The sequence below is a fragment of the Zingiber officinale genome, chromosome 3B (genome assembly GCF_018446385.1).
Source record: "Zingiber officinale cultivar Zhangliang chromosome 3B, Zo_v1.1, whole genome shotgun sequence".
Classification (NCBI taxonomy): Eukaryota; Viridiplantae; Streptophyta; class Magnoliopsida; order Zingiberales; family Zingiberaceae; genus Zingiber; species Zingiber officinale.
The window spans coordinates 24,445,990-24,518,078 of NC_055991.1; the positions used below are offsets into that span (position 1 = coordinate 24,445,990).

The following is a 72,089-nucleotide window of genomic DNA, read 5'->3' on the forward strand; positions in this document are numbered from 1 at the left end:
TAGTTCGAATAGGATGAATCGAGCAGATAGAAGTATTTTGCCTAATATGAAAGCTCTATGGCAACCGCAAACATCAAGTGGGTGCTATTATACTTCTTCGCATGATTTCCAATTGGCAATGGTCATGGATCCTGATTTACTCGGAGGTGATTGGCCCCTATGACTCGAGAGAATGCGCCTACATTTTTCAGAAGGTTGAAATCTGACTCATTCATAGTGATTCCGAGCAATACAAGTTGAAGATCCCATTCCTCTCGAAGCTTTGAATAACGATGAAGCAATAATATGCATCTAATGTGTTCACAAGAGTGAGTGAAAAGGAAATTCTAGGCATCTGAATTTGTAAACCCACTTCATGGAACATGGCACAAGGGATAATGACATACACCTTCTCCTTTATAGGTTTGTGCTGATTTCTTGTGATAGATCTTTTACATCCTTATCAAATTAGGCTGTAAAAATTTCAATTGGAAAGAGCATTTCACAAAAAACTTTTAAGTCCATAGTGATTTCTGAGCTACCACACACCGACACTAAATGAAAATCACCAGTAGCTACGATATCATATCATTAATGGTGCACATGCATTTTATGCATATCCTTTTGGTAGCGTCACGTACACATGCATTATGCCACATGGAATAACATCTATCGAATAGACCTTTATCTATATAATGATAATCAAAAGATATCAGAAATAAAATATTAACAAACCAACCAAATTCCAAACATAACAAATGTTTCATAACATATTAAGATAACATAACATATGTTTTAAATTCGATACACCACTTGAAACACCATTGTTCAACTTGAACTCAAATTAAAAAAATAAAAAATAATACCAACAATAACAACAACTAGGAATTGGAAAGCTGCTCTATTTTTTTTAATGTATCCTTCAACTTAGTTTTTTTTCAGAGCTCAAAAGTTGTTTGTCTAAATTGAATTTGATCCCGAAGTTGAAGTTGCACATGATGAAATGGAAATTGGTGAAAAAATTTTATCCAAGTGCGCTTGAAAAGCTTTTTGTGTCTCCATTCTACATTTGTATGATTGATATATGGCGCCTTTAAAGCCAATAACTTGACTTGATGCTTCTATCCACGTTTCATAAATACCCGGATTATATCCAACAAATACAACATATGTTTTCCCCTACATTAAAACAATATTTAGAATTTTGTATAAATAAAATATTAAAACTTAAAATGAAAAATTTACCATTCGTCGATAAAAGGAAATGTTGTTTTGCAAATTTCCTACATAACTGATATGAAAAACATAATTGACAATAAATGACGGTATAACACAGAAGCAAAACAAAGATTCAAATCATGTTTTAAAATTTGCAACAAAACAACAAATTCATTAATTTAAAGATATTTCAACAACAAAAGCTTGGGGGTCTCTTTTAAAGACCAAGCATGACTCAATCCCCAAACACTACAAATTTGGTAAACAGATAACTAATTTCCAATAACTTTTTTCTACTGCTACAAAGTATAAATAATTCTACTGTGTTGTGTATTTCAAAACAGAAGCTTACATCTTATTAACTCTATAACTGTATATTTCAAAACTTCCAAAATTTTGACCACTAAAGAAACCAAATATTACTGATGTTTTTAAACCAGATTAGAAAGCACATCACAGGAAAAGCATGGTCTCACATGAGGTATTTAGTAAGTTGGTCTTATATGAGAATCCTATTTACGGTTATATTACTCTATGGATTGTGTACCTCCCTTGCATTCCATGCATGGTTATATTACTAATATCTAAATAAGTCAACACTTTAACAGACCATGCAAAACAAAAATCAAATAGAAAATATCACATTAACCAAAATTAGGAACTTATGTTTTACGTGAAGTTTACTGTCAAACCTTCTTTTGTAAAATAACTAGTAGATGGACATGAATATTGAATTGACATCGATCAATAATTTAGGAAATTTAAATATGATTTACATAATTTTACAAAGATTATATACAACCCTTCCCAACATATGAATTTGAAAACATTAATTTCAAAGAATCATAAATCAATTTATAAAAATAAGCTTTTACCGGCAATGAAGGGACGAGGATGATTGTGGAACCTAGCTTTGCAGCGCCTGTGAGAATATGTCGCAGCATCGAGGAGTTACGCAAGCTAGTGAGGACGACTTCGAAGAGGAGGACTGCGAGTTATGCTGCGCCTGTGAGAGGTTCCACTCCTTGCTGTGATTCTACACTTTAGATCGAAGAGATTCTGCAGGGAGGGAGGAAGAGGAGGCCTTCTGCAGGGACTCAGCGAGGGGGTCTCTGCAGTGAGTCTGGGCAGCGTCAAGAGGAAGAGGAGCTAGGGCATATCGTCGGGAGGAAGAGGAGCTAGGGCACAGGGAGGGGGTCTCTACGGCGAGTTGGGACAGCGTCGGGAGGAAGAGAAGCCAGGGCACAGTATCGGGAGTTGGGGCAGTGTCGGGAGGAATAGGAGCTAGGGCACAACGTTGGGAGGAAGAGGAGGGCTTCTGCAAGGACTCGGTGAGGGGGTCTCTGCGGTGAGTTGGGGCAGCGTCGGGAGGAAGAGAAGCCAGGGCACAACGTCGAGAGGAAGAGGAGGGCTTTTGCAGGGACTCGTGGCGAGAAGTAATTAACAAAACCCCTGTGACGCGGACTTGCCACAAGGGTAGTCCGCTGGTCCGCAAATTTTAGTCCATAGCGTAGCTTTCCTATATATATATATATATATATATATATATATAAACATTAAATTTATAGTGTAACAATTATAAAAATTGTAACTACTTTGTTTAATCATATTATAATAGCTATGAGTCCGTAGTGCTACAACGTGATTAAATAAATCACCACTTTATTTTAGCAACTACGGTTCCGTAGCTACTTCGTACCTGTTAAAACACAGACTTAACGTTATAATAGTTACAAACTCATAGCTGACAAAATTATAGCAGCTACAATTCATACTTAACATTATAGCAATTATGACTTTATAACTAGTACAATATGATTAAACAATTAATCATGTTGTAACAACTACAAGTCTATAGTTGCTAACACACATAGGGCTGTAAATGAGCTGAGCCGAGTCGAGCTTTGAGTTGTTCAAGCTTGTTTGATAAGATAATCGAGCCGAGCCGAGCTTAGAATGAACCAAGCTTTTGAAATGAGTGTTCAAGCTTGACTTGGTTTATTTTTTATGAGCTTGAGCTTGTTTGAAGCTTGGCTTGAGCTTGGTTCGTTTAGATGTTATCAAGCTCTCAATTCAAGCTTGGCTTGAGCTTGGCTTGGGCTTGGTTCGAGCTTGGCTTGAGCTTGGTTTGAGCTTGGTTCGTTTAGATATTATCAAGCTTTCAATTCAAGCTTGTTTGATTGTTTGAAACTTTTAATTGTTTGATTAATTATTAAGATTGATAATTTAAATTTATTTATTTTATTTTATTATTTATTTAGCATATTGAAAGAGTTTTATTAATAAATATGGTTCGTGAACATTGTTCACGAACATTGTAAATATTGTTCACGAACGTTAACGAGCTGAACACATATGTGTTCAAGCTTGTTTGTTTGGCTTAACGAGCTGTTCAATCTTATTTATTTAATTAATCTTATGTATATTGAACGAACATAAACAAGCTCTTACCAAACCGAACACTAAATTTGTTCACGAACGCTTGGTTCATTTACAACCCTAAACACACACTTAATGTTGTAGCAACTACGACAACGTGATTAAACTAATCACAATAATATTGTAGTAACTACGATTCCGTAATGATTACCATCCGGATTTAACTTTTGTCACTAATATAGTAAAAAAATAATTTTAAAAAATCTACTACAATTAAAATCGAGTTCGGAGTGTGTCTATATATAAAAGAAATTCTATTTTTATTAAACAAATAAAAATAGATGAATAGACCGATCAAAGTTTCGTGGTAAAATTCAAATCTAAAAGGCAATAACACATCCCAAGTAGGCAATTCAATGGTTCAATATATCAGGGAAAAATATTCAAGGACATAATGATACGCTTTAAGATATCTGACTAGTAGAGAACGAGCATTACAATCACAAAACAAGAACAAAAAGAAGGCGACAACAGAGCAGTGATCGAGTAGAATTCCACTAGAGCAAAACATAGAATCATGCGATGGATTGAACAGCTCTATCAAAGTTATCTTCAGCTGTTGCAAGGCGTTTAACAAGCATATGGTCCGGATGTAACAGCTTCAACTGGCTGCACGATCAAAGAAAAAGAGTATGAACAAGTAACATCTGGATGATTTGATAAATGGGAAAGATTTGCTCAAAAGTAATACAGACAGTTTCGACTCCATAAATGATATGGATTGCTCAAAAGAATTAACGTAAACACGCACAAACACAGGATTCTTCAAGATTTATCCTTAACATATACCTTTATAAATCTAAGTTTATCAATCATCATTAGGCCCAGAGGTTCAAGACGAACATACAACCTCACCAATAGATCACAGGAAGTGCAAGAGACACAATTGTTGAATGGTTTTGAAGAGATTGTCAAGTCCAATTTAGAGATCATTACTACTCCAATTTATACTTAAGTATAATCGGGTTCAAGTTTATTTATTAAAAGAATTAGCAATGCTTGAATTGAGCTTGAGTAAATACTCAAGCTCAAGTACTCAACTAGATGCAACTTCTGCTTACTAAGTTAAATCACACTTCAGAAAATGAAACCTAACTTAAAGGCAATCCAAAAAATGAAACCTATCTTTCTTAATTGTTTAAAAATAAGATGGACCATTCTAAACATATATTTTTTCCTTTTAGTTTATAAGACTGTTTACAAGTTTAAATAACATACTAATGCTAGTGCTCATATCAACTAGAAAAAATTATTTATGTAAGCCTAGTATGCATAAAATGCAATTATGATACCTATTTGAGAAAAAAATTAAGTAATGCAATTATGATCCTATTTGAGGAGAAAAAAAAACTAAGTACATGTATGTTGAAAACCTAGACAGGTCTATAAACAAATATATATAAATGAATTTGTCCGCACACATTTTTTAGGCATAATTTGTTGGTGCAGGAAGTACCAAATGATTGAACCTAAGTTTTGATTATAGCAAAGGGTTCAAAGTTAAGGTTTCTTGTTGTCTAATAAGTTGAACTGAGTGTGCAGGAAAGTCCTAAGTAATCTTAGGCAAAGGAAAGTTCTAGTTAAGGCTAGCTAGGTGGAAAGTCTGGTTAGGCAACGAAGTCCTGATCCGGGAGACTAGGCAAAGTCTTGGCGGGTCGAGGACGTTAGGCGAAATTCTAGGGTTGAGGACGCTAGGTGAAAATCCTTGGGGTCGTAAACACCAAGTGGAAGACTAGAGGGGTCCGGATTGGTCGTCTAGCATGAAGTCCCGATGTCTCAGACACTGAGCAAAAATCCAAACGGTCTGGAGGACTAGCCTAGTAAAAGGTAAATTCTCCTAAGAGCAGTAGGTGAGGACGCGTTCCCCGTTGAGGGAACAATATGCATCGGTTCGACCTAGGGTTTCACGAGAAATTCGAAAGTCAAAATCGGACAGTCCGGATATTGTCAAATATTTTTATTTCCATATTATTTTATTGTGCTAACTTTGTTTTACAAGATATATTTGGTATTTTGGACTAACATGTCTTCCAGGAAGTGAAATGCACAAAAGAGCCTCGGATGAACAGTGTTGAAAGACGCCTTCCATGTGGCTAAAGGCGCCTTCGGGTGGATGAACTTCGCAAATTGTGAAAGTTATCGACTTCAATACTATGGGAATAAAGTATACAGCTGGAGGCGTTTTCCATGGAGTTGAAGACGCCTTCCATGAGGTTGAAGGCACCTTTCTATAAAAGTCTTCTTCGAGCAAGAGCTTCAACACAACTTATCTTCGAGATCCTTCCCTTGCACGCTGCTCCAAAGACAATCCGACGAAGTCGTACTGCTGCTCCGACAACCGAAAGCAGGTCTCTTCGAATTCCAAAATTGTCGATATAATTTTGATTATAGTACTTTAATTGTATTGTTCTTGTACTTCATCTCTGTACTCTATTTATAAAGATTTTCTAAAACTATAGTGATTGCACAACGAAAGCAATCAACGATCACGAACATTGAGTAGGAGTAGTCATAGGTTCCAAATCAAGTAAACCTTTGGTGTTTGTGTTCTTATTTCTATTGTCAACTACACAACTCTATACGATTGTTTTACGCGAAAAACGTGAAAGCCACGAGTGTCATTCACTCCTCCCCCCCTCCCTCCCTCCCTCAGCGCAACAATCCTACATAATTCACAAGCTTTGATGTGAACATTGTTCATGAATATTAATGAGCCAAATTGTTCTGTTATTAGGATTGTTCACTGATTCATTCATTCAAGTTTATCAACTCATTGTTATGAACAAACATAAATGAGCTCTTATCTATGGGTATTAGGTAGCAATCTTGTTTAAGAATATCTTTTTTGTTCACATCCTCTAAGCCTTGAGAATTGGGAGAATTACCTTGATTATGTGACAACTCTGGTCCTCCAAAAACAAAAGAAAAGATTTGAGACAACTTAGAAGATTATTGAAAATGAAAGTCAAGATAATCACCACAAAACAATGCCTTTATCTCTTAGAATTTCTTTAATATTGTCTTTGTTACTTCAACTCGGCAGTCCCCCAACCAATGCTGACATAACACAAACCTGGGAGGGTATAATGTGTTGGAAACATATACCTACTTAACCCCACATTTCCACTAATAGAACAAATGATGCATCTAGATCCGTATCCATTTAAGTCACCCATAATCAAATCAGAGAAACATAGAATATGGTTGAGGAAAGGGTATCAATTGCTTACTTGAGAAATCTTGTGGAAGGCTTGCCTAGGTGAAGACTGCATACAACAAGGTTGGCCAAAGTCTCTGCATCCTTTGCATCCTGAAATCATAAATCTCATATTTTATAAACTGTATAGTTTGCAATGACTTAAAAATGGCATTATCATCCATCAAAATATAACTGACGAACTGCTTGATTGTGCAAGACAAATTTTAATAAATTTTCAAGTTTACCTTGTTTAGTGCTTCAAGCAGTAAGGACTCAGCTTCGTCAAAGTGACCCATGTGAATACAACAAACAGCCTTACCATTTAAAACCATTCCAGTCATCTGGTATTTCTCAGAGAAGTCTTGAAAAATCAGATAAGCTTCCTGTATCTTAGAACCACCCTGAAACACCAGATAATTGAGATGAACTCATGAAATCTGAATATCAGTATTTGCTGCAATCGTTAATAACTAGGCCTACCACTGCCAAATCTAACCACGCATTTGCAAGTTGGGTCAACGTATGATCCTCATCAATTTGTTGCATCATTTTAAGTTGTTTCTCTGCATAGTCTGACCTATGCATCTTAATGAATATTTGAACATTCAGTGCGTAGCTGCAAAAAGTATTAAAATTCAACCATACTTCAGAAACCAATAACAGATTAACTGCAATAAAAAAGCAGCATTGAACTAAAAGGATAGTCTAGTGAAACAAATTTCAGCTTTCACCTATGTGGAATATAAATTTCAAAATGTGACTGTTCAAATTCCATAAATCCAAATTTACTAGACTATTTAACATTCTAAAATTCGGTGTCAAACTCAATCTTGGGGAACGTATGAAGTAAAAAAAAAATGTATTTATATTAATCATTAACAAATAAGGTCATCTAATTGTCACAGCAAAATGTGTTAGATCCCAAAAAATTTAATAAAAAAAGGAAAAAAGAAAACATAATACACTCAGAGAGAGGTTTATAAGAAACAGAAATTCTTGATACGTATAGTAAATGGATCTGTAAATTTTCATGAATAAATTATGTGATTTCAAGAAAAATCATCATCTAGCAAATTTACCAAGAAGCTTTTAGTTTTGGGTGAAATAGAGAAGAGAACATAAGCTACAGGTTATAAAATCCATACTGAGAACCAAATAATCAAGATAAGCATATATTTATCTTTGGCTGAAAGTAGCTGCTCACAGTTCCATGGTTCCACCAGCATTGGTATGTTTCAGTGCCTCATTGTAGTCTTGTTCATGCATGTATATGATCCCGGCAATCAAACGAAGGACAGGATTGTTTCCTAGTGCAGCATCACTTAACCACTCTTGGATGCTCGAAATAGCAGCTTCCTAATTAACAAAAATAAGATATGATGAGAATCCATCAGGGTGCATTTATCATGATGAGGCATAGAAGAAATGATGAAATAACTCATTCCCCATATTCTGAGAAATCCTTGAACCTTAAATACATTTTGTCTCTCCAAACTAATCAATTGTAAAAAAGAAAAAAAAGAGAACGTTTTTAGGTCTACATAGAAAATCGATCCCTTGACATAGGGATTGCATCCGGATACTTAATGGCTTCAGGCAATAAGCCAGTGGCAAAAAAGGAAAACATTGCTGCCAATATTTTGAACCACCTCAAGAGCATCTTTAATGAGTTATTCTTCCCTGTGAATCCCATCCTTGTTTCGAAACTTCGCTTAATCCTTGCCTCTACTTTTACTATCATCCATTCCTCTTGCCACCAACTGATTTGGATACATGGAAATAGGGACTTGCTTACAGATAAAGTATCAGCGGAGAAAACTATGGATTTCCAACATTTGCACATTTTTAATAGATAAACACCCATATTAAAAACATTAGTCATAAAAAATTCAATAGATAGTTCAAAATTCTACGGTTAATTGCCAAAAAGATCACGACCAATATGAGTTTTGTCAATCCATAGCATCCTTTTACTTTGATCTATTTAGAGCATCCTATCAAGATTAGAACAAATATATACGCTTAACCTTTTCATACATAAACCTTTAAGTTATGACATGGCAATTAAATGTTGTAATTTTAATAAACTAATAGCTCTACTGATCCAATTTCCTCCATTCCAACTCCCCCACTGACAGTGCTACCTATGGTATTGGACATGATACATTACTTAGACTAAAATAATTATTAAAATAGCTTGTATTAAGAACAAATTCATATGTTGATTTAGTTGGGAAACAATAATTTGGTTTCATGTGAAACTATAAGCATATGCTCACTCATCCAGCAGATTTCTGCATTTTTTTTTTAAAATAAAAGTTGGCCACATAGTTCAGTTCATGATTAAGATTCAAAATCAAAATCTTAATACTTGTTAATACAAGTTTATGAGAAAAATCAGTAATTATATCTTATGTTGAGCATAATTTGTCGACAGAAAAAAAATGTAAAAGGCAAGTTCCTCTGTTTGTCAAATATTGCTATTTAGAGTTATAATCAGAAAGAACAAAAAAGGTCGAATAACACGACTATCATGGAGCCCCAAACCTCCCAGATCACAGGAAACGTGTCCGAAATGTATCAAATCAAACCTATCGAATTCAAGATCTGATAGACACATGAGAAGAAAGGAAGAAAAAACTCGAACCTTGCTTCCGGAGAGGTAAAGGGCGAGTAATTTGACGGCTTGGAGAGCAGTAGGTGCCGACGAATCGATCTCATTTATGACAAGCTGCAAAGAAGCAGAGATGCAATCAGAGATCCGAATCTTTAGGCAAATAAGAACAGATCCATAGGAGGAGAGTAAATATCACGAGGGGGAAGGCGAACCTTGTAGGATCCGATGCCGATGTAGGAGCGTTGGACGATGACATCGCGCTCGAGGGCGTCGTTGGCGGTGAGGTTTGGTATGTCGCTGCTGCTGATGGCGGCCTGGTAGGCGCCCAAGTAGAAGCTGTTGCGGAGGCCAAACAGAAGGTCGGGAGAGGCCGCCATCACCGTCGCCTGGAAGTTCTATTGCCGGCGGAGACCGAGACCGAGATCGGAGATCGAGGAAGTTGAGAGTGGGTTTCGCAATTGGCTCCTGCTTCGGTCATTTCGTAGTAAACAGAATGAATATAGCAAGAGAAAAACGGCCCAGTTAATGACCCATTTAGCATTGTGGTGCGGGCCTGCTGGGCCAGGGCACAACTTACTCATCACTTAACTTATTATAGCTTAGAAATTATAGATTTTGTTTTTTTTAAGTATTTATTTAATTCTCCATACGAATTTCACGCTGACAATAAAACTATTTTTCTTCAAAGTACGTTTTACCGCAAAAGACTTTTTGGTGGAAATTGTGTTAATTAAGGTGCTTTGTACAAAATGCAGTGTTAGGTAGGGCTGTAAATGAATCAAACGTTCGTGAATAAGCTTGGTATTCGGCTTGGTAAGAGCTTGTTTATGTTCGTTCAATATACATTAGATTAATTAAACAAACAAGCTTGAACAGCTCGTTAAGCTAAACAAACAAGCTTGAACACATATGTGTTCAGCTCGTTAACGTTCGTGAACAACGTTCGTGAACAATGTTCATGAACAACGTTCGTGAACAATGTTCACGAACAATATTTATTAATAAAATTCTTTTCAATATGATAAATAAATAATAAAATAAAATAAATAAATTTAAATTATCAATCTTAATAACCAATCAAACAATTAAAAGTTTCAAACAATCAAACAAGCTTGAATTGAGAGTTTGATAACATCTAAACGAACCAAGCTCGAACCAAGCTCAAGTCAAGCTCGAACCAAGCTCAAGCCAAGCTTGAATTGAGAGCTTGATAACATCTAAACGAACCAAACTCAAACCAAGCTCAAGCCAAGCTCGAACCAAGCTCAAGCCAAGCTCAAGCCAAACTTGAATTGAGAGCTTGATAACATATAAACGAACCAAGCTCAAGCTAAGCTTCAAACAAGCTCAAGCTCATAAAAAATAAACCAAGCCAAGCTTGAACACTCATTTCAAAAGCTTGGTTCATTTTAAGCTCGGCTCGGCTCGGCTCGGTTATCTTATCAAACAAGCTTGAACACCCCAAAGCTCGGTTCGGCTCGACTTGTTTACAGCCCTAGTGTTAGGAAGAAAATGAAATTGTCGATGGTACGTTTGGTTTGTACCGTTTTCATTTTTATTTTCTGGAAAATGTGTGTTTTCTAAAAAACAGAAAATTACTTTTTATCATTCTTTATTTTTCTAGAAAATGATAGTCAATTTTTTAGAAAACGCGCGCGAAAAACACAAACCAAACATCGTTTTTCAGAAAATATGTGTTTTCTAGAAAATGAAAATGAAAAACGCGCATACCAAACGCCCCTTATTTTTTTCAAGAAATAAAAAATCTGCATCATAACTAAGGCCAACTCGGTTTAGGATCCTATTATATTAGGATCCACCAAAATATATATATATATATATATATATATATATATATATATATATATATATATATATATATATATATATATTAAATATGAATATTAATTTAAAGATATATGAATTTGGATTTAAATATTTAAAATTATAATTAAAATAAATTTTAGTGAAGATTTTATCTTCATCAATAATTTTAATTTTTTATTATTCAAATTATATTTGATTAGTAATTTTTAATTTTTTAAATTTAATCAATAATTTTAGTTTTTTACGTTAAAATTATATTTGATTGATAATTTTTATTAAAATTTTGTTGATAATTTATTTTTATTTTTTATTAAAATTTACTTCATAATTTTTAATTTTTTAATGATAAAAATTTAATTTACTCATAAAATTAATTTTGGTTTATAAATTTAAAATATTTATTGATTATATTTAATTGATCTTTTTTATAGGGTTTAGAGTTTAGGATACTCTTATCACTGTATTAAGACTTTCTATCGAGTTCAAATTGATTAATAATTTTGTTTTAAAAAAAATAATAACTAAAATGTATATTAATAATATTATAATAATTTATTATTCATTGTCAAATTAGTTAACATAAAATATTATTTATTTTTTAAATTTTACTAATAAAGAAGTGAAATTTTACTAAGATAAAGTTATTCCTACATGGTCTAATTGGCCACTACTTCTAATTGCATAAATAAATAATTATTTGTCTCCGGATGGGTCTAGTAGCTAGCGCATGAGGTGTTGTCACAATGAGGTATGTGATTCGAATCTCGGCAAAGCCGAGATAAATACCTCCCTTATGTGCTAGTCACTATTCCAAAGGCTAGTAGGCTAGTAGTCGCCCGTGATTTACCTCCAACGTATTCGCCTTTTTCCACAATAAATAAATAATTATTTGAAATCATGAAAATGCCCACAATGAGGTCTGGGGTTCGAATCTCGGCAAAAGTCGAAGTAAATACCTCCCTTATGTGCTAGTCACTATTCCAAAGGCTAGTAGTCATCCGTGATTTATCTCCTCCGTGTTGGCCTTGAGACGGGTTGACGGGCGCTGGGGCAAGCATATTCGTCTTTTGCCACAATAAATAAATAATTATTGACAATCCATAATGAGGTTTGGGGTTCGAATCTCGGCAAAGCCGAGGTAAATACCTCCCTTATGTGCTAGTCATTATTCCAAAGGCTAGTAGCCGCCCGTGATTTACCTCTTCCGTGTTGGCCTTGGGACGAGTTGACGGGGGCGCTGGGGGCGAGCGTATTCGCTTTTTTTGCCACAATAAATAATTATTGACAAGGTATAAAATTGCCCTTTTAAATTGTACTAATAAAATTAAGAGGAGTGTATTCAATTAAGATTAAATGACTTTTATTGATTTTTTTTTAATGATAGACTTTTGTAGAGTTGATAGATTTTTATTGACTTTTATAGAATCTCATATAGTTGTAAAAAAAATTCCATGAGTTATATAGACGTTTTTGCAAGATTTTCATAAACATTTGTAAATTTTATGGAAACTTGTAGATTTAAGGGGTGTATTCAATCTTGGAAAAGCGTAGATGATCATGGTCTCACACGATATTTATTTTCGAATAAAACCTAAAATACCTAATTAAATTTATTTTTTTAATAAAATAATAAATAGTATACTTGTCCATAATTTTTTTTCTTCAACTTTTTATACTTTTATCTTATTTGGGCTAAAAACAAAGAGAGGATAACGTCTCAATTTGTAATTTTCTTTAAAAAACTTTAATAATATAATTTTAAATCCAATAATATTATAATAATTCTAAATATTTTTATTTACAAATTTGATCTAAATTATCATGAAATTGATCAATCCTTTAATTTGGTCAAATTTTTAATAAAGTGTTGAATTAATAAATTTGATTAGTAATAAAATTAATAATAATATTATTACTTTGATTAGTAATTATATTATTAAAATAAATAAATATAAATATATAAAATTTATTTAAGAATTTTTAAGATTTAAATAAATTTTATAAAATATTTTTAAGGTCTAATTTTATTAGACTTTATTAAATTATCTATTAAGTTGAGAATTAATTTGATTTATTAATATATATTTTATATTAAAACCTAATGTCTCAAGTTTCTCTTCCCTGTATACACAACGTCGCCGTCCAAATCTACTTCGACCTCGACCTGCTCACAAGTAGCCAACGGAAGCATTACCGACCGCCTCAAATAATTTTTCTATTTATTTTCCTCCTTTCCGACGCACCGCAAACTTCACCTGATGACACTCCTCATTGTTTCCCATTAGGAGCAACCAGAGAAAATTCTACGCCTGTAGCCTGCCGTCGTGAGCACCGACGAAGAAAAGGCTGCAAGCGACTGTGATTCCATTCCGACCGTTTCGATCCATTATTTTGCCGTTATAATATTGGAGAACGACGTTTCAAAGGGTTCTTAGCTTTGCATGATATGCATACTGAGAGATTGATATAAGCCACCAAGAGGTTGAACAGGATAGAACCTTTTAGATTAAAGAAATAATCAAAATCGAGGAATGAGAAGAGAAAAATCTTATTCGTAAAAAATTAAAATGATTTGAAATCGATAAAAATTTTAAGGGTGAGGAGAAAACATTTTATTTTATTTTTAAAGTTATACCAAGTATTTTGGAGAGAGCTCTTATTGATAAAAATTTATATCCAAGAAATTCTAAAAGAATCCATGAAATTCTATTAAAACTTTGGATATCAAAATTTTTTCATAAAGTTAAAAAAAAATCAAATTTGAATACCACTAGATTTCTATAAAATTTATAAAAGTCAATACACCTAGATTTTAAATCCATAAAAGTAATTCATGTTGGTGCAACATCCCTCAGGTCAATGTTGACCTGGTTGACCAAGCTGAGTCTTGGTTTGAGTTTAGATGTTTGACAATAAGAAATTGGTTGAAGAAGAGTCAAGTAGGTCAAGGTTGACCGGATACTTGACTGGGAAGTCCTAACTGGGATGTTAGGTAGAATGGAAGTCCTGGTGAGTGAAGCCAGGCAGAAGAAAAGTCCTAGTGAGTGAAGCTAGGTGAAAGTCCTGGTGAGTGAAGCCAGGCAGAAGAAAAGTCCTAGTGAGTGAAGCTAGGTGAAAGTCCTGGTGAGTGAAGCCAGGTGAAAGCCCTAGTGAGTGAAGCTAGGCAGATGGAAAACCCTAGTGAGTGAAGCTAGGTGAAAGTCCTGGTAAGTGAAGCCGAGGAAAATCCAGATGGATCGAGGATGATCGGACATCCGGTGTTGGGAAGTCAAGTAGGTCAAAGGATTGATGGATACTTGGCACGAGGAAATCTGAGATAGGGATTGACCGGACATCGATGGAAGTCCAGTGGGTCAAAGGATTGACCGGACACTTGGTGGGAAGTCCTAGCAGGTGAAGGAGTGACCGGATGCTAGGCATGATGTACCAACAGTCGAGGTTGACCGGATGTTGGTTTGAGAGGCTTGGGACTTGGTTTTGGGCAAAATCCAAGTCTGGATCGATCGATGGATCGATTCAGAGATGGATCGATCGGTGGATCGATCCTCCTAAGCGGGAGAGCCTCGGATCGATCCGTGGATCGATCAGATGTCCCAATCGATCGCTGGATCGATTGGGAGGCCGTCGCGATAGCGCCGGATCGATCCATGGATCGATCAGCGCTTCCTAATCAGGCGCTCTGGATCGATCCGTGGATCGATCCAAAGCCTCCCCGATCGATTGGGAACATTCGAATCGATCGGGATCCGACCATTGCGTCGGGTTTATAGCCGCAGGCGAACGTTGTCTTCGGTACCGCTTCACCGATTCACTCCAGATCTCTCGCCAGCTCCTCCACATCACTCACAAAGCTCAAATCGCCAGTTCTTGAAGGATCTTGGAAGTTCTCCAAGTCAAGAGGCGGATCAAAGCCAAGAAGAGAAGCTAGGGTTAGGGTTTATACTCATTGTAAGCTTGTAAGCTTGTATTTCTTGTATCCTTTCCCTCTCTTCTTGTATTGAGTCTTGTAGGGCTTCTCCGCCCTTGGTAGTTACCATAAAGGAGAGTTTTATTAGTGGAGGGTGTGTGTGTTGGTGTGGATCCTTGGATTAGTCACCTCTTGTGAGGTGGATACCAAGTAAACCAACCGTGTTAGCGTTGTGTGATTGTTTGTGTATTTTTCGCTGCCATATCTTTGAAGAAACAAGCAACGCCGAGCACCGAGCGAACGCGACGAGCTATTCACCCCCCCTCTAGCTACTTTTGGTCATAACAAGTGGTATCAGAGCAAGGCCGCTCTTCACCGGAATCATCGCCGGAAGGGTCAAGCATAACAAGAAAAGCTAGAGGGTGAAGAAGTTGGAGCAAATTCTTCAAGTTCAAGACTTTATCAAGCTCAACTTCAAGATGCAATTCCAAGATGGACTTGGATTTGACACAAGGGTGGCTCCACCGTACACATCCACAAGCTTCGATTCTTGGAAATCAAGAATCGAAAATTTTCTTACGATGGAGATAGAGCAATGGTTTGCTCTAATGGAAGGCTTCAAGGCTCCAAGAAATTCAAAGGGCAAAGTTCTCAAGAGGAGCAAGTGGAGCCAAGAGCAAGTCCAAAGGTGCGAGGCCAATGACAAAGTGACCAAGCTTTTGGTCAATTTATTGCCAAGCACCATCCTTTGCAAAATTGGAGAATTTGAAGATGCAAAGGAATTATGGAGCAAATTGGCCAAGCTTCATGAAGAGATCCCCTCCACTGTACAAGAGCAAGAAGTATCCAGAGAGGGTGACTCTTTGGAGCAAGACCAAGAGGAGGACTCCGAGGTTGAGAGATGCTCAACCTCCGAAGAAGAAATCCAATAAGCTTCATCCTCAAGGGAATGCAACGAAGGGAACAAGGAGGGAGCATACTCCTTGTTTCATATTCAAGATGATGAAGCCTCCACTTCTAGGATTGAGGGGGAGCAATCCTTGGTGACGCCGGATCAAGAAGAAGGAGAAGCTTCTACATCCGGGTCAAGAGACAAAGAGGAGGAAGAAGATTCTACCTCCACAAGTCAAGAAAAATCAAATGGAGGAGAATCAAGGTCCGATCAAGAGGAAGCTTCTACCTCCGGATCTAAAGGAAAAGATGCCACCCTTACAAGCAAAGGTATAAATATTTCAATTAATAATAAAAATCATATTATATGCTTTGAGTGTAGGGAACATGAGCACTACAAGAGCAAGTGCCCCAAATTGGCCAAGAAAAAAGGCCAAATGGCACAAAAAGGCAAGGAGAAGCCAAAGGAGACCATTCCCGGAACAAAGAAGAGCAAGGAGCACATTGTGTGCTTCTCTTGCAATCAAAAGGGGCATTACCGGAGTCAATGCCCTAAGGGGAAGAAGATGGTCAAGGCTCAAGGAGGGAGCTCAAGTCAAGGGGGAGCTTCTAAGGTAAAAAGGAAGGTAACTTTTATTGAGCCTACCCCTTTACATCATGGTAAAAAGCATGATAGTTCTAATTTCTATCATTTTAATGTAATTTACCATAAGAATAGAAAGCATGAGGGCTTTAAGGAAAAACATGTGACCCTACATGCCAAAACTACCCAACCTAAGGTTAGGAAGGTAGATAGACACTTGGGCGGGAACACTAAGGAAAATAGATACATGCCCAAGATCAAAAAGGCTCATGGACCAAAACCTAAGGATTTAATGATAGAAAATCAAGTCTTGAGGTCAAGACTTGATAAAATGGAAAAGACCCTAAAAAGGATGGAAAATATCCTAAAAGGGCAAAATGAGCAATACCTAGGGCTAGGAGCACAAAGGTCATCCAATGGCCATAGAGGTTTGGGATACAAACCAAAGGCTAAGAAGGATGCTCCCTCTTACCATAGAGTTCCATACAGTTATGGAACAAACCCTAGGTCTAGTGGTCAAGTCAAAAATACTAGGGAGGTCATCCCTAAGAGTGTTTTTGCAATAAAAGTGACTAAGGCTTCTAAGAAGTCTAAGAAAGTCACCAACAAGGTCACAAGGGAGGATATCCCTAGAGTTGACCTAGAAAATGTGACCAAGGCTTTTAAGAAGCCCAATAAAGTCACTAGGAAGGTATCTAGGGAAGTAATCCCTAGTGAATACCTAGAGTATCCAAGGAGCACCAATAGGTGTTGGGTTCCTAGGAGCATCTTCTCTACCCCATAGATGGGTTAGAGAGTGTCAACTCTAAGAAGAAGGGTAGTTAACCCAACTTTGAAGAAATTGACACTCAAGGAGCATTTTCAAGGTTTTGTTAACCTTTGAAAATGAAATGGACTTATTATTTACTCCTTGAAAGAGTAAAATGTGCCTAATGGTGGAAGAATTGATTTTAATCTTAAATGGCACATATTGGGAAATTCATAAGAACTACCAAGTTGGGATTTTGGTATGTTCTTAGGAAATTTAAGGCAATCCGGGCCTTAATTTAAAAGTGCTACTTTTGTGAAAAATGAAATATGCCAACATTTGAGGATATGCTTATTTTCGACTGGCATAAATTAATCAAGGGAATTAGAAATGTCAATTTAGGCTTTGACATTTTCTTGAAGCACTTTAGGGCAATCTAGGTTTAAGTTGTAAGTTTAGCGAAGGTTTTAAGGATACTTAGATAGTTAATCTAGGTATATTTTATTTATGCTAAATCTTGCCATGGTTGTTTGCCCATCATATGCCATGACATCATGTCTATTTTTGCATTCATGTTTTATTATGAAAAATCCAAAAATACCATGTCATGACATTCATACATCATGTAGTTATAGGATATTTTCTTTTGAAAATTATTTCTTTTTGATGTATGCCATAACATTATCATGCATTAAGTTTAATTCCTTGTAATTAAGGACAAAAGGCATTTAACAACACTTATTAACAAGTGACATCCTAGGTGGGTGTCTAATATCTCCAAAATGCCTAGATAGATATGCATGATCCCTAGATTAAGGGCAAAACCAAAATCAACATCTCACAAAGACCTATAAGATGACTTGTATGTGTTTTTAGTACACATTAGATACAAGTGAGATGTTAGGATGATGAATAAAGCTCAAGATGTTGATTTAGTGCATTCTTTTGAGTTTTAGGTTCATCAAAACACATAGTTATGTGTTTTCCCATCATTGGGAAAGCTAATGTACAAGTCATGTGCATTATGCCCAAGGAACATGATGGGATATTAGTTTTGAAAATGGTTTTAAAATGCTTTTGGAAAATCATGGCGAAGGCTATCTTTTGATAGTAATCACCATTGAATAGTTAGACACAAACTTGAAGAAATCGCTAAAGTTTTAGCAAGTTTTCAAGCTTGTGTCAATCTTTGAAAATATGATGTATTTTCATAGAAAACTATTTTTCCATGATTAAGTATGCCCTAAATAATGTCTACACGAAATTTTATGATTTTTGGATTTTTGTAGAATTTTCTAGGGGTTTCTGAAGTTGACTGAAATGGAATTTCAGCAACTATCAGAGCTTCGATCGATCCATGGATCGATTGGAGTGCCTGAATCGATCCGTGGATCGATTCAGAAGGCAAGTCTCCTGCGAGCAGAAGCTCGCTGGATCGATCAGCCGATCGATCCAGGTAGTCTGAATCGATCAGTGGATCGATTCAGAAAGGTTCAATCGATTGGAACCCAACTCCAATCGATCCAAGTTGCTGATTTTGGCTGGGAAGGCCTGATTTCAGCATCTTTGAACCTCCTTGAGTCTAGGTAACCATTCCAAACCCCTAAAATACATTTGTATACACACAAAGGGTGTTTTCATGTGAAAACAAGGATGGATTGGTTTAAGGAAGGCTTCATTGAAGTTTAGGTTGAGGTTTGCTTCAAATTTTGAGTATTTGAACCTCAAAACTTCTAAATTTGGGTTTCCTAAAGGTTTAGGGATTCCAAGTCATTGTTGGTGCAATGACAGAAGTTACCACCATGTCTTTAGGGGGAGGGACTCTTTAAAGACATGAAAATTTTATTTTTCATGAACCTTGGAAGGTGGTTAACCTTCTTTAAAGAAAATGCTCATGTATGAGCTTTTGAACTGAAATGGGAAGTGGATATCCTCATTATTTCAAGTGGGAACTCAAGTGGTTAGAAAATACTCAAGGTTGGGTATTTGTCTACATTGAGGGAGAAGTTAAGGATAAATGAAAGGTATGGGACCTTCATTATCGTGTTGATCACAACGAGCGATGTTGTGAACAACGAGGAGCAACTCTTCAGGGGGAGAGTCGTCAACAAATGGATTTGTTGATGTGTACCCAAAATTGGGGCAAGGGTTGATGTGTGCCCAAAGATGGGTTGATGTGTGCCAATAAGGGGAGAATGAAAGGACCTGTGAATGGGTATAAGTTAGGCTTTCATTACCTAAAGGGAGTGTGCCCTCTTAGGGGGAGAATGAAGAGCTTAATTTATGTGTTCATCACCTAGTGGCATGAAGATTGAGGCTATAGGATTAGCTTAACTTACATGTGGTATTGTAAGTGTTATTGTGGTATTGTCAAACATCAAAAGGGGAGATTGTTGGTGCAGAATCCTCGGGTCAAGGTTGACTGGTTGACCAAGTGAGTCTTGGTTTGAGTTTAGATGTTTGACATAAGAAATTGATTGAAGAAGAGTCAAGTAGGTCAAGGTTGACCGGATACTTGGACGAGGAACTGGGATGTTAGGTAGAATGGAAGTCCCGGTGAGTGAAGCCAGGCAAGAAAAGTCCTAGTGGTGAAGCTGGGTGAAAGTCTGAGTGAAGCCGGTGAAAGCCCTAGTGAGTGAAGCTGGCGGATGGAAAACCCTAGTGAGTGAAGCTGGGTGAAAGTCCCGTAAGTGAAGCCGGGCAGGGAAAATCCAGATGGATCAAGGATGATCGGACATCGGTGTTGGGAAGTCCAAGTAGGTCAAAGGATTGTTGGATACTTGCACGAGGAAATCTGAGAGTCGAAGGTTGACCGGACATCGATGGAAGTCCAGTGGGTGAAGGTTGACCGGACACTTGGTGGGAAGTCCTAGCAGGTCAAAGGAGTGACCGGATGCTGGGCATGATGTACCGGTCAAGGTTGACCGGATGTTGGTTTGAGAGGCTTGGGACTTGGTTTTGGGCAAAAACCAGTATTGGATCGATCGATGGATCGATCCGGAGATGGATCGATCGGTGGATCGATCCGGGCCTTCTGGATCGAGCCTCGGATCGATCCGTGGATCGATTCAGATGTCCCAATCGATCGGTGGATCGATTGGGATCTTTGCGCGATAAGCGCTGGATCGATCCATGGATCAATCCAGGCGTTTTTCCCATAGCACAGAGGCGCTCTGGATCGATCCGTGGATCGATCCAAAGCCTCCCCGATCGATTGGGAACATTCGAATCGATCGGGATCCGACCGTTGCGTCGGGTTTATAGCCGCAGGCGAACGTTGTCTTCGGTACCGCTTCACCGATTCACTCCAGATCTCTCGCCAGCTCCTCCACAGCATTCACAAAGCTCAGATCGCCAGTTCTTGAAGGATCTTGGAAGTTCTCCAAGTCAAGAGGCGGATCAAAGCCAAGAAGAGAAGCTAGGGTTAGAGTTTATACTCATTGTAAGCTTGTAAGCTTGTATTTCTTGTATCCTTTCCCTCTCTTCTTGTATTGAGTCTTGTAGAGCTTCTCCGCCCTTGGTAGTTACCATAAATGAGAGTTTTATTAGTGGAGGGTGCGTGTGTTGATGTGGATCCTTGGATTAGTCACCTCTTGTGAGGTGGATACCAAGTAAACCAACCGTGTTAGCGTTGTGTGATTATTTGCGTATTTTCCGCTGACATATCTTTGAAGAAACAAGCAACGCCGAGCACCGAGCGAACGCGACGAGCTATTCACCCCCCCTCTAGTTACTGTTGGTCCTAACAATTCAAAGTAATTAAAAATCTAATATTGAATATACCCCTAATAATATTTTTAATATTTATTTTTAAAAAATATTAAGACCTTAATTTTTTCTAAGGTCTTCAGAATGATTGAGACATCTCTGGTTATTTCTTATTGCCGTCTTCATTAAATCGGAACAACACCAATCTTAACAGATGAAGTGCTATGATGAGAATTCATTGATGGCTTTTTCGGAAGCTTAAAATTCATACAAGAAAGGGAAAAAAAAGACCCTGTGAGTAAGATATGAAAGTGCAAGTTACATTAAGACGTCCATTTTGAGACGAGTTGTATGGCTGATGAAATTTGATTGGAAAAAATTATTCATGCACGCTCATATTTCATAATGCCAGGTACTCTCCATCATCAGTTTGGGAGTCATCTGCTTGTCTGCCAAATTCATCGATGCTAATATCTGCAGACGCTAACAATGAAGAAAGAACTCAGATGTGAAAAATACATTGCAATTTGTATTCACGCTATTAATTAAGTCAGAAGAATTAGTGCTTGGAGGTACAAGTCTGCACTAGAAGAACTTGGATTCCTTTCAAGCTGATTGGATTGAGATGATTCAATTCACTCACCAGAATAATCCTCAAGTATAGTAGCTGATAGTACTGCATAATGGATTAAAGAGATGTATGCAAATGCAAACATAGGACTTTCTGCAATCATAAGATCTTAAAGATTCAATACATGATAAAGAAATCATGTGTGAGAGAGTCACAATGATTCAGGGCATGATGATGACCACTGTTTTGATCAAGAAGGCACATATTCACCTCCTCTATGTTGGCCTACGGACGGGTTGGCGAGGACACTACGAATCGCCTTTTGCCATAAGAAGGCACATATTCACACATGACTGTCCCCATTAGCTGACTTTGAAGCAGCAAGGGTAATGAATGTAATAGTGGAGAATGACAACTTGCTTTATTTGTTTTTCTTTACTGCTAAAGAGAGTTTAAAGCCATGAGTACTGATCTTAAGACAAGAATGACGTGTGCTAGATCATAGGTTTATAGTAACTTTCTTTCCATATCATTTGAATCCACTTTCTAAAGGCAACCATGGTAGATGAGGCATATGGCAAGAATCAGAACAAACATCATGGTTTTGTGCAATGTCAATGTAAATGGAGGCGAAACAAAATTGTTATAACCAATCATTGTCAATACCAGCAAAAAATGAAGCCTCTATTCAATGTAACCTGACGAGAAAACTAAGATTGTTAAAATATTTGATTGGTTATCATCACAAGTTTAAGCAATTAAGAAAAAAATTGATAAATGGGTTTAAAATTCAATCTCCCACATCGTGACACCAAACTAAATCTGAACATATTGTCAAGAACCAAATTACGAGGACAAAGCATACACCAATGGCTGTTCATGAACAGGTCCATGAGAGGCAATTAAATAAGCATAGATGAATTGAAATGATAGGGGAAGAACCAAGATTCAATGTCACGATGTTTTGTACTAAATCAACTGATATATCTGTAAGAACCAAAAATGGGTGGATGCCTGGATTCAAAGAACACTAAGTTGAGTATGGTAACCCAGATTTGCAGATCATTAAATGTGATTTCAAAGTCAGCAGTCTCAGGTGTTTCACTGGTTGGCTATCTAGACGCCCCAGTTCCATGTCATATGTGAAAAGAAGCACAACTAGGCTGACACAAATATAAAATGGACAAATCATTGTGACAAAGTGGAAACATCGATATAACTAATTCATGAGCTGGGTTGGCTAGCCAGATATTTCAGCACGATGTTAAACATGACACGAAATATTGCAAGTGTGACAAAATCTAACGTGGAAAGGACATTCTTCCAGAAAGGAGACATGAATATGACTGGTTTACAAAGTGTGTGACACAACATGACAGGATTAATCCAGATATTGAAATGAAATGTCAAAATGGAAGAGCTATATGAAACACAATATAGAATCATAATCACCAAAACAGATAAAGATGTAAGGATTATGATCCCCAAGTTATTCCACAATGTATTTCACATAGAAAATATCAACACAATTATAGAAGAACACCATTATGCAACATAACCAAAATATAAACAACCTAGACATATTTGATGAACTAGAGTCCAACAATGATAAGCTAAGATAGATACTGCCACTAGCCTAAGTTAACTGTCGGTCAAGGACTATAATTCATCCAAACACCAACATGCAAATTTGTGGGTTGTTTCATTTCTGATGCAAAGGCCCTATGATAAATTTGCCTTTGGTAGATTATGTAATTTAATTGTGTTAGCAACTAAAGTGCAATGCCATTCTAAGTTTCCACCCCATTCTAAGATTCCAAGCCAGAAATACACTTAATAGTGTTAGCAATTAAAGTGCAATGCCATTCTAAGTTTCCACCCCATTCTAAGATTCCAAGCCAGAAATACACCTAATCGTTAACAATCTTAAACTTTATTCAATAACAAATTTAAAGTATTTTAACAAAAATTAATAAATTAATTAATTAATCTTATTTAATAATTATAAAAATACAACTATCAATCAAAGTGCAATTATTTATACAATAGTTGGATTTTTAAATAACAGTTAACTGATACAACATATAATATATACAATGTTAAATTTATTTCAGCTGCTGAAAGATCATACATAACTTTGTTAGCACTTAATGAAGCATGATATTTATAATCCTAAGATATTTTTTTAGTTTTTTTCTTATTTCATATATTTGATATTGTTTTATAAATTATTTTAACCAATACCAATCCTACCGATCCTACGATATGATCGACAGTTAGATTTTTCAGATGATCCATATACTGGTGCTGATTCTTCAGCCTGTGTCAAAGTACAAAAACAGAGGACAAATGGGATAGAAAATCACAAACTATAAACACTGTACACAAAACTATAGCTATAATCAACTCATGAATATTCTAAATGCAGAACCAAAAACAAGAACTCACAACCAGTAATGTAACTATCACTTATCAGAAACCTCAACTAACATAGATCATGTATAACAGTCTAGGACCTCAACTGAGCAAATCTTTTACCATTCTTAGTTTCAAGAATATAGGTTGTCAGTAAAAACACAAGCTTGCTAGAGAGGCATATAAGCATATAGGTTGTCAGTAAAAACACAAGTTTGCTAGAGAAGCATACAAGCATATATTGCTGATCATGTGAAGATTGCTAATATAAACTCCATGGTGGCAAAAGGCGACTACACTCGCCTCCAGCGCCCCTGCCAACCCGTCCCAGAGCCAATACGGAGGAAGTAAATCACGGGTGGCTACTAGTCTTTGGAATAGTGACTAGCGCATGAGGGAGACATTTACCTCAGCTATGCCAAAATTCGAACCCAGACCTCATGGTGACAGCACCTCATGCACTAGCCACTAGACCGTCCCGAGGGGACAAACGCTAATATAACTCTAGCAATAACAAGAGGAGGATTACGCTCAAGACCAGAAAATGAGTAAAACACACAAGCTATTCGCCACAAATGAAGTATATTACCCAGTGATTTTTAAAAAAGAGCAATATAGTCTCTTAACTCCGCCCATGATGACCCGTCATGGTGTTAGTAATTAGCCCTAAGAGCCAATCATGAGATGATTAGACCTTTTGGGTTACTCATTGAGTTAGACTCAAATGAATCCACTTATTGGATTGAGTCCAATCCGAATTAGACACATTGGATTAATGAGTTAGATTCAATGAGTTAGACTTATTGGGTTATTGGATTAATGGTTAATCCAATATAATAATCCAACCCATTAAGAGGAATACAAAGAGACAAAAGACCCTTGGTATTCATGGGATGAATATATATAATTTTTTTTTTTGAATGAATTTTTTATTAAGATGAAGATTAGATGTTCATAAGTTGATAAGAGATGAGAAAGGGTGACTCTTGATCTTCTCTCTTCTTCCTCCTTCTTCCTCCTTGTGCGAATTTGCTCTTGGTCGAACCTCCATGAATGACTAGCACTATGAAGGTGGTTCTTCTCCTAAAGTTTCGTTCGTATGACGAACGAAGGATATGTTCGTGTGGATACCGTAGAGCCGCGGACGCTTGATCGCGCTGAGATCTGCATCCAAAGAAAAGTTGATGTCGGGATTGCGAAAGGCATGCAACAAAGGTATACCTCGCATGTAAAACTTAGTATATAATTGTTTTTCTCCTTCGCATGGATCTTCTGGAGAGGATCTAGTTAATTTTCCGCTGCGTTTAAGCATGTTTAGCGCTCTAAATCCTTACAGTGGTATCAGAGCCACTTGCGAAGGCATATACTAAATTGTTAGAATTTTATATGTGATATAGAACTTGCATGAGATGTCTACTATGATCTACATGATTATGGGTCTCGGCCAAATAAGGTTTTGGCCAAAGAGAGTTTCGACTAAACTAGGTTTCGGCCAAAGATGTTGTCAACAACAAGGTCTCGGCCGAACAAGGTTTCGGCCAAACTACTATGTTTCAACCAAAACTGTTGTGAACATCAAGATTTTGGCCAAAGGTTATGTAGGTAGTAAGGTTTCGGGTATGGCAGCAACTTATACAATGAGTATGCAAAATAATTTTGCTTCGGGGGCGCTGTCCCCTGAAACCCCTGCAAGGGGCGTTGCCCCCTTGACCCCCGCTCGCTAACCGGCTAGCAGGACCGCCGTGGCATTGCGGCTCATAATTAGTTGTTGCAATCATATTAAATTTTATATCATAAAATATTGTGAATGTTATATGCTATGGTGCATGGTTATAACCTTTAACCCCAATGTGATTGGATGTGTGTGTATGTTGTAATTTATAATACGACCTATGTGTCGTGCCTCTTCTTTTTTATTCTTGTTGTAAATTTAGACTGCTCTCGAATGTAACTCGAGGTTTCTTTAGATTTTGTAATGTACAAATTAGAGAGAAATTAATCTACTGGACAACAGTGAAAAAGGGAGAAGGACAGCAACACACGACGACCAAGGAAGTACTTGGAGAAGATGCTTGAACCTAGGTTGACCTTTCGATCTTCTCATTGGCTTGAGAAGATCGTAGTGATGGGGCCATAACCATCTCACATTTAAATTAGCATATATGTTGATGTATGCCATGATATGCCATGAATGTATGTGATACATGTGTAGCTATCGTAATTAGGTCCTTTTTCATATGTCTACCAAAGTTTGGTACTCACTACTACCTCGATCATTTGTAGTCAAGTTTGCCAAAGCAAAGTGACTCATTTTATCTTGGTAGAGTGTGAAAGGACAATTGTGATGTCCGACTATTGGATTTTGGGTGTGACTTAACTAAGTTGAGAACTTAGAGGCATATCCCATATGATGAAATTCAAATTATACTAGTTTTGGGCGATTAACCAAAGTTAACTCAAGATGAGTTATAATATAGATTTCATAAGATGGGCAAACGACCAAATAGTCTTGTTCACCTAAAGATACAAGAGTTACATAGAATGTAATTGGTAAACGTTGTCTACCTAAGTTGTACTAAGTCTTGGGCGATTAACCAAAACTAACTCAAGATAAGGTATACTATGGATCTTGTCCAATTGATACACGTTGCCTACAAAATGTATACAAGTCTTGGGTGATTAGCCAAAGCTAACTCAAGATGAGATATAATGTGGATCTTGTCTCACTTGAATGTCTTTGCTTGTGGGTTTAGAGCTAGTAGTCACTTGCTCCTACCAAGCTTTGGAATTCAGTGGGAGAATTATTTAATTAAAGACCTAATTAAATGATCTTAATATGATACCTATTTCTGCATTGTATTGTTGTAGATCACCATGTCGTCTAGTATGTAGAAGACACTATCTCTGCGATCTGTCCTTGATAAGGACAAGCTCAATGGAGCTAATTTCATAGACTGGTATAGAAACATGAGAATAGTTCTCAAGAAAGAAAGAAAAACTGTACATCCTAGAGCAGCCTGTTCTTGAAGTACCCCGTGCTACTGCCATTAGAGCTGATAGGGATGCTTACAAGAAGCATCAAGATGATGCATTAGATGTATCATGTCTTCTGCTTGCCACTATGAACTCTGAGCTTCAGAAGCAACATGAGAACATGGATGCTTATGATATGGTTGAACATCTTAGACAACTATATCAAGGACAAACAAGGCATGAGAGATTTGAGATCTCTAAAGCATTGTTTCAATGCAAAATGTAAGAAGGAAGTCCTGTAGGGTCATATATACTCACAATGATTGGGTATGTAGAAAACCTACAGTGATTGAGATTTTCATTAGACCAAGAATTGGCCACTGATCTTATCTTGCAGTCATTGCCTGATAGCTATAATCAATTTGTCATGAACTACAACATGAATGAAATTGACAAACCGCTGCCTGAGATGTTGAGCATGTTGAGAACTGCTGAACTCAACCTTAAGAAGGCAAAACCTAGTACCATTTTGATGGTGTCTAAGGGCAAAGGCAATTGGAAGCCTAAAGATAAGGGTAAAACCTAAGCCAAAGGAAAGGACAAGACTCATGCACTGAAACCCAAAGGTGGATATGCTAAGGAAAGAACCTGCTTCCACTGCGGTGGGACCGGACACTGGAAGAGGAACTGCAAGGTGCGCCTAGAGGAACTAAAAAAGAAAAGAAGTGAGACTTCTGCCTTAGGTATATATGTTATAGAAGTCAATCTGTCTATTTCTTCTTCACGGGTATTAGATACCTAGTGTGCATCTCACATTTGTACTAATGTGAAGGGGTTGAGAAATAGTAGATCATTGACAAAGGGCAAAGTGGACCTACGAGTAGACAATGACATAAGAGTTGCTATTATAGCTGTAGGAGCATATTCCTTATCTTTGTCCACTTGGCATGTTTTAGAACTTGAAGAGTGCTGTTATGTGCCTATCTTAACCAAGAACATTATCTCTGTTTCTTGTTTAGATAAGAAGGGGCTTTCATTTGTAATAAAGGACAAATGTTGTTCTATTTATTTCAATGAAATGATCTACTGTAGTGCACATCCTGTGAATGTACTCTATGTTCTAGACAAGAAGACTAGCATGGGTATATATTAGAGAATATGTGCTGAATTGACCCGCCATGAGATGTTTCATGGATCGTTATATGAGTGTCATAAACATTCTCATATGACTATTGGTATGAATAGTCCTTACACCTGAAGTCACTACAGTTCCCTACATAAGGAGTTGTGTACTTTAGTATCGTCAAACGTCACCTGTAACAGGGTGGATTATAAAGTCGATCACTGGGAATACAATAAATTATGCGAAGGGAAGTGAGTGATGTAGATGAGATCTATCCCTTCCATATGATATATGATGGAAGCGATATCTGTGGGCCCCTTGATTAGTAGGACACAAGAATGTATGACCATACTCAGATGAGTCAATATGAGATATTGAGCTTATTTGTTTAGTGTGCCTACTTAGAGATTAAGAAATACAAAGATTGATAAGAGGATGCCACGGTCTATGCCTCATTCATCAATCTAGATATCAAGGATAGAAGGATTGAGTCTTACAAGATAATAGCCACAAAAAGGTTAGGTCGGATCTTGATTTTCTCATCACTTGGGTAGTAATGATGCATTGCTAGATGCCACTCATTGCTTATGTATCGCAAATGTGATTTGGATACATTGCCAACGTTACGAGAGCCTATTGGGTCACACACAAAGAACATATTAGTTTGGAGATGGGTATTTTAGTTTGACTAAAATACTAAGGATATTAAGAATAATGAGTAAATCCAAAGTGTTGGTGTCATCTTAGTGGTGATTGACATTAGTGCTAGTGGAAGATTGTTAATAATTAGCCCTAAGAGCCAATCATGAGATGATTAAGCCTTTTGGGTTACTCATTGAGTTAGACTCAAATGAGCTTACTCATTGGATTGGGTCCAATCCGAATTAGACACATTGGATTAATGGGTTAGACACAATGGGTTAGGCTTATTAGGTTATTGGATTCATGGTTAATCCAATATAATAATCCAACCTATTAAGAGGAATACAAAGAGACAAAAGACCCTTGGTATTCATGGGATGAATATATATAGTTTTTTTTTTGAATGAATTTTTGATTAAGATGAAAATTAGATGTTCACAAGTTGATAAGAGATGAGAAAGAGTGACTCTTGATCTTCTCTCTTCTTCCTCCTTGGGCGAATTTGCTCTTGGCCGAACCTCCATGAATGACTAGCACCATAAAGGTGGTTCTTCTCCAAAGGCTTCGTTCGTGTGACGAATGAAGGATGTGTTCGTGTGAATACCGTAGAAGCGCGGACGCTTGATCGCGCTGAGATCTGCATCTAAAGAAAAGTTGCTATCGGGCTTACGAAGGACACTCAACAAAGGTATACCTCTCATGTAAAACTTAGTATATGATTGTTTTTCTCCTTCGTATGGATCTTCTGGAGAGGATCTAGTTAATTTTCCGCTGCACTTAAGCGTGTTTAGCGCTCTAGATCCCTACAGATGGCGGGTCCCAAGCCCGGATAAAAGAGGAGGGTTGCGTTAGGTTGTCGGCTAACGTTAAAACTATGACAAATATTCAATGAATAGATTCATTAAACTATTGTGCTAATGCTAGATTGTTCTCTGAAAGGAATGCATTACAGGATCCGATTACAACGTCTCGATAAGGACCGCTACATCTCCAGAACTCGGGTGTAATACTAAATATGCAAGAGTTCGTATTGCAGGATTCGACTGTAACGTATCGACAAGGACCGCTACATCTCTATGAGAACTTGGGTGTAGTGTTAAATAAGCAAAAGTTCTCACACTATATGTTAGATAAGAATAAATATGATAGAAAAAACTAATAATCTAATATTTGGAACATGCAACATAGGAGCGCTCACTAGTAAATCAATGGAGGTAGTAGATACGATAACTAGGAGAATAATTAGTATTTTGTGTGTACAAAGACAAAATGCGTAGGCGAGCATGCAAATATGATAGATAACTCAAATTTTAAGTTATGGTACAGTGGAAAGAGTAAAGCAAGAAATGTAGTGGGTATTGTTGTAGATAGTTCGTTAAGGATGAAGTTGTATGAGTAGTTAAAAAATGGGATAGAATTATAACACTTAAGATAATAGTGACGAAAGAAATTATGAACATAATTAACATATATGCACCATAAATAGGATTAGATAAAGCAACCAAATCAAGGTTTTGGGACGACTTAGATGAAATATTACAAAACATTCCGCCAAATAAAATGATTTTAATAGCAAATGATTTAAATGGATATGTCGGAGTGAAAAATGAGGAATATGAGAGGGTAGATGAGGGTTATGGGTTTGGAACGAGAAATGAGAAAGAGAAAACTATATTAGATTTACAATAGCATATGACCTTATATTAGTTAATATATTTTTTAAGAAAAGAGAAGAACATCTAATCACGTTAAAAAATGGGAATAATAAATCACAAATTTACTTTTTTATGATTAGGAAGAAAAATAAAAAAATTTGTAAAAATTGTAAGGTCATCCTTAACTACCCAACATAGGTTAGTAGTATTGGATATATGTCTTAAACATAGTATCAATAAAACTAAAATATATATGACCCCTAGAATTAAGTGGTGGAAGTTAAGGATGGGAAGCAAAATATATTTAAGGAGGAGGTAGGAGTACAAGCATTAGGTGAAATATACGGTGACTCTAATACGACATGGGATAAGATGGTATCAAAGTTGAAAATAGTAGTTAAGAGTATACTCGGTGAGTCAAAGAGACATGCATCACTAAGTAAAGAATCTTGGTGGTGGAATAAGAAAGCACAAGAGAGAGTGAAGAAAAACACATAACTTATGAGAAATTATATATTTGTAAGAATAAAGAAAACTTTAAAAAATATACAATAGTCAAGAAAGAAGATAAGAAAGTAGTAAACGAAGTAAAGAATGAAATTTTTGAATGATTATATTAAAAATTGGATACAAAAGAAAAGGAAAGAGACATTTATAAAATAACTAAAGTAAGAGAAAGAAAGACAAAAGATCTTCTCTAAATAAAATATATTAAAGATGAATGTAATAGATACTAGTAAACGATGGAGAAATAAAAAAACGGTGGAAGAGGTATTTTCATCAACTTTTTAATGAAGGTTTAGATGACAAACTTAACTTAGGTAACTTAAGTAGGTTAAATGAGCATTGAAATTTAAATTTTTATAATAAAATTCAAACTTCAGAAGTAGAACAAACTTTAAATGAGAAGCATAATGGAAAAGTCATTGGACCATATGATATTCCGATAGAGATATGGAAGTGCCTAGGAAAATAAGGTATTGAATGATTTACAAAATTATTTAACATGATATTGAAAAATGCCCGATCAATAGAGGATAAGTACTTTAGTTCCCTTATATAAGAACAAAAGAGACATACAAAATTGTGCAAACTATAGGGGTATTAAACTGAGTCATATCATAAAACTTTGGAAAAAAATAATAGAAAAAAGATTAAGGAATGAGATTATGGTAATCAAAAATCAATTTGGGTTCATGCCGAGAAGTTCGATAATAGAAGTTATACATCTATTTGGATAATTAATTAAAAAATATCGGGAGCAAAAACAAAATCTACATATGATATTCATTGACCTAGAAAAAGATTATGATAGAGTTCCAAAAGAAATTATATGGAGAATTCTAGAGAAGAGAGGTGTTAGCGTAACATATATTGAACTAATTAAAGATATATACGAGGATGTAATAACCAGAGTAAAGACTTCAGACGGAGTAACTGAAATATTTCCAATAAAGATAGAGTTACATCAAGGATTAACTCTAAGTCCCTATCTTTTTACACTAATTATGAACGAACTCACTGTACACATTCAAGACACAATACCATGGTGCATGTTATTTGCAAGTAATATTATTTTGGTAGATGAAACAAGTGAAGGAATAAATACTAAATTAGAATCTTGGCAAGAACACTAGAAGAGAAAGATTTTAAGTTTAGTAGAATAAACAAAGAATATATAGAATTTAAGTTTAGCAATATTAGACGTAATGAGATAATTGTTAAGATAGGAGATGACGAATTGCCCTGAACCGAGAGCTTTAAATATTTAACATCATTTTTGCAAAACGATAGAGGGATTGAGAGAGATATCTTACATAGAATACAAGTAGGACAGTTGAAATGGAAGAGAGCGTCGGGTGTTTTATGTGACCCTAAAGTACCTCTAAAATTTAAAGGAAAGTTCTATAAAACTGCAGTTAGACTTGCTATGTTATATAAAGTTGAATGTTGGGCTATAATTTGAGCAGAAGATGAGAGTTGCAGAAATGAGGATATTAAGGTGACTGTGTGGACATATGAGGATGGACAAAATAAGAAATGCGTGCATCAGAGAGACACGTTTAAGATTGTACGGGCATATACTTAGACGACAAATAAATGCTTCAGTTAGGCGATGTGAAACTATAACAAACATACATCAAATGAGGAAAAGGAAAATAAAAAAAGGCTTGGTTAGCAACAAGAAAATAAGATAAAATTTATTTAAGTATAGATGATCATATAGTAGGAGATAGAGTTCAATGGCGTAAAAAGATTTATATAGCTGACCCCATCTAGTGGAATAGAGCTGGGTTGTTACTGTTGTAGCAATATGGTCTCTACTGTTTACTGTGATAATTTTAGAAAGGTAAAGTAACATAATGCTGATTCCTTAAATGCATCTCGCAGCACTGGTCACTGGAGTAAGTTTTGACTAATTTCTGAAATCCCATCAAAGTGATCATAATGGGGATCAAATATCATCAACAATATTGAACCCAAAAAAAATTGACAGTAATATTCACATATGTTAAGAAATTACGAATAAATATTAACAAAGACAAATTATTAACAATAGCATAACATTTAAAACACAAAATTGAATTAATGCAAGTGTGTTCTCCAAGAATTACCTTGAAGCAGCCTTTCTCCTGGGAATCCCTGTTCCACTCCAATCCGAGATTCTTAGTTGTTGTATGGTAAGTCGCTTTCAAGGAATCACCACCCTCGAACTTCTTTATCATGGCAAAATCCCAGGCGTTCTTCGACACATCATAGCAAGGCTCCAGCACCGTCCTCTTAAGTTCCCCGTGCGCATACCAGTACTTTACCTTGCAGTTTCCCGAACCGAACGCATAATTCACCGAAACCTTGTTAGCCGGATCGAACACCAAGGACCCGTCAATCGTTGTTCGGTTCGCCGCTCTTGCGTGCGTGTAGGTTAAATTAACAGTTTTTTCCACCACCTTGAACGAGTTCATGAACTGAAACCTCACATCCTGGACAGGAAAAATAACGAAAAAACAGTTGTTGGACAGATTGAAGATGAGGTCTTTTTAATTCGGAGTAAAGGACGAAGGGGTGGGTTTAATTTGCCTTGTCTTTGACGGTGTAGTCGAGGATAAAGGCGCCGGGTTTTTCGAAGGAGAGAACGAGGCCATCGAGGGATGAACCGTTGGCGAAGGTGGCTTCGGTCGCTGAGGCCTTTAGACGGCCGTCGCCGGCGTGGAAGGAGATGGTGGTGGCGGCGGCGGCGGCGGCGGCGCTGTTGTTGACCTCGTACTTACCCTTCACTGTGGTCTTCATCTTCGCCCTCTCGTCCTTCTGCCCCTTATCTGGACGGGAAGAAGCAGCGATCGAGATGGAGTTGGAGGAAGAGGGAGACGGCGGCGGACGCAAAGAATCAGCCATCATATCGTTGGACTCGGACAGTCGGACCGCGCATTGTAAACATTATTATACTTTCCGTACATTCAATTTACTACTCTTTTAACATTTTTGCATATAATTTTTCATCTCTCTTATACTGATGCAATCTCTTCTTTTTTTCTTCTTATCTTTCGGATATATACATACATATTGAGGTTGACATTTTTTTAATAAGATCTCGTTAGTATGATATTTTTTCATAACAAACTCAATATATACTTAATATTTTTTTATATCAAACTCAATATGAGCCTGATATTTTTTTATATCAGACAATGTAGATTTGATATTTTTTTCATATCAGACTTAACGTGGATTTCATATATTTCCATATCACACCTAACGTCAACTTGATATTTTTTCATATTAGGTCCAATGTGGACATGATATTTTTCCATATCAGATCCAATGTGGACCTAATATTTTTCATATCAGACCCAATGTGGACGTGATATTTTTCATATCAAACCCACGAAGTTAGTGTTGGATCGTGAAGTTTCGCTAGAGGGGGGGTGAATAGAGATTATAAAAATTTCGACAAGAGTGAGCGCAGCGGAAAAGAAAATCAATGCTAACACAGAACTAATTTTACTTGGTTCGGAGCCTGTGTCGACTCCTACTCCAAAGCCCGCACACGAGGGTGCTTTCGATGAGCAATTCACTAGCAATTCGATAACTATTACAAACTAATATAGGAATGCTAATGAAAAACAAAGTAAAGCTATACCGAAAGAAGAAGAAATTAAAAGAACAGTGTTGTCGGAACTTCGCAGCGTTGCAGGAGCGTAGGAAAGTAGATTCTGAGTTGTTGTTGAAGCTCTGCCTCTGCCCCTTCTTTTATATGAAGCTCGGGGCGCCTCGGATCCCTTCCGGACGCCTTGGTGAGACGTGGCAGGTCCAACCAATGAGCTCCATGTGGCGACGCTGCGTTTGGATAAATTTTGCCTCCCGGGCACCCGGACCACCTTTTTCCAGGGAACAACTTTCCTGCAACACAAGGTTAGTCCGAGGCAAATAGATAATGTATATCCTGCAAAATAGAGTGTTAGCACAGTTCACAAGTTTAACATAAAAGTTATGACTTAGATTCCGTCTTTCCGAGACCGGAATCTAGTCATGATCTCGACTTAGATATCCGAAATGGATCTAAGCCGGATCGACGCCTAATGTTCCCTTCCCGGGAACGTGTCCTCACAGTCACTCCCTTACCTCTACTCACCTGTCAAACGTCCGGTCAGCCCTTCGACCCGTCTGGACTTCTCGCCAGCTATCCGGTCAGCCCGTCGACCTAGCTGGACTTCTCGCCAAGCGTCCGGTCAGCCCGTCGACCCGCTTGGACTTCTCGCCAGCTATCCGGTCAGCCCGTCGACCTAGTTGGACTTCTCGCCAAGCGTCCGATCAGCCCGTCGACCCACTTGGACTTCGTGCCAGACATCCGGTCAGCCCGTCGACCTATCTGGACTTATCCTGCACACTCGGTCAGAGTGTTAGATCATGACAAACATAACTTAACCTAATTTATCATTCATCAAAACCTGAGTTAGACCGTTAGTGCTAACCGCACCAACAATCTCCCCCTTTTTGATGGAATGGCAACCTGGTTAAGTTAGTAAAAAATATATGCGAGTAAAAAGAGTTTAAACATTTTGTTCTAGCATAAGGTTTAAGTTGGTTTTTTAACTTTGACATTTTATTTTTCTAACTTAACCACCTATCCCTCCCCCTTTGGCATTCATCAAACAAGGATATACTTTAAACATTTAAAAATACAGAATACATAAAAAATGTAAGGAATGATGTCTAGTTATCTTGGGAGAGTTTAAATTTTTTGAAGACTTGTTTAAAATATTAGCTTTAGCTTTTAGAAAATAGCTAAGTTTTGAAAGAGTAGCTAATTTTTAAAGATCATTTTTGCAAAATTAATTAAATTTTCAAAAATGACTTTGCAAACTCAAAGAGAATTCTCTAATCAGAAATTTGAAAAGCTAATTTTCCAGTATAAGTGTATAAGTTTCAAATTTTAAGATCAAGTTTTAAATTTTCAAAATATGTTTCAATTTTGAGGTATCTTTCAAACATAAGTTTCAAAATCAAAATTTTAAGGCTAAGTTTTCAAAATTAGATTTATCAAGAAAATTTCCAAACATAAGTTTTAATTTTGAAACACTTTTCAAACATGAAAAATCAAATATTTCAAAGCTGAGTTTTAAAAGATATTTACTTTTCAAAACTGATTAAAACTAAGTTTGCAATAGATTCAAAATCTTAGTTTATAAAATCTAATTGAAGAATTTAGTTTTATAAAAGCTAGTTTAAAAAAGTTTTTTTAAAAAAAAATTTAAAACATAAGTTTTCAAGATTATGGATTTCAAAGCTAAGTTTTAAAAAAAATCTTCTTTTTAATACTGATTAAGTTTGAAACAACTTTTAAATTTGAAAACCGAAATTCAATCTCAAAACCGAAAAAAATATTATGTTTAAGGTGGAGAAAATAATTTTGGTGTTAAGTCTTGATTTAATCCTTCCCCTAAACCTGACATAATTTAAAATGAAAATTTTAAGAATATTCACAGAAAAGTATTTAAAGTGAGTTTTTTTTAATTGAGGTAGGATTTTCTAAGGAGATTTAAATAGAAATTTGATCAAAAGAAAAAACTTGAACCTCCCCCTGAATTTGTTACTCCCCTTAATTTAATATCTCCCCCTTAAGTTAATACTACGGTTTAGTTATATTAAATTTTACACCTCAATACATTTTTGTACCTAAGTGTGAACTTTGTACTATAAATTTAAATAAATTCTCCTATGCTACCATGCACTTACAATCACAGATGAATTGTTGATACTATCAAAAGTAAAGTTTAGCTTTCATGACAATGATATGGTACTGGTGTTGGGTTACTCCTGTTGGATCGTTGACGTTCGATAGAGGGGGGGGGGGGTGAATATCGATTATAAAAAATTCGTTGATAAGAGTAAGCGCAGCGGAAAAAGTAAGCAATGCTAACACAGACCAATTTTACTTGGTTCAGAGCCTGTGTTGACTCCTACTCCAAGGCTTGCACTCGTTGAGTGCTTTCGGTGGGCAATCACTAGCAGTTCAAAAATTATTACAAACTAAGTGCTGAAATGCCGATGAAAAATGAAAGCAATACCGATAAAGGAATAAATCGAAAAGGAAAAAGTGCATTGTCGGAGCTTCGTTAGCGTCGCAGGAGCGTAGAGCAGCAGAGCAAGCAGTAGAAGATCTTCTTGTCAGTTGTTGTTCTTAGGCTCCACCTCTCACCCTACTTTTATATGAGGCTCGGGGCGCCCCGGATCCCTTCCGAGCGCCTTGGTGAGACATGGCAGGTCCAACCAGCGAGCTTCACGTGTTGACGACGCGATCAGGATAGAAATTGCCTCCCGGGCGCCCGGACCTCCGGGTGCCCGGATCCCCTTCGGGCGCTCGGACCACCTTTCTCCAGAGATTCCTTCTCCTGCAAGACAAGGTTAGTCCGAGGCAAATATATAATATGTTTCCTGCAAAACAAAGTGTTAGCACAGTTTATAAATTCAATATCAAGAGTATGACTTAGATTCCGTCTTTCCAAGACCGGAATCTAGTCACGATCTCGATTTAGATATCCGAAATGGATCTAAGCCGGATCGACGCCTAATGTTCCCTTCCCGGGAACACGTCCTCACAGTCACTCCCTTCCAGTGACTTACCTTTACTCACCTGCCAGACGTCCGGTTAGCCCTTCGACCCGTCTGGACTTCTCGCCAGCTATCCTGTCAGCCTGTCGACCTAGCTGGACTTCGTGCCAAGCGTCCGGTCAGCCCGTCGACCCGCTTGGACTTCGTGTCAAGCGTCCGGTCAGCCCGTCGACCCGCTTGGACTTCGTGCCAAGCGTCCGGTCAGCCCGTCGACCTGCTTGGACTTTGTGCCAGACATCCGGTCAGCCCATCGACCTGTCTGGACTTAGCCTGTACACTCGATCAGAGTGTTAGATAACGACAAACCTAACTTAACCTGATTTTTCATTCATCAAAACCTGAGTTAGATCGTTAGTGCTAACCGCACCAACAATCTCCCCTTTTTTGATGGAATGACAACCTGGTTAAGTTAGTGAAAATATATGAAAAAATCAAGCATCATTTTTGAGGTTTTTAAGGTTTTAAGTTAGTTTTTCAAATTTGCATTTAGTTGCTCTAACTTATTTTAGTTGCTCTAACTTAACCACCTATCACTCCCCCTTTGGCATTCATCAAATAAGAACATAAGCAAGTAACCAATACAGGATTCAAGCAGAATAAAAGTTGTAAGAAAAATGTCAAGCTAACTTGGGGGAGTTTTTAAATTTCACTATATAGTAACTTAACTTTTGTAACATAACTAAGTTTTTTTTTTGAAAAAGTGGCTAATTGTAGCAAACTAACTTAGTAATGAGTTAGGACATTTTGAGATAATTTTTGCAAAATTAATTTCCAAAATGAATTTGCAAACTTAGAAAGAATTTTTTCAATCAGAAATTTGAAAAGCTAATTTTCAAGTATAAGTGTATAAGTTTCAAATTTTAAGATCAAGTTTTAAATTTTCAAAGTAAGTTTCAACTTTGAAATATTTTTCAAACATAAGTTTTCAAAATCAAAATTTCAAGGCTAAGTTTTCAAAACTAGATTTATCAAGAAAATTTCCAAACATAAGTTTTAATTTTGAAACACTTTTCAAACATGAAAAAATCAAAAATTTCAAAGCTGAGTTTTAAAAAATATTTATTTTTCAAAACTGATTAAATTCTTTGTTGTCGGTATAGCTTTTTCCAATACTATCATTATAATAATTCTTGTAATATTTGCGCGATTATAGTTGTTGTCTAAAGTAAACGTTCAACGAGCGTGGACCTTGGAGTAGAAGTCGCCCTAGGCTCCGAACCAAGTAAATCTTGGCGTCTTCTCTGTATGTGTGTTATTTAGTATCCCGCTGCATTTACTCCTAAGTTTTTCGAATACAAAAAGTGAAATCCACGAGCGCTATTCACCCTCCCTCTAGCGCATCTCGATCCAACAATTAGATACTATCTCTCTGAGACCAAGATATAGTCAAGGTTTTAACTTAGGTTTTCCAAATATACCTAAGCTGGACCAATGCCTATAGTTCCCTTAATGGGGAACACATCTTCACTGGATCTCTCCTCCAGTTGCTTACCTCCACTTACCAACTGCAGTCGTTTGACTTACCTTTGACCCACCAGGTCCTCCCGCCAGTTGTCAGATTCGCAGACCCAATTGGACTTCTGCCGATTGTCAGTCCCACAGACCCAACCGGACTTCCCGCTAGATATCAGGTCCCGCGGACCTAGCTGGATTTCAACTTGATGTCAGGTCCTTCAAACCAGTTAATTCCTGCACACTTGGTAGAAAGGTTAGATAAATAACACATCTAACTTTAACCTATTTTTCATACATTAAAACCATATTATTAGTGCAACCTTCACCAACACAACCTTCTGTCATTGTACCAACAATGACTTGGAATTTCTAAACCTTTAGAAAATCCAAAATTTGAAGTTTTGAGGTTCAAAATTTAATTTTAAAACTAAACCTCATCCTAAACTCTAACTTAGTTTTCTTTAACCATTCTTTTCTTGTTTCAACAAGAAAACTACCCTTAAATGCTTATCTAAGCACTTCCTAGGGGTAGGAATAGTTATTGATCCTGTCCGAGATGTGAGTTGATGAAAGCTGGGGACGTGGCGCTCTCTGCTGGCTTCGCGTAAACGTCGGGACGAGATGGACCTCCGGCGAACTTGCAACAAAGCCGAGCCGGGAAGGGGTTCCTGGCGACAACCCTCCGACGCTCAAGTCAGGCGAGAAGAAAGCTGAAGCAAAATAAGGAGAACTGTAGCTATAGTATAGTTGATTGCATACCTCCATCGAAGTCTGGGGGTTCTTATATAGGCCCCTTGGGAGGCGCGTGCACGCTCATCGACGCGTGCGCACTTCCCCAAACCTACCTCAAAATGGACGTGTCAGAAAAGCACGCCTGACGCCATACCTCAACCGTCCGAGCATATCTCTGACATGACAGTGGAAACTTCTACCGTACGATTCTTTGTCCGGTCCGGCCACCGACCATGCTGTCTATCGGTGGCACATATCTCAAGAAGGATATCTCTAGTTGTCCCCTTTGTACTCTTCTACACCTTCTGTCTGTTACTGCTCCGAGCGAGAAAATCGCTCGGCCATACTAGCGTCCAGGAGGGACAGACATTGGACCGAGCGGACTGTTGGCTCGGCCTCAAGCTCGGACGGGCATGTCATCTCCGCTGGTCCGCTGCTGGTGCACTGTTTGTCCGAGCTGACAAGTTGTTAATCCGTCATTCAGCCAAGCGGACTGATTGCTCGGCGCATCAGCTCTCTTAAGCAAACCCCTGAGCGTCGGAAACCTGACCTGCGGTCGAGTTGTCTCCGGGCCGACCCGAGTACTGATGTGGACGCTCGGCCAAGTAGCCTCCCGCTCGGCCAAGTGGCCTCCGCCCGGCCAACACTATATGTTAACTGCCTTAACTTTGACCTCCACGGACCATCGATCCCTATCCGTTCAGGACCCCCCCCTCTTAATACCGGATCACCTACCTCCCCCTCAAGTCTAGTCGAAGGAGGCTGCAAGTTCGACTGACTGGACTACTGGACAGGTGACATCACGGCCGCTCTGCCCTTGGCAGAAATATTTATCCGATCGGGAAATGTGTGGTGGATGATACCGCTCGACCTATCACCCACCAGCGCTTGGCGAATATTGGTCTTACAACTGTCTGCCTTGCCGACCCAGCGTCAGTCGACGCTGACATCCCCTAAATTTCCTCAGGATTTACGCAAATCCGGGCCATTAAGGCCGAGCACACGCCCTCGCCTGCATAATGGGGGTCATTAAATACGCCCAATGGGGTGATGCCACGTGGTCAGGCGGCCGTCATCGCCTACTCGAGCTGTTAGGCTCAATGTGACCCCTGACGCTTTGAATTCAATGGGCGGATGCGCTCCTCAGATCCAGTGCCTTGGATCGGGCGGTCCCTGCAGCTCGAGCCCAACCTTTATAAGGCCGCCTCCTCTCCTTTCGCCGCTTCCGCTTTATCGCGCCTGTGTTCTTTGAAGGTTCCTGCACTATTCTTCGGCGAACCAATTCTCCGCACTCCGACCATTAGCTCTCTTCTCCGATAATCCCTTTCTTTGTAAGAACTCTTTGCCCGCTCCTTTTTCATTTTCTTCGTGCTTTTCTTCGTATTCCGGTGGTGTCTGTGCTCCGTAGTCACGGTTTTGCTCACCGCCTCCATTGCTTTCTACTTTTCCTTTACTTCGCATTCCGGCTGTAATGGGTAGTTCTTCTGCCCCCTCTCCCGGTCTTTGGTATCAAACCATGGAGAGTAGGTTTGATTTGGGAGATGCCTTTAAACTAATCAATACCTATGACATCCCTTCTGACCATAAACTCGTTTTGGCCGAGTCGTCCGATCGGCCACATGACCCACCGGCCGGGACTGTTACCTTCTTCCGCGACCAATTCGTAGGTGGCCTTAGGTTTCCGATCCACCCATTCATCTTAGAAGTTTGTAATTATTTTCGTATTCCGCTCGGCTAGCTCGTGCCAAATTCCTTTAGGTTGCTGTGCGGCGTAGTTGTGCTCTTCCGGGTGCCAATATTCCCCTTAAGCCCCAAATCTTCCATTATTTTTACTACCCCAAGTAGTCCGAGCTAGGCACCTTCTTGTTTCAAGCTCGGATCGGTCTAGTTTTCTTTGATAAAATGCCTACCTCCAATAAGCATTGGAAAGAGCATTTTTTCTTCATGAGTCTTCTCGAGTCGACACCTTTCCGAACCCAGTGGCAGACTGCTTTGCCACCTCCCCCCGACCTGAAGAGGTATAGAACATAGCCTACTTTTCTACACGCGGCTAACTTGTTGGCCGGGCTGAAGCTGGACATCAATAAGCTGCTACCCGAAGGGATGATGTACCTATTCGGTTTAAGTCCGATCAGAACGCGGCTTCCGAACGACCCTGGTAAGAAATGACTTTCTCCCCTTTTCTTTGAGTCTAACTGATTTTTTTTCGCTTTTCTGCAGCCGAGACTATGATGAAATCGGTGGTGTTCGGCATGCTGAAACGCAAGGCCGCCGAGATAGAGGCGGATGCAACACAGGAGGTGGAGAAACTCGGCCTAACCCCAATTGGCTCGCATGAAGGTGAGAGTAACGAGGTGCAGACGACGGGCGAGACGTCTAGTGCTCGGACGGTTACCCCTGAGGCAGCCAGGGAGACCGCCCCTTCGAGCGTGCCGACGGCCGCTAGGCCTGAGGAAGCTGAGTCTGTTGAAGATGAAATTTTATTGGTTGGGCGTAAACGCCACCGCACGGGCACCCCAACCTGCTCTTCCGCCTCTGTCGTTCACGTGTCCGACCAGATGGGCGACCCTCCTCTAGCTCCAGCGTCTATGGAAGCGCTATCGTCCGACCGGACCCTATCTCAAGTAGACTGGCCTTCCGACCCCGTCGCCGCTCAGCCTCTTAGCTCGCTCCCTCCAGCTCGCCAGATAATCAAGCGCTCTCTCATCCGCTCTGAGCCGGTCGGACAAACTTCTGCTCCTTCTGCATCTGCTCAGTCCACTCCGGGTCGGCACAGGACTATCAAGGCTTTGCTCCACCTATCGACAGAGGAATATTTACAGAAGGCTGACCAACCGTCAAGCCCCGAACACTCGATAACAATTCGGGGGCCCCTAGTAAAAGTCTGGGAGGACGCCTGAGCGCGCGTGGGCGTGATGCCACCTGGGCTGCTCGGCAATAGCTATCTGCAATAAACTACTGGGATAACTCTTACAAGCTTTTTCTTCTTATCCTCCGTTCGATATTTTATGTTTTTAACCGAACCACAACATTGGTTCGAGAGTATAGCGGTGTGCCACCGCTTATCTTTCCTCGAGGAGGAATTCAAAAGGCTCAAGGTCTCTGGGGGGACCCCTCTTCAAGGCCCTTCCTACGCCGAGCTGAAGGCCGATCTGGAGAAGACCAACAAACTGCTGGAGGCCGAGCGACACAGATCCTCGGGCTTGCAGACCATGGTGGACCGGCTAGAGACCCAAGCCAAAACATATGACAAGAAGATCACATTGGCCACAAACAGGAAGAATCAGGCCATCACCGACCTGGAGGCGAAGAATGCTGAGGCCCGGGCGCTTGAGGTGAAAATCAACGAATTGACCGAGTTGCTGACCACTGAGAAGGACGGACGCTCGTTGTAGGTGGCCACTCTTCAGAGTGATTGAAGACCCTTCAAGACGCACTAGAGGCCTCCCGAGCTGCCTTTAAAGAATATCAAGACTCTGAGCCGAGCCAGGTTGCTATCATGCAGCAGAATTATATCCGCTCGAAGAAGTTTGTGGGGAAAGCCTACGATCGGCTCGTCCACGCATTTGAGTTGGTCATTACTGCCACGACCGACTACCTGAAGACCAAGGGTCGACTTCCTGAGGACTTCACTATTCCCGTCCGTGATCACGTTGACCTTCTGACCACGATTCCGGACGAGATTTTTAATTATTTAGAGTGAAGTCGTGGATGTATATTGGCCGTCCGGCCGATATTATTTTGCTGTAATCGTCGTTCAGTTAGTTTTGATGAATGAATCTTTCTATGTCCTTGGTCACTTGTCTATGTTAGGATGTATACTAAAAGTCTAGTTTTTGGTATAAACATTTATCTAGAAATAAGAATCACATTGGTCAAATGTCTACATTTATGATAAATGTAGTTGTTCAATTAATTTATATTGTAGAAACATGGTGTGTGGTGTCACATACAGAGGATCATGTTATCAGTACCTTATAAATTATAAACAGTAGCTCACGACCAAGATGGAAAGGAACAAACTATTGGAAGGTCGTAGTGTAATTAGGTATTAGTTTATCTTAACTATATAATTACACTAGTACATTTAGAGTGTATTGAGTAGGACCATTAGAGGTCGTTTCTTTTTATACTGACTTTATAAAGGAACAAAGACCTCAGTTATTATGGAAGTGTGTGCTCTTAATCCTAATATAATAACAAGCACATATATTTGATATTTATTTCTTTAATTTATCAATGGGTGAGATTTAGTTCGATAAATCAATAAGCCCGATAAGTTGGGAAATGATATCACTTATAGTGTGTGTTGTTGATTATAGAAGGAAACTGTGTCCTAGTGATCTAGGTTGAGAATGTCCCCAAGAGGAGCTCATAAAGATTGCCATGTTAAACCCTGCAGGTGGACTTAGTCCGATATGATAATATGGTTGAGTGGTACTACTCTTGGACTAAGATATTAATTAAGTGAGTTGTCAGTAATTCATTTAATTAGTGGACATTCATTATCTTAAACACAGGGAGACTAATACACTCATAATAAGAAGGAGCCCAAAAATGTAATTTGGGATTGGTGCGGTAGTTCAATAATAGTTCTCTAGTGGAATGAATTATTATTGATAAAATTAAGTTGTGTGTTCAGGGCGAACACGGGATGCTTAATTTTATCGGGAGACCAAAACAAATTCCTCCTCTCGGTCCCTATCGTAGCCTCTTAATTATAGAGTACTATACCCACCTTCTTACCCATCCTATAGGGGACGACCAAGCTAGCTTGGAGACCAAGCTAGGGCCGACCATGGCTTGGTTCATGGGTAAATTCATGTGGCCGGCCCTAGCTTGAACTCAAGCTTAGGTGGCCGGCCCTATTAAAATAAAAAGGAATTTTAATTTTAATTTTTTTTTATGTGGATAACATGATTTAAAAGAGAGTTTAAAATTTTAAATCTTTCCTTTCATAAGATTCTACAAAAGATTAAGAGAAGAGCTAAATCTCTTTCCTTATTTGTAGATTAAAAGGTTGATTTTAATTTTGGTAAAAACTTTCCTTTTAATCATGTTCATGATTTAAAAGAAAGTTTAAAAATTAAAAATTCTATTTTATTAGTTTCTACAAAAGATTAAGAAAAGATTTGATATCTTTCCTTATTTGTAGATTGAAAGGAGATTTTAATTTTTAGAAATAACTTTCCTTTTTGGAAATTATCCACTTGTTTAAAAGAAAGATTTTAATTTATAAAATTTTCTTTTTATTAACCAATCATGAAGGGTTAAAAATTATTGGAGAAATTTTTTATAAATTTTCGGAAACAAATTAGGAAGTTTTAATTCTTGTTTTAATTAAACTTTCCTTGTTTTGGGGAGAAAGTGGCCGACCAAATAAGTTGGAAAAATAAAATTGATTTTTAATTAATTAATTTTTCTTTTTCATGGCAAAGGAATTAAGGAAGTTTTTATTTAAATTTCCTTATTTGCCAAGGCCAAAGATTATAAAAGAGGGGGTAGAGGTGCTTTAAAAAAAACACAATAACCTCTATTCTTTTTCTCCCTCTTTTCCTTGGTGGTGTGGCCGACCCTTCCTTCTTCTCTTCTTCTTCTCTTTGTAGCTGAACCACTTCATGCTCTTTGTAGTTTTCTCCCTCTTTTCGAAGTTGTGTTCTTTTGTATTTTCTTTTCCTTGTGATTTGATTGTTCTTAGTGGTTAACCTAGGGTTACTATGGGAAGGTTAAATATTTAATTTCCTTAAAAGGCTTTGTCTAGTTGGTGGTGGTTGCTCCCATATCCAAGAAGACCAAGTGCCTCACCATGCAGTACTGGAAGCCGATTTTGGAAATAGATATTTAATTGTCTTCGTGACCTAGGTGATTTGGATCGAACGTGTTAAGTTCCGCAGGAGATCCGAGTCTAAACCTAAAAGAACAAATAAATTAAACTTAGGATCAAATGTGTTAAGTTTCGCAGGCGATCCAAGTTTAATTTAAAAGAACACATGGTAGCTAGGAAAAGGTTCAGACCTTTGTACAAAATTTTTGTACAGTGGAACCATTAGGTTTACCAAGTAGCAACCAACAATTGGTATCAGAGCTAGGGTTTTGCCTCTGTGTATTTGGTATTAGTTTAATTATGCACATGTCATACATAATTTAGGCAGGATAATAGTAGGATGTGCTAACTTTATGGATGCAGGATCCAACTATTATGGCTTATAGATATTGTGTGTGTGATTGGACCCTTGGACATGTCAAGGGCATTTTATTGTGTGTGCATGATTGTATTATAAAATACAGCAGGAGCTGTATTTAGTTTTATTAGGATTTTATTTTTTGATCTAGTTACATGTACATTACATTTATGGAATATAGGATCGATGGATGTAAATTTTATTTTATGTTCAATCTAGTTTACATGTACATTCCTTCGAAGAATATAGGATCGAAAAATGTAAAATTCTATTTATGTCGCGGATCGAATCTTGCAAGGCGTGGAATCTTTTGAGGACCAGAGGCGCAGCGAAACAAGGAGCAAGATGGATGCGACAACTAGACCCGGTGGCGGTGGCCAAAGATGGCAGCAGCTAGGGTTGGTGACACACGGAGGACAGCAATAGATGAAAGCTATAATAGTTGAAAATTAGTTTTTCTATTTATTGCTTTTTATGCTGTGCTGTGTGTGCTTGTTAGTATACATGTTAAGTAGGCTAGCATAGTCAAAATTCCTCACTTTAAATAACTAAGTGGGAGAGGAATTTATTTTTTAAATAAATTCCACGATTTCCATTACTGGTTTATAAGTGATGCAACAAGCTTGCGCGTTGGCTCTGAGTGCCTTCCTCCATATCGGATGAGTTTGTTTGCGGATCACTAGATTAAACTTCCATTTTGGATGACTATAGGAAGTTAATTAAGAGCGTGTGATCTTCCCCATCGGAAGGGGCACAATCTTATTAATGGACTTAGTGTCAAGTAATGGTATATACTTAGGCACGTCTAATAGTATCCTCCCCATCGGAGTCACTGCTATTATTTGTGTGACCGAAGAAAACCATGATCCTGTCCGAATCGCCGAACCAAAGGACGTTGGGCACGTGGCGCGCTCCTAGTCGATGGTGTAGGCCTCCGTCTGGTCGCACGAATCTCCAGCGAACCTGCACAGAAGTCGGCCGGGAAGGGTTCCCGGCGATGACCCTCCGACGCTCAAGTCAGGCAAGCAAACAGTGGAAAAGAGTGGCTCCAGAGATGTTTCACGCGTACCTCCGGCGAAGTCTGCGGCTCTTTATATAGAGCGGTGAAAGAGCTTCTACGCGCCTACCGAGGCGCGTACGTGTCCGCAGCCCATACCTCGGTATGTGTTTGTCAGAAAGCTTTACCTGACGCCATACTGCAACAGTCCCATCGCGCTTTCGATGGGACAACAGGACACCCCGTTGTCAGACTAGGAGTATGGCTTAGCCATACGACTTGACAGCTGTCAGCAGATGTTCCTGTCACTATTTACCCACCGCCGGCCAGGACATCCGCCCCGCCGGCTAGACGAAGAGCGTCGTCCGGACGGCCCTAACTCCCTGCGCCGGCCGGGAGGCGCGCCCATTGCGTCCTACCTTCTCTTAGGCCTTCCGATCGGCCATTGTTTACTATTTCATTGAGCGTCGAAACCCCGATCCCTGTCAGGGCGCCTTTTACTATCAGATGTTTACTGGCAGACCGATCGGATTGCCCTTTTCTCATGAGTCCGGTCGGCTCACCCTTCTTCGGCAGACCACCTGGCCTTTTGACCTCCCCGTAGCGTTGACCCCTCGTTAGGGGTCCCGGGCTCTTACCACCGGATCACTTGCCTTCCCCTCGAGTCTAGTCGAAGGAGGCGAAGTCCGACTGACTGGACTGCCGATCTGACTGAGCAATGATCACTGCATTAGGCCGCTTGGCCAGGCATAGGTATACTCATCCGTTCGGCGGTATCTTGTCCGTGCCTCGTGTTCTCTTGGAATCCATGTCCGATGCTCTCCCCTACTACCCATCACGTGCATTGCGCACGGTAAGGGGAGCTTCTTAAATGCGACCAGTATCCTGCTGACACGTGGTGCTCGTGCGTTTGTCAGCGTATGGCGGTGGCGTCACTTCCGATGGGACAGCCGCCGTTTGAAATGAACGGCTGGATGATGACCTCGTTATCGACGACCTGGATCGAACGGTGTAAATTGATCGCGGCCGCCCTTATAAAGCTCTCGATCCCAGCTCTTCGCCGCATTTCGACCTTATCGTCTCCAGCCATCCCTCTATTCCTTTTTTCCGGCGACCTCGCGTTTTAGCTCTCCGACGACTTTACAGCCTCCTTCGATCGTCTTCTTTGCCCGTAAGGATTCCTTTTCCTTGCTGCCCCTCCTTTTTTCTTTCTATTAGCTATTTCTTTCATCATCCCGCATTCTTTCCCTGTTTTTACTTCTCCCTCCTTCCATCGCGCGTCCATCCCTAGCCTTATACCATGACCAACACCTCACAGCCGACCGGCGGTGCTCCAGAAGCCGGTTCGACGAGGAGGACGCCTTGCGCCTCACTCGAACCTATGATCTGCTGACCGACCACCAAATAGTGTTAGCCACACCGGCCGATCGGCCTGACGAACCGCCGCCCGACACCGTTCTATTCTTCCGAGACCAATTTTTGGCCGGGCTACGTTTCCCACCCCACAAGTTCTTCTTACAAATTTGTAATTATTTTCGCATTCCGCTCGGCCAGGTAGTCCCCAACTGTATTAGGCTGTTGAGCGGAGTGATAGTCCTTTTTAAACTGAACAACATCCCCCTCGAGCCTAAGATTTTTCACTACTTTTTTTATTCCAAGCAAGCCGAGTGGGGTACTTTTATTTTCCAGTCTAGGATAGGCTTCGTCCTCTTTGACAATATGCTGAGCTCCAACAAACATTGGAAGGAGCACTTTTTCTATGTGCGTTTTCCCGAGCGGCCAACTTTTCGTACCAAGTGGCAGACGGCGATGCCGGCGCAACCGGAGCTCGGCAAATTTAGAGGTGATGCGGCCTACCTTCATGCGGCCGAGCGGTTGGTGGGTCAGCGCTATCACATTGACAAGCTACTCCTCCCAGGAGTAATGTATATATTCGGCCTGTCTTCCATCGCAACCGATCTGCCCTGCAGCATGAGTAAGCGATTCTCGTCCCTCCTTTTTCTTTTGTTCTAATTGATTTAATCTTTGTTTCTGCAGCTGAAGTTATGTAGCGTGCTAAGGCGACCGAGAAGCTCAAATTAAAAGCCGCTCAGATTGAGGCGGTGAAGAACAAGGAGGTCGCCGAGCGGGGCCTTGATCCAGCCGATCCGACCGGCCAATCAGGTGAGGGGACTCAGGATGCCCCTGAAGCCTTAGCCGCTGCTACCTCACACGACGAGGCAGCCGGCGGCACTGAACCTTCTAACCAAGCTGAGGTAGAGGGTCGTTCGGCCGATGACGTTCCGCTAGTCACTCGGAAGCGCCGACGACCGGAATCTGCCTCTGCCTCAACTCCACTTGATGAGCCACAGCCCGAGCGGGGCGCGGATGCTCTGGTGTTGTCCGGGACGGTTTCCCTAGAGAGCACCCCGACCCCACATGGCTCTTCGAGGGCAAGCTCCGAGGTGCCGCCGTCCAGCCCTTCAAGAACTCTGCGCCGTATCAGGCGTTTGGGCGAGCTTCCTTCCTCGTCCACCGGTGGGCCATCCGGTAAGGCCGCTGCTTCTCAGAGTGAGCCGAGCGGCTAGAATTTAATTAAAACCGTTCTGTGCCTTCCTTCGGAGGCGTACATGGCTGCTGTTGATCGGCCAATGGTCCCTGAGCAGCAGATCACCTTGACGGGCCCTCTTGCCCAAGCTTGGGTGGATGCTCAGCGTCGAATAGCCATGCTGACTCCCGGGCAGCTCGGCGACAGCAACCTACAACAGGCCACCGGGGTATGCTCTTTTTCTTTATTTGCGTATTTGAATTATGTTTTTAACCTGTTCACACTTGCTAGCAGAACTGGGTGGAGTAGATCGCCATTAGCGATCGGTTGGCCGAGCTGGAGGATGAGTTGAAAAAACTCAAGGCCACGGGGGACAGCCAACAGTCGACGGCCGCTCTGGAGAAGGCCAAAAAATTACTGGAAGCCGAACGGAAATGGGCTTCCGAACTGGCGAGCAAGGTCGTTCGGCTTGAAGCGATGGTCAAACAACGAGATAAGGAGATCAAGACGACCACCACTCGGAAACACCAGGCCATTGATGACATGGACCGTATGAAGGTGGAGATCAGAGGGCTGGAGCAACGCATCAAGGATCTGGATGCTCTTCTGGCCACCGAGAAGTAGAGCCGCTCAGCCGATCTTCAAAGATTTGATGGAGATTTGAAGGATCTCCAGGCTGCCAGCGACGCTGCCCATGCCGCACTCAAAGAGTATCAAGAGGGGGAGTCGGCTCGCTCTGACGAGATGAGGAAGGCATTCGTCCGCTCGGATGCCTTTGGGGAGAAGTTTACAGACAAGATCTCACTCACCTTTGAAGAGGCAATCAAAGCGGCTGTGGGTCATTTAAAGGCCAAAGGCCACCTACCCGCCGAGCTGACCATCCCTCCTGAGGACCTTGCGACTATGATGGGCGCCATCCCTGATGCTCTTTTTGACTTCGACGCCTGAGGAGTGTTTCTTATGAACTTTTTTGTATCCCCGCCGCTCGGCCAAACTTATTTTTGCTGTAGCTTTTTTGGTTAGCCCTGTGCTTAATAGATAATCTTTTCCTTTCCTTCAACTTTTGTTTTGGCAAGAAATTTTACTTTCGTTATAACTAAAGTGTTCTTTAAAACTCCTCTGCTCGGCACCACGCTTTGTCAGACTGAAGTCGATTGTCTTTAATAACGTCTTTCATCATGCAACTGAGCAGCTGCTCGGCATGAGGACGCCCTTCGTTGGTATCGTAATTATCTTTAGTTCTCATTGACCAATCTTTGCTTTGTGCCTTACCCCCCAAGGGGTTTTCCGATATTTTGGTGTTTGTAAGTCAGATGTTGGTCTTAACGACCTGTGCTATTGCCGATTGGATCATGTGAATGGCTATCCGCCGGACGCTTATAGACGCCGCCTGCCTCTATATTTAACGCCTGAGCTCGACGGCCTTCCGCCGGACGCTTATAGACGCCCTCGCCTCGATATTTAACATCGAGCTCGACGGCCTCCGCCGGACGCTTATAGACGCCGCTCGCCTCGATATTTAACGCCTGAGCTCGACGGTCTTCCGCCCGGACGTTTATAGACACCTCTCTCGATATTTAAAGTCGAGCTCGACGGTCTTCCGCCGGACGCTTATAGACGCCTCGCCTCTCGATATTTAACGCCGGAGCTCGACGGTCTTCCGCCGGACGCTTATAGACGCCGCTCCTCGATATTTAACGCCTGAGCTCGACGGTCTTCGCCGGACGCTTATAGACGCCGCCTGCCTCGATATTTAACGCCGGAGTTCGACGGTCTTCCGCTCGGTTATAGACGCCGGCTCGTCTCTCGATATTTAACGCCGGAGCTCGACGGTCTTCCGCCGGACGCTTATAGACGCCCGCTCGCCTCGATATTTAACGCCGGAGCTCGACGGTCTTCGCCGACGCTTATAGACGCCACTGCCTCGATATTTAACGTCGGAGCTCGACGGTCTTCCGCTCGGACGTTTATAGACGCCGGCTCGTCTCTCGATATTTAACGTCGGAGCTCAATGGTCTTCCGCTCGGACGTTTATAGACGCCGGCTCGTCTCTCAATATTTAACGTTGGAGCTCGACGGTCTTTACGGCTAACTTCGATATTGCCGATCGGCGGAACCCTTGGCCATCCTTTGAATTAATTTCGCTTCTTGTATTACAAGGACAAGGGCGACTAGCATATACACAAAAATGAGTTACATTCGTGCACCTTTCATCCAGCTTGATAAGGCTGGAGATGATTTGCACTCCACGGTCGATCCAGCTGCCGCCCGTCTTCATCCTCCAAATAATATGCGCCCGAGCGGAGCTTTTCAATAACCTTGAAGGGGCCCGCCAACGGTGCCTCCAATTTGCCGACGTCGCCGACCGGCTTGACTTTCTTCCAGACAAGATCACCGACCTGTAATGATCTGGGGATTACACGGCGGTTGTAATTTTGCTTCATCCGTTGCCGGTACGCCATCAGCCGGACGGACACTTTGGCTCTTTCTTCTTCGACCAGGTCCAGCTCTATGTTCCTCCGCTCGGCATTGCCCTCATCATAGCTTTGGATCCGAGCGGATTCGACTCCAACTTCAACAGGAATGACCGCTTCGCCGCCATACACCAGGTGGAAAGGCGTGACGCCCGTCCCTTCCTTTGGAGTCGTTCGGATGGCCCATAAGACGCCCGGCACTTCATTTGGCCAACTTCCTCCCAAATGGTCGAGCCGAGCGCGCAGAATACAAAGAATTTCCCGATTGGCTACTTCGGCTTGACCGTTGCTTTGGGGATAAGCCACGGACGTGAAGTGTTGCTCGATGCCGTAGCTTTTGCACCAATCCTCTAGCATCTTCCCTGTGAATTGCCGCCCATTGTCGGAAACCAATCGGCGAGGGATGCCGAACCGACAGATGATGTGTTGCCAGATAAATTTTTTGACCATCTGTTCGGTGATCTTGGCTAGCGGCTCGGCCTCCACCCACTTGGAAAAATAATCAACCGCCACTAACAAAAATTTCCGCTGCCCGGTCGCCATCGGAAATGGACCAACAATATCCATCCCCCACTGGTCGAACGGACATGAAACTGTTGATGCCTTCATTTCCTCTGCCGGTCGGTGGTTGAAGTTATGGTACTTCTGGCATGAAAGGCATGTCGACACGCTCCGAGCGGCGTCTGCTTGTAAAGTTGGCCAAAAGTATCCAGCTAGCAGGATCTTCTTAGCTAGTGCTCATCCGTCCGGATGTCCTCCGCACGATCCTTGATGTACTTCTTGGAGGATGTAAGCCGAGTCCTCCGAGCTCACGCATTTCAACAATGGGCGTGAGAAAGCCTTTTTGTAAAGCTGATCGCCGATGAGTGTGAACCGACCGACCCTCCTCCTTAACAGTTGGGCTTCGTTCCGGTCGGACGGTGTGGCTCCTGAGTGCAAAACTCAAGGGTGTTCTCCATCACTTGGAAACGTGAGGTCTCGCCATCCCACGACGCGCCACCAACAATACTTTTTCAATTGGTCACTGAATGGCGACTTATTGAGCTCGCAAGTTTGCTAACTCATCACCGTTTGATTTTCTCGCCGGTATCTTACGGACAATAACTTCTCTAAAATCAGCTTTGAGCTTCTCGAAGGCTTCAGCGTAGAGCTTGAGCCGAGCACTATTGATTTCGAAGGTACCAGAGAGCTGCTGAGCGGCCAACTGCGAATCCGAATGAAGCGTTACCCGACCGGCTCCCACATGCCAGGCAGCCTGCAAGCCAGCTATGAGGGCCTCATACTCTGCTTCATTGTTGGTAGCTTTATAATCCAGCCGGACGGATAAGTGCATCTTTTCTTCTTGAGGGGAGAGCAACAATATTCCAATTCCGCTTCCGAGCCGAGTGGACGACCCATCCACATATATTCTCCACATAGCTTCCGGCTCCGGCTTTTGCACCTCAGTCACAAAATCGGCCAAGGATTGCGCTTTGATCGCCGAGCGGGGCTGGTATTGGATGTCAAATTCACTTAACTCCGTCGTCCATTTGATGAGCCGGCCGGACGCTTCTGGATTCAGCAACACACTCCCCAGCGGGCTATTGGTCTTGACGATGATAGTATGCGCCAGGAAGTATGGACGGAGGCGCCGAGCGGCGAGGACCAGAGCGAAGGCTAATTTTTCGAGCCCAGTGTAGCGAGATTCAGCATCTTTTAAAATGTTACTAAGGAAATATACAGGCTCCTCCCCGCTCGCCCTCACCAGTGCTGAGCCGATTGCCTGCTCGGTCGAGGATAGATAAATACAAAGTGGTTCACCAATAGTCGGCTTGGCTAATACCGGAAGCGAATTCAGATATGCCTTTAAATCTTCGAACACCTGATCGCATTCTTCATCCCAGTGAAATTTTGTAGCCTTGCGTAAGATCTTGAAAAAAGGAAGGCCCCGGTCGGCGGTTTTGGAGATAAATCTGGACAGAGCGGTTATCCGACCGGTCAAACGCTGGACTTCTCTTGTATTTCTTGGAGGCGGCATATGTTGCAGAGCTTTCACCTTGCTGGGATTTGCTTCGATGCCCCGCTCGGTCACTATGTACCCCAAGAAACGCCCTCCTTTTGCTCTGAACAGGCACTTCTGGGGATTTAGCTTGACTCCATATTTGCGTAGCGTTCGGAAGGTTTCTTCCATGTCCTTGTAGAGATCGGGCGCTCGGACGGACTTAATGAGAATGTCGTCCACATAAACTTCTAGATTCCGCCCGATCTGCTCTCTGAATACTTTATTCATCAAGCGTTGATATATGGCCCCCGCATTCTTCAATTCGAACGGCATCACATTATAGCAATAAGTGCCGTCGGCTGTCATGAAGCTGACTTTTTCTTGATCTTCACGGGCGAGCGGCACTTGGTGATAGCCCTGGTAGGCGTCGAGCATACAGATTAATTCGCAGCCGGCCGTAGAGTCCACCAGCTGATCTATCCGGGGCAGAGGATAAAAATCTTTCGGGCAAGCTTTATTGAGATCCCTGAAATCTATGCATACTCTCCACTTGTTGCCCGGCTTGGAGACTAATACTACGTTCGCCAACCAGCTTGGGAACTGCACTTCGCGTATATGGACGGCTTCTAGAAGCTTCTCCACCTCCGCCCGGATGATGGCATTCTGCTCGGCGCTGAAATCTCTTTTTCTCTGCTTGACTGGCCGAGCGTCCGGTCGGACATGGAGCTCATGCTGCGCAATACTTGGTGAAATTCCGGGCAGCTCATGTGTCGACCAGACAAAGACATCATGATTTCTTCGGAGGCATTAGATCAGCTCCTCTTTCTGCTTCTCCTCCAGATCGGATGCAATAAAAGTCGTGGCCTCCGGTCGGGTTGGGTGAATCTGCACTTCCTCTTTTTCTTCATAAATTAAAGAGGGTGGCTTTTCAGTGATGGCGTTTACCTCGATCCGGGGCGCCTTCCGAGCGGAATGGGCTTCTGCCCGGATCATCTCGATATAGCATCGCCGAGCTGCTAGCTGATCTCCTCGTACTTCTCCCACTTTGTCCTCCACGGGGAACTTGATCTTCTGATGGAAGGTTGAGACGACCGCTCGGAATTCGCTGAGCGCCGGTCGTCCCAAAATGACGTTGTAGGACGAGGGAGAGTCGACCACCACGAATTTTGTTGTCCTTGTCCTCCTGAGCGGCTCTTCTCCCAACGAGATAGCCAGCCGGATCTGTCCGACCGGCTGAACTTCATTACCCGTAAACCCGTAGAGCGGAGTCGTCATGGGTAACAGCTCGGCTATGTCAATTTGTAGTTGATCGAACACCTTCTTAAATATGATGTTGACCGAGCTTCCTGTGTCAATGAATACGCGGTGAATAGTGTAGTTAGCTATTACCGCTTTGATGAGCAGAGCGTCGTCGTGGGGCACTTCAATTCCTTCCAAGTCCCCGGGCCCGAAACTAATTTCGGGTCCTTCCGCTCGTTCTCGGCTACAGCCGACTGCATGAATCTGGAGCTGCCGGACGCTCGCCTTTCTAGCTCGGTTGGAGTCTCCTCCGGTCGGCCCGCCGGCAATAACGTTAATCTCGCCTCGGGAAGTATTGCTTCTATTTTCCTCTTCCCTAGCGGACGGTCGAGATCGTTCCCTGGACGCTCGACGATTCTCCTGCCTTGGAGAACGATGCCGATCGGGAGTCTGTTGCTGCTGTGGCCTATCAGCTCGCGTCCGATCAGCTTCATGAGTTCTCTGTCGCCTGTCGACTGAGGGAGACCGTCGTCCGGCATTCCGGGGCGCGGGATGAGTCACGAAGGGAAGACTTCGACAATCCCTTGTGTTGTGCGTATCCGTCCGGTGGAAGGAGCAGAACATCGGGGTCCATCTCTTCTTTGGCTTGGGCCGGGCGGCAGCTACCTCTTGCACATGGGACCTGGCATGGGGGGATCGGATTGCTTCGGCCCTTAGTCCTTTAGGCGGCTGATGAGCGGCGTGCTGTTTCCGCTTGGCAGGGGGAGCCCGCTCGGTTGGAGTTTCTTTTTTCCTGGCCGCCTGCGCTTCTTCCACGTTGATGTATTCGTTCGCCCGGTGTAGCATGTGATCATAGTCTCGGGGCGGCTTTCGGATGAGTGATCGGAAGAAATCCCCATCCACTAGGCCTTGTGTGAAGGCATTCATCATGGTTTCCGAGGTGGCCGTTGGAATGTCCATCGCCACTTTGTTGAACCGCTGGATGTAAGCTCTGAGCGATTCACGGGCTTCTTGCTTGATGGCGAACAGGCTCACGCTTGTTTTCTGGTAGCGTCGATTGCTTGCAAAATGGTGGAGGAAGGCCGTTCGGAACTCCTTGAAGCCAGTGATGGATCCGTCCGGCACCCTCCGAAACCACCGTTGAGCCGATCCCGAGAGAGTGGTAAGAAAAACTCGGCATTTTACTCCATATGTGTATTGATGGAGCGTAGCTGTGTTATCAAACTTACCCAGATGATCATCTGGGTCGGTTGTCCCATTATACTCGCCGATCGTCGGAGGCACATAGTGGTTCGGCAGAGGATCTTGCAGAATAGCCTCTGAAAATTGGCGATTGCTCCGCTCGGGCGATGCGTCCGCTCGGGGGGCTTTCCCTTTTCTGTCTTCTCGTCTAGGCATTTCATCCGAAGAAGATCCCCGGTCCCTTTGAGCTGCTGCAGCTTCAGGGGTGCGGAATAAGGCTCGATGAAATGCAACGGTGGTCGGTGGTGCTTCCGCTCGACCACCAGACGCTGATGTTGCTTGCTGCTCTGACCGCTCGGCTGTGGTTTTCTGCTTTTGCTCCACGAGCTTGGCAGCCCTTATCTCGATCAAAGCGTCGAGTTCCTCATTCGAAAGCGTCACCATGTGTTGTCGTCCAGCCTCGTCCATTGTTTCCGATCGGATGCAGGAGCGTTCCCACAGACGACGCCAAATTGATCCTGTTCGAATCGCCGAACCAAAGGACGCTGGGCACGTGGCGCGCTCCTAGTCGATGGCGTAGGCCTCCGTCTGGTAGCACGAATCTCCGGCGAACCTGCACAGAAGTCGGCCGGGAAGGGTTCCCGGCGGCGACCCTCCGACTCTCAAGTCATGCAAACAAACAGTGGAAAAGAGTGGCTCCAGAGATGTTTCACGCGTACCTCCGGCGAAGTCTGCGGCTCTTTATATAGAGCGGTGAAAGAGCTTCTACGCGCCTACCGAGGTGCGTACGTGTCCGCAGCCCATACCTCGGTATGTGTTTGTCAGAAAGCTTTACCTGACGCCATACTACAACAGTCCCATCGCGCTTTTGATGGGACAACAGGACACCCCGTTGTCAGACTAGGATTATAGCTTAGCCATACGACTTGACGGCTGTCAGCAGATGTTCCTGTCACTATTTACCCACCGCCGGCCAGGACATCCGCCCGGCCGGCTAGACGAAGAGCGCCGTCCGGACGACCCTAACTCCCTGCGCCGGCCGAGCGGCGCGCCCATTGCGTCCTACCTTCTCTTAGGCCTTCCGCTCGGCCATTGTTTACTATTTCATTGAGCGTCGAAACCCCGATCCCTGTCAGGGCGCCTTTTACTATCAGATGTTTACTGGCAGACCGATCGGATTGCCCTTTTCTCATGAGTCCGGTCGGCTCACCCTTCTTCGACAGACCACCTGGCCTTTTGACCTCCCCGTGGCGTTGACCCCTCGTTAGGGGTCCCGGGCTCTTACCACCGGATATGGACTTAGTGTCAAGTAATGGTATATACTTAGGCATGTCTAATAGTATCCTCCCCATCGGAGTCACTGCTATTATTTGTGTGACCGAAGAAAACCAACTATTAATTTGTCAAATAAATAGGTTGACAAGATAATAAAATTAAAAACTCCTCTTACAAATGTTTGATTTTGTATACGTCCACACTATCGTGGCATACAAAATTCACGGTGTTTGAGGTAATTTTATTTTGTCATAAATATTTATTGACAAGATAATTAATGGGTAAAACCCTCCTCTTACAAATGTTTAAATTTTGTATATGTCCACACTATCGTGGCATGCAAAATTCACGGTGTTTGAGGTGTTGGTGAATTTAAATAATATTGTTTAAGGAATCAATGTTATTTTAAATTCAAAAGTTTTGACCAAATATTTGATCAAAGACAGATCTACTATTATTTTTATTCGTCATAAATTAAAGTTGATGAGATAATAAAATTAATGGATAAAATCTCCTCTTTGATTTTGTATACGTCCACACTATCGTGGCATACAAAATTCATGGGGATTTTAAGGAATTGATCTTGACCAAATATTTTTGTGATTCTTAGGATTTAAAATGTTTGTCAATTCCCTAGTTGTTATACTATAGAAAAGACTTAGTAGTCCCAATTGTAATGATTGGAAATAGGATTTGGACATTAAGGTAGACTGTCTTCTTAGAACTAAGAACAATATAGGTATATTTAATTCATTAGTTGAAACATGTTTAGTGGTGTTATCTACCAGAACCTGGAGTGTAGATACAGATGCCATTAATCATGTCCGCAATTCATTACAGGGTTCCAGGAAACCCGACAACTAAATGAAAATAAAAACACCGTCCACATGGGCAACTGTTGCAGTGGGAGATGTTTATCCTTTGATAAGAATAAAATATGGATTTTAAGTAATTGTCTTTACGTACCAAGTTTAGAAAGAACTAGTTTTTAGTTTCTAAACTATTCAAAGAACTTGATATTCTGCCTCTTTTAAAGTTGTTATTAAGAAAAAGAGGGAAGTTATCTATTCTGGTACGTTGGTTGGCAATTTATAAATCCAATAACTCCCACGATGCAATAAATGGAAATTAGTAACACATCTTCTAATTTTAAGAGAAAGCAACCTTCGAAAATGAACCATTTATATCTTTGGCATCTAAGGCTAGGTTATATTAACTTGAGTAGGATTCATTGGTAGCTGATGAACTTTTGGGTTCATTAGTAGTGGAAATCTTTCTAACTTGCGAGTCTTACTTGGAAGGAAACCAAGAAGCTTTTAAGTCTAAGGGGTATGGAGCCAAAGATATGTTGGAATTGGTTCATTCTGATTTGTGTGATCCTATGACTATCCAGACAAGAGGTAGTATCGAATATTTCGTCTATTTTATAGACAACTATTCAAGATACAAATACATTTACTTAATGTGCCGCAAGACTAAGTGCTTTGATTAGTTCAAAGAGTACAAGGCTGATGCGGAGAAATGTTAAAGTAAAAGTATCAAGTCACTATGGTAAGATCGTAGTGGCAAGTACCTCTTGGGATAATTTAGGAGTTACTTATCAAAAGTAGGGATTCAATCCCAACTAACTGCACCTGGTACACCCCAACAGAATAGTGTAGTAGAAACAAGGTATATGACTCTTATAGAAATAATTAGATTGATGATGAGTTATTCAGAAAATTACTAAGTTCATTTTAAGGATATACTCTGAAAAAGAAAGTGAATATAGTACCTTCCAAAGTCAGAACTCTCTACTCATATAGAATTGCTGAATAGACATAAGCCTATTTTGAAGCATATTCGGATTCGGGTAGTCCAGCACATATGCTAAAGAGAGACAATGATAAGTTGGATAGTAATTCACTTGTTTGTGGGTTATCCTAGAGAAACGAAAGTAGGTTTATAGTCTTAAAAATCAGAAGGTCATTGTTAGCATCAATGACTGATTTTTAGAAGAGGACTATATAATGAATTATAAGCCCATAAGTAAATTTGTTTTTAATAAAAGACACGTCTAATCTAGTACCAACTGTACAAGATGAAATATCACAAGAAACTGCAACACGTATCACAATTGATACACAATTATAGACAGTGCCTAATCGTAGTGGGAGGGTTGTCAAACAACCTAAAAGATTCATGTTTTGGGAGAGTCTTTTGGACTTGATCCCAAATGATCTTGAGCCTGATCCCGGACATATGATGAAACACTCCAAGATAAAGATGCAGCATCTTGGCAAAGAGTAATGAATAACAGAATTAGAATATATGTATTCTAATAAAATCTGGAAGCTTGTTGAACCACCAGATGGTGTAAAAGCCATTGGGTGTAAAAAGGTCTATAATAGGAAAAGAGGGATAGACAGGAAGGTAGAAACTTTCAAAGCAAGGCTTGTTGAAAAATTAAACCTTTTCACCGGTAGCCATGCTTAAGTCTATCCGGATTCTTTTATCTATTTGACAAGTGGATATCAAGACAGCATTCCTTAATGGAAGTCTTGAAGAAAGCATCCATATAAAGCAACCAGAAGGGTTCATTGCAAAGGGCAAAGAGCATCTTGTGTGCAAGCTCAATCAGTCTATGGACTGAGGCAAAGCTTCAAGGTCTTGGAACATCCGGTTCATCAAAGTAATCCAGACCTATAGATTTATTTAGTAACCAGATAAGTCTTGTGTATACAAAAAGTGTGATGGAAACGTGATGGTACTTCTTGTACTATACGTAGATAACATTTTTAGTAGTTGGAAATAATATCAAAGTGTTATCAGAAGTAAGGGTATGGTTGTCCAAATAATTCGATATGAAGGACTTGAGAGAATGTATATATTCTTGGGATCAAAGTAATAAGGGATCACAAGAAAAAAAATATTTTACTTATCCCAGGCTTCATATATCGAAAAAATCCTTGCTCGTTTTAAGCATGCAAAACTCCAAGAAAGGTTTCTTACCTTTTTAGCATGGAGTAACTTTATCTAAAGAGATGTCTCCGTAGACATCAAAGTAGATAGAGGAAATGAAGGCAGTTCTTTATGCTTCTGCTGTCGGAAGCCTAATGTATGCTATGCACGAGATCAGAAATCTGTTTTGCCAAGGGCATAGTTAGCAGATATCAAAGTAATCCTAGACAAGGACATTGAACTGCAATAAAGCATATATTGAAGTACCTTAGAGACACTAGAGATTATATGCTAGCTTATAAGGCAGTTAATTTGGTCCCTGTGGGTTGCACGGATTTTGACTTCCAATCGGATAGGGACAATAGTAAGTCAACCTCGGGGTTTTATGTTTACTTTAGGAGGTAAAGTCATAACTATGGAAAAGTGATAAGCATAGGTGTTTTTCTGGACTCCACCATAGAAGCTGAGTATATGGCAAGCCTCTGAGGTAGTCATAAAAGCTGAATGACTCAATAACCTTAAGATAGACTTAGATATGATTTCTGGTTTGTCCAAAGATTATTACAATTTATTTCAATAATAGTGGTGCAGTAGCAAACTCGAAGAAACCATGAGTCTATAAGGCAAGTAAACACAATAGAGTGCAAGTACCATCCAATACGAGAAATCATATAAACGAGGAGAAATTGTTGCTGCCTAGATTGCATCAGATGATGACCTATAGATCTTTTCACTAAGGCCCTTAAGGCAAGAGCTTTTGATGGGCATGTTGAAGAGTTGGGAATCAGATGTATGGTAGCAGATATAACAGCTTAGTCTTTTAGTATAAGTGGGAGATTGTTAGGATGTATACTAAAAGTCTAGCTTTTGGTATAAACATTTATCTAGAAATAAGAATCACATTGGTCAAATGTCTACATTTATGATAAATGTAGTTGTTCAATTAATTTATATTGTAGATAACATGGTGTGTGGTGTTACACACAGAGGATCATGTTATCAGTACCTTATAAATTATAAACAGTAGCTCACGACCAAGATGGAAAGGAACAAACCATTGGAAGGTCGTAGTATAATTAGGTATTAGTTTATCTTAACTATATAATTACACTAGTACACTTAGAGTGTATTGAGTAGAACCATTAGAGGTCGTTTCTTTTTATACTGACTTTATAAAGGAATAAAGACCTCAGTTATTATGGAAGTGTGTGCTCTTAATCCTAATATAATAACAAGCACATATATTTGATATTTATTTCTTTAATTTATCAATGGGTGATATTTAGTTCGATAAATCAATAAGCCCGATAAGTTGGGAAATGATATCACTTATAGTGTGTGTTGTTGATTATAGAAGGAAACTGTGTTCTAGTGATCTAGGTTGAGAATGTCCCCAAGAGGAGCTTATAAGAATTGTAATGTTAAACCCTGCAGGTGGACTTAGTCCGACATGATAATAAGGTTGAGTGGTACTACTCTTGGACTAAGATATTAATTAAGTGAGTTATCAGTAATTCATTTAATTAGTGGACATTCATTATCTTAAACACAGGGAGACTAATACATTCATAATAAGAAGGAGCCCAAAAATGTAATTTGGGATTGTGCAGTAGTTCAATAATAGTTCTCTAGTGGAATGAATTATTATTGATAAAATTAAGTTGTGTGTTCAGGGCGAACACGGGATGTTTAATTTTTTGGGAGACCAAAACCAATTCCTCCTCTCGGTCCCTATCGTAGCCTCTTAATTATAGAGTACTATACCCACCTATACCCACCTTCTTACCCATCCTATAGGGGACGACCAAGCTAGCTTGGAGACCAAGCTAGGGCCGACCATGGCTTGGTTCATGGGTAAATTCTTGTGGCCGACCCTAGCTTGAACTCAAGCTTAGGTGGCCGACCCTATTAAAATAAAAAGGAATTTTAATTTTAAAATTTTTCTTATGTGGATAACATGATTTAAAAGAGAGTTTAAAATTTTAAATATTTCCTTTTATAAGATTCTACAAAAGATTAAGAGAAGAGCTAAATCTCTTTCCTTATTTGTAGATTAAAAGGTTGATTTTAATTTTGGTAAAAACTTTCCTTTTAATCATGTTCATGATTTAAAAGAAAGTTTAAAAATTAAAAATTCTATTTTATTAGTTTCTACAAAAGATTAAGAAAAGATTTGATATCTTTCCTTATTTATAGATTGAAAGGAGATTTTAATTTTTAAAGATAACTTTCCTTTTTGGAAATTATTCACATGTTTAAAAGAAAGATTTTAATTTATAAAATTTCTTTTTTATTAACCAATCATGAAGGGATAAAAATTATTGGAGAAATTTTTTATAAATTTTCAGAAACAAATTAGGAAGTTTTAATTCTTGTTTTAATTAAAACTTTCCTTATTTTGGGGAGAAAGTGACCGGCCAAATAAGTTGGAATTTTTTTTTTAATTTTTAATTAATTAATTTTTCTTTTTCATGGTAAAGGAATTAAGGAAGTTTTTATTTAAATTTCCTTATTTGCCAAGGCCAAGGATTATAAAAGAGGGGGTAGAGGTGCTTTAAAAAAAACACAATAACCTCTATTCTTTTTCTCTCTCTTTTCCTTGGTGGTGTGGCCAGCCCTTCCTTCTTCTCTTTGTGGCCGAACCTCTTCATGCTCTTGGAGTTTTAATTGGTGGCCGGATTCTATCTTGGAGAAGAAGGAGAGAAAGTTTGCATCCCTTGGAGCTTGGTTGGTGGAAAAAGTTCTTCATCCTTAGGAGGTTTTGTGCTTGGCCGAAACTTGAAGGAAGAAGAAGAAGGTGCTAGGTGGTTCTCGTCCTGGAAGATCGTTGCCCACACAACGTCCGAGATTAGAAGAGGAATACGGTAGAAGATCAAGAGGTCATTATTCACAAAGAAAGGTATAACTAATAATTGTTTTCCACATCATGTTAGTTTTGTTTCTTTGTAAAAAAATACCAAATACACGAGGCAAGCGATTCTAGTTTTTCGAATTAGTTTTTGAAGTTGTGTTCTTTTGTATTTTCTTTTCCTTGTGATTTGATTGTTCTTAGTGGTTAACTTAGGGTTACTATGGGAAGGTTAAATATTTAATTTCCTTAAAAGGCTTTGTCTAGTCGGTGGTGGTTGCTCCCATATCCAAGAAGGTCAAGTGCCTCGCCATGCAGTACTGGAAGCCGATTTTGGAAATAAATATTTAATTGTCTTCGTGACCTAGGTGGTTTGGATCGAACGTGTTAAGTTCTGTAAGAGATCCAAGTCTAAACCTAAAAGAACAAATAAATTAAACTTAGGATCAAACGTGTTAAGTTCCGCAGGCGATCCGAGTTTAATTTAAAAGAACACATGGTAGCTAGGAAAATGTTCAGACCTTTGTACAAAATTTTTGTACAGTGGAACCGTTAGGTTTTCCTAGTAGCAACCAACAGTCTAATCACCGTGCGTATTTGAACCGCGTGACTCGTGAGCCCTAAGTTTTGTTGAGCTTTTGTGATGCCAAGGCTGGGCCCTCTAGCTGCCGTTCTGCAATCTACAAGTCAGGTTTTCAATTGCCGATCCACGAACTCCGGGCCGTGGGGTTTATAGTTGCCGGTCCGACTTTGGGATTTAACGTCGCCGCTCGACGATCTTCCGAGAGGGATATTTATGGTCGCCGCTACGACCCTAGAGTTTAACGTCGCCGCTCGACGGTCTTCAGGCCGGGGGGTTTATAGTCGCCAGTCCGACTCTAGAGTTTAACGTCGTCGCTCGACGGTCTTCAGGCAGGTGGGTTTATAGTCGGCCGACACGACTCTAGAGTTTAACGTCGCCGCTAGACGGTCTTCAGGCCGGGGGGTTTATAGTCGCCGGTCTGACTCTAGAGTTTAACGTCGCCGCTCGACGGTCTTTAGGCCGGTGGGTTTATAGTCGACCGGCCCAACTCTAGAGTTTAACATCGCTGCTCGTTGGTCTTCAGGCCGGTGGGTTTATAGTCGCCGGTCCGACTCTAGAGTTATCGTCGCCGCTCGACGGTCTTCAGGCCGGTGGGTTTATAGTCGCCGGTCCGACACTAGAGTTTAACGTCTCCGCTCGACGATCTTCAGGCCGGTGGGTTTATAGTCGCCGGTCCGACTCTAGAGTTTAAAGTCGCCGCTCGATGGTCTTCAGGCCGGTGGGTTTATAATCGCCGGTCCGACTCTAGAGTTTAACGTCATCGCTCGACGCTCTTCAGGCCGGTGGGTTTATAGTCGCCGGTCCGACTCTAGAGTTTAACGTCGCCGCTTGACGGTCTTCAGGCCGGTGGGTTTATAGTTGCCGGTCCGACTCTAGAGTTTAACGTCGCCGCTCGACGGTTTGAGGATGCTCGGCCGTTCGGTGTGCAATAGTTATGTCTTTTCATGATCTTATTCTTGCATTCAAAGGATAGCGTAGAACGGGACTACACGCAATTAATTACACAGGCGCACCTTTTCATGCAGCTCGATATGGTTGGAGGTGGTTTGCGCTCCATGGTCGTTCCAATCGTCGTCCGTCTTGATCTTCGAGGTAGTAGGCGCCCGATCGGAGCTTCTCAATGACCTTGACGGTCCGGCCCAGGGCGCCTCCAGCTTGCTTACCTCACCGACTGGCTTTACCTTCTTCCATACTAGATCACCGACCTGGAATGCTCTGGGGATTACTCTCCTATTATAATTTTGCTTCGTTCTCTGCCGATACGCCATTAGCCGAACAGCTGCTTTAGCTCGTGCCTCATCTACCAAATCCAGCTCCAGCTGCCTCCGCTCGGTGTTGTCCGCGCCGTATTGCTGCACCCGATCGGATTCGATCCCAACCTCTATTGGCACGACAGCCTCTCCTCCGTACACCAAGTGGAACGACGAGGCCCCCGTTCCTTCCTTAGGAGTCATGCGGAGTGCCCATAAGACGCCGATGAGCTCGTCCACCCAGCTGCCCCCGAGATGGTCGAGCCGTACCCTCAGAATTCGAATAATTTCCCGATTGGCGACTTTGGCTTATCCGTTACTCTGCGGGTATGCCACAGAGCTGAAGTGTTCTTCGATGCTGTACCCTTCGCACCATTCTTGGAGTTCTTGTCCTGCGAACTGCCGCCCATTGTCGGACACGAGCCGCCTCGGAATGCCGAACCGACATATGAGGTGCTGCCAGATGAATTTTTTGACCATCTGCTCGGTTATCTTGGCTAGTGGCTCTGCCTTGATCCATTTGAAGAAGTATTCCACCGCAACCAGCAGCAACTTCCTCTGTCCGGTCGCCATAGGCAAGGGTCCCACGATGTCCATGCCCCACTGGTCAAACGGATAGGATACCGTGGACGCCTTCATCTCTTCCATCGGTCGGTGGGAGAAGTTGTGATACTTCTGGCAGGAAAGGCAAGTGGCTACGGTCCGAGCGGCGTCTTCCTGGAGAGTCGACCTGAAGTACCCGGCCAACAAGATCTTCCTCGCTAATGATTGGCCGCCAGGGTGTCCTCCGCAAGATCCTTGATGTACTTCCTTCAATATATATTCCGCATCCTCCGAGCTGACGTACTTTAAAAGTGGCTGGTAAAAAACTTTCTTGTAAAGCTGGTCCTCGATGAGGGTGAACCGGCCAGCTCTCCTTCTCAGAAGCTGGGCTTCATTCCGGTCGGAAGGAGTGGCTCCTGACCGCAAGAACTCTATTATAGCCATCCTCCAGTCGCTGGGGAACATGAGGCCCTCCATCCTGTCAATGTGCGCTAGTAAGGATAACTGCTCTATTGCTTGTTGAACACTGATCGGTGTTATTGAACTAGCCAGCTTCGCCAACTCATCCACCGCCTGGTTGTCTGCTCGAGGAATTTTTTCTACCACCACCTCACCAAAGCTGGTCTTGAGCCTTTCGAAGGCCTCCACATAGAGCTTGAGCCTCTCATTGTTGATGACCTCGAAAACTCCCGAGAGTTGCTGAGCGGCGAGCTGAGAGTCAAAGAAGATAATCACTCAGCTCGCTCCTACGTGTCGAGCGGCCTGCAGTCCCGCTATGAGGGCTTCGTATTCTGCCTCATTGTTAGCAGCTCGATAATCTAGCCGAACAGACAGATGCATCCGTTCCTCCTATGGTGAGACTAACAGAATACCGACTTCGCTCCCGATTTGAGTTGATGACCCATCCACATAAACCTTCCAGGAAGCCTCAGGATCGGGGCTCTGTACTTCCGTGACGAAGTCTGCTAGGGATTGTGCTTTAATTGCTGGGCGAGGCTGGTATTGAATATCAAATTCACTGAGCTCGGTAGTCCATTTAATCAGCCGTCTGGATGCCTCTGGGTTGAGGAGGACTCTCCCTAGAGGGTTGTTCGTCATGACAATGATTGTGTGCGCTAGAAAATAGGGCCGGAGTCTCCGAGCAGCGAGGACTAAAGCGAATGCAAGCTTTTCGAGACCAGTGTAGCGGGACTCAGCATCCTTTAGGATATGACTTAAGAAATACACAAGCTGCTGTTCGCCATTTTGCCTTACTAGCACTGGGCCGACTGCCCGCTCGGTCGAGGATAGGTAGATATGGAGCGGTTCGCCGACAGCTAGCTTAGCCAGTACAGGCAATGAATTTAGATACACCTTTAATTCTTCGAAAGCCTGATCACACTCTGTGTCCCATTGGAATTTGGCTGCTCGACGCAAAATCTTGAAGAATGGCAAACTCCGGTCGGCTGTCTTAGAGATGAATCGTGACAAGGCTGTTATCCGTCTAGTGAAGCGTTTCACTTCCTTCATGCTTCGGGGTGGTGACATGTCCTGCAGCGCCCTCACTTTGCTAGGATTCGCCTCAATGCCCCGTTCGGTAACAATGTAGCCCAGGAATCACCCACCTTTTGCCCCGAAAAGACACTTCTGGGGGTTCAGCTTGACTCCGTACATTCTCAGCGTCCGGAAGGTTTCTTCTATATCTGCACACAGGTCGACTGCTCAGTGTGATTTAATAACTATGTCATCTACGTATACCTCCAAGTTACGCCCGATTTGCTTTCGGAACACTCTGTTCATGAGCCGCTGGTATGTGGTGCCCACGTTCTTCAGCCCGAACGGCATTACCTTGTAGCAGTAGGTGTTGTCCGTCGTGATGAAACTCACTTTCTCCTGGTCTTCTTGGGCGAGCGACACCTGGTGGTAACCCTGATATGCATCTAGCATGCATATCAGCTCGCATCCGGCGGTTGAGTCCACCATTTGGTCGATCCGGGGCAGAGGGTAAAAGTCCTTCGGGCACGCCTTATTAAGGTCCTGGAAGTCGATGCAGACCCTCCACTTGTTACCCGGCTTGGAGACTAGCACCACATTTGCCAACCAGCTCGGGAATTTCACTTCCCGTATATAGTCGGCTTCCAGCAGCTTTTCAACCTCGGCTCGGATGATGACGTTCTACTCTGCGCTGAAGTCCCGCTTTCTCTGCTTCACTGGCCAAGCGTCCGGTCAGACATGGAGCTCGTGCTATGCTACGCTCGGCGAAATGCCCGGCAACTTGTGGGTTGACCATGCGAAGACATCATGGTTGCATCGTAGGCACTCTACCAGCTTCTCCCTCTGGTCTTCCTCCAGGTCAAACGCTATGAATGTTGTGGCTTCTGGCCGGTCGGGTTGGATCTGTACTTCCTCCTTTTCCTCGTAAACTAAAGTTGGAGGCTTTTCAGTTACGGTATTTACCTCGAGGTGTGGTGTTTTCCGCACGGACCAGGACTCGGCTCGGACCATTTCCTCATAGCATCGTCGGGCGGCCAACTGATCTCCTCGGGCTTCACCCACTTGGTCCTCCACGGGGAACTTGATCTTTTGGCAGAAAGTGGAGACAAACGCTCGGAATTCATTGAGTGCGGGTCGCCCCAATATTTGTAGGACCGTTAGATTCGATAGAGGGGGGGGGTGAATATTGATTCGAAAAAACAAGAGTTTAAACGCAGCGAAAAAGTAAAATAGACACAGTGGTTTTACTTCGTTCGGAGCCTGTGACGACTCATACTCGAAGGCCCGTGGTCCTTGACCACTTTCGTTGGGCAATCACTAGCAATTCGGAATAATAATTACAACAGAACCGTACAGGGAATGCTAATGAAACTGAAAAACAAATACCGACAAAAGGGAAAAGACGAAGCGTAGTGTTGGAGCTTTGTTGGCGTCGCACTGAGCGTCGAGCAGCAAGACCAGCAGTAGAAGAGTTCTCAGCTCCGGGCGCCTGGATTCCTTCCGGGCGCCTGGATTCCTTCCGGGCGCCTGGAGTGTGACGTAACTGCTCAAACCAAGATGCTCCACGTGGCGACGACTTGGCTGGATAAAATTCGCCTTCCGGGCGCCCGGACCTCCAGGTGCCCGGATCCCCTCCGGGCGCCCGGATCCCCTCCGGGCGCCCGGACTACCTTATTCCAGAAAACTCCCTTTTCCTGCAAAACAAAGTTAGTCCGAGGCAAATGTATATCCTGTAAAACAGATTGTCAGCACAGTTAAAGTTCAACAGATAAATAAAAAGAGTATGACTTAGATTCCGTCTCTCCGAGACCGGAATCTAGTCATGATCTCGACTTAGACATCCGAAATGGATCTAAGCCGGATCGACGCCTAATGTCCCCTTCCCGGGAACGCGTCCTCACAGTCACTCCCTTCCAGTGACTTACCTTTCTTACCTGCCAGACGTCCGGTCAGCCCGTCGACCCGTCTGGACTTCTCGCCAAGCGTCCGGTCAGCCCGTCGACCCGCTTGGACTTCTCGCCAGCTATCCGGTCAGCCCGTCGACCTAGCTGGCGTCCGGTCAGCCTGTCGACCCGCTTGGACTTCTCGCCAGCTATCCGGTCAGCCCGTCGACCTAGCTGGACTTTTCCTGCACACTCGATCAAAGTGTCAGACAACAACAAAACTAACTTAACCTATTTGTCATTCATCAAAACCTGGGTTAAATCGTTAGTGCTAACCGCACCAACAATCTCCCCCTTTTTGATGGAATGACAACCTGGTTAAGTTAGTGAAAACATATGCAAGAAACAACATGCATTTATGTGGTTTTAAGTTAGTTTGTATTTTCAAATTGGTTTAGTTAACTTAACCACCTAACCCTCCTCCCCCTTTGGCATTCATAAAAAAAAATGAACAAAGGTAAATAACCATAGTGAAGAGTTACTGTAACAGGTAATCAAATTTTGAAAGATAGCTAAGTTTGGTTCAAAATTTGAAAGATAAAAGTGTAATTTTTAACACCAAGTTAAAAAATAGTCAAGTTGACTTGGGGTAGACAAGTTGAGTTTTGAAAAGTTAAAGTGAATCAAGTTTAACTTTTCAAGCGTGTAGAAATTTTCAAGACAGGTTTTTCAAATTTACTTTTTATGTTTAAGTAACATTTAATTTTCAAAAAGGTAAAATTTTCAACTTCGATTTAAAACAAAGCAAAATTTAAACTTTTCAAGAAATAAATTTTTTGTCAAAATTAATTTTTAAGGCTAATTTTGGAAATAGTTAATTTTTCAAATCAGGTTTGAAAATTAGGTGGGATTAAACTTTCACATTTTTCAAATACTTAGTTAAATTTAACTTTTTTTTGTAAATCAATGTTCAAACATAGGTTATGTTTTAAAAGGCATTTTCAAACATACAAAATTTGAGTTTATTCTCCCCCTAAACTTGATACTTACTCTAACCAGCTGTCTAACCAATTAGCTACTAACTGACTATCAGAAGATAGTAGCTTTCACTTGGTTAGTCAGATTAAGTTAATTATAACCAGTCAGTGTTTGACTTGACTGATGAACTTTAATCTGATTAATGTCTGAATTGTATTTAACGTCCAGACTTATGTTGATACACTGAAATAAGCATCTTAAGTCCAGACAGTTGGCCTATGCATCTCACCCCTTTCTATGTTTGTCAAACACAAGCAAGGTAAACCTAAGGTGTTGGTGAGATGCTCAAAAACTAGTCTTATGGGTACATGCTTTCTAAGGATTCAAAACTAGTCTAAGGCCAAAACTGTTTTTGAAAATCTAAAAATGGAAAGTTTTGAAAACAACCAAATTTGACTTATAATTTGAAAGAGTGATTTTTTAAAGTAATTTTGAAACTTAAAATTTCTAGTCTATTGAGCACATTCCTAATTTTCGGCGTAAGTTGCTAAACTCACTTTCAGGGAGTGGTTTTGTGAAAATGTCAGCTAAATTTGATTTGGACTCAATGTATTTGAGTTCAATATCACCTTTAGTAACATGATCCCTGATAAAGTGGTGCCTAACTTCAATATGTTTGGTTCTTGAATGATGCACAGGGTTCTTGGTTAAGTTAATTGAACTTATATTGTCAATTAATATTTTTACATTTGTAATGTTTAAGTTGAAATCTTTTAGAGTATGCATCATCCATAGTAATTGTGCAACACATTCACCTATGGCTATGTATTCTGACTCAGTTGTAGATAGAGCAACACAATGTTGCTTTCTACTAAACCAGCTAACAAGTGATGAACCTAATAATTGGCATCCTCCACTTGTGCTCTTGCGGTCTAATTTACATCCAGCATAATCTGAGTCAGAATACCCTATTAGTTCAAAATTATTGGTTCTAGGATACCAAATTCCTACATTTATTGTTCCTTTAAGATATCTAAAAATTCTTTTAACTTGTGTCAAGTGGGATTCCTTAGCACAAGTTTGGTATCGTGCACACATACTAACTGCAAATAAAATATCAGGTCGGCTTAAGTATAGTAGACTACCTATTGCACTCCTATAATATTTTAGGTCAACTGATTTTCCATTTGGGTCATTATCTAAGATTGTGTTTACTGCCATAGGTGTTTTTATTTCTTTTGTATTTTCCATTCCGAATTTTTTAAGTAATTCTTTAGTGTATTTGTGTTGATAAATGTAATTTCCCTCATTTGTTTGTTTGATTTGTAATCCTAAGAAATATGTTAATTTTCCTACTAGACTCATTTCAAATTCTTTTTCCATTAGATTAATAAATTCCTCTAAAAAATCTGAATTTGTTGAACCAAATATTATATCATCTACATAAATTTGTGCAATAAATATGTTTGAATTTAATGATTTAACAAACAAGGTTGGGTCAATTTGACCTTGTTTGAATCCTTTAGATGTTAGGTAGGATGTTAGCCTTTCATACCATGCCCTGGGTGCTTGTTTAAGTCCATATAATGCTTTCTTTAACTTAAATACATAATCAGGGTGTTCTAGACTTTCAAACCCAGGAGGTTGACCTACATAAACTTCTTCTTTTATTAGTCCATTAAGAAAGGCAGACTTAACATCCATTTGGTATAGTTTGAACCCTTTATGGGCTGCATAACTTAGTAACATTCTAATGGATTCTAATCTGGCTACTGGGGCATATGTTTCATCATAGTCAAGTCCTTCAACTTGACTAAATCCTTTGGCAACCAGCCTAGCCTTATTTCTAGTAATTTCCCCAGTTTCACTTAGTTTGTTTCTGAATACCCATTTTGTTTCTATTATTTTCTTATTCTTAGGTGGGGGAACTAGGTCCCAGACC

The 72,089-nt window shown here is 40.9% G+C and overlaps 2 protein-coding genes across 3 annotated transcripts; both read right to left on the reverse strand.

Moving 5' to 3' along the window:
- Nucleotides 1-3,981: 3,981 nt before the first annotated feature.
- On the reverse strand, nucleotides 3,982-9,946 carry LOC122056215 (coatomer subunit epsilon-1-like). Its single transcript, XM_042618049.1, has 7 exons — nucleotides 9,665-9,946; nucleotides 9,483-9,566; nucleotides 8,040-8,191; nucleotides 7,316-7,451; nucleotides 7,081-7,236; nucleotides 6,867-6,946; nucleotides 3,982-4,245 (listed from the first exon to the last, which is right to left on the reverse strand). Exons 1-7 carry the CDS (start codon nucleotides 9,827-9,829, stop codon nucleotides 4,152-4,154), a joined length of 867 nt encoding a protein of 288 aa, XP_042473983.1. The 5' UTR covers nucleotides 9,830-9,946; the 3' UTR covers nucleotides 3,982-4,151.
- An 11,377-nt stretch (nucleotides 9,947-21,323) lies between these two features.
- LOC122056216 (outer envelope pore protein 24, chloroplastic-like) lies at nucleotides 21,324-33,928 on the reverse strand. 2 transcript variants are annotated; one of them, XM_042618050.1, is made up of 3 exons: nucleotides 33,574-33,928; nucleotides 33,111-33,476; nucleotides 21,324-21,599 (listed from the first exon to the last, which is right to left on the reverse strand). In XM_042618050.1, the coding sequence occupies exons 1-3, from the start codon at nucleotides 33,889-33,891 to the stop codon at nucleotides 21,510-21,512; spliced, it is 774 nt and encodes a 257-aa protein (XP_042473984.1). In that variant the 5' UTR covers nucleotides 33,892-33,928; the 3' UTR covers nucleotides 21,324-21,509. The 2 variants fall into 2 exon arrangements, with proteins under 2 accessions (XP_042473984.1, XP_042473985.1); XM_042618051.1 differs by having other exon boundaries at nucleotides 21,324-21,590; nucleotides 33,574-33,927.
- Between the last annotated feature and the right edge of the window lie 38,161 nt (nucleotides 33,929-72,089).

Bases quoted from the DNA above. Each gene is read 5' to 3' on its own strand.
- LOC122056215 (XM_042618049.1), bottom strand. From the start codon at position 9,829: ATGGCGGCCTCTCCCGACCTTCTGTTTGGCCTCCGCAACAGCTTCTAC. The intron at 7,452-8,039 runs GTGAGCAGCTAC...TACTTTTTGCAG, and splicing joins GCTGGTGGAACCATGGAACT to CTACGCACTGAATGTTCAAA. The intron at 7,237-7,315 runs GTAGGCCTAGTT...CTGGTGTTTCAG, and splicing joins CGTGGTTAGATTTGGCAGTG to GGTGGTTCTAAGATACAGGA.
- LOC122056216 (XM_042618050.1), bottom strand. From the start codon at position 33,891: ATGATGGCTGATTCTTTGCGTCCGCCGCCGTCTCCCTCTTCCTCCAAC. The intron at 33,477-33,573 runs GCAAATTAAACC...TTTCCTGTCCAG, and splicing joins ACTACACCGTCAAAGACAAG to GATGTGAGGTTTCAGTTCAT. The intron at 21,600-33,110 runs GTAATTCTTGGA...CTTCATTGTTAG, and splicing joins AGGAGAAAGGCTGCTTCAAG to CGTCTGCAGATATTAGCATC.